The 72089-nt window shown below is 42.6% G+C and overlaps 1 protein-coding gene across 1 annotated transcript; it reads right to left on the bottom strand.

Annotated features, from left to right (window-relative positions):
- Positions 1–23651: 23651 nt before the first annotated feature.
- On the bottom strand, positions 23652–38628 carry LOC310859639 (uncharacterized protein). The gene is made up of 18 exons (XM_083766295.1): positions 38578–38628; positions 37577–37645; positions 37345–37423; positions 36799–36912; positions 35720–35796; positions 34548–34614; positions 34018–34073; positions 33380–33448; positions 33126–33204; positions 30610–30723; positions 30354–30427; positions 29748–29814; positions 28764–28819; positions 28127–28195; positions 27638–27716; positions 25258–25371; positions 24917–25038; positions 23652–24230 (listed from the first exon to the last, which is right to left on the bottom strand). Exons 1-18 carry the CDS (start codon positions 38593–38595, stop codon positions 24201–24203), a joined length of 1353 nt encoding a protein of 450 aa, XP_083622421.1. The 5' UTR covers positions 38596–38628; the 3' UTR covers positions 23652–24200.
- Between the last annotated feature and the right edge of the window lie 33461 nt (positions 38629–72089).

The raw sequence follows: 72089 nt of genomic DNA, 5'->3' as shown, positions 1-72089 counted from the left end.
TCCTGACAGTTTCATTATTAACCCATTCTGACCTGAGATCAGATTCTAAAAGTGTCTTCGATTTTTCAAAAATAGCAGACCTACAAGCTTGTATCGCGCCCACTCGGTGGCGCGATATGAGCTTGTAGATCTGCTATTTTTCAATAGCTAAAGCACAACATGATGCCAACACCAAAATGGGTGCCCGTTCAGAATGGGTTAAAGTCCTTTGAATGTCCTTTTGACCGTCCGTCTGTCTTTGACTTCAGACGTCTTTTTAATAACTTTAAACAGTTCGTAACACACCGTGTGTGCTGCTTCCTTGTGTAGACCAGAGTCTGAATGAGTGAGACACGGTTTGTAGCACCTGTGTGCAATGCCAGGCTGTAACATCTGTGCCCAGAGTCACATTGTTTATATGCATTTTTTCGTTTGCTATGCACTATTTTCATGTAAAGGAAAGGCAACCAATACCTTATGGTGGTAGTCGATTATTGCACCACATGTATCGAGCTGGTTTCTCATGGCATAGACCAGCCGATAACTAGAAAAAACGCATAGTGTGGCAGATAGGTGGAAAATAATAACATACATGAAAATAGTGCATAGCAAACGAAAAAATGCATATAAACAATGTGACTCTGGGCACAGATGTTACATATTCCCCTCCCCTAATGGAAGAGGCTCCTTGGGGCCAAAGTAAGCCTTCAGGTTCTGCACATGATATACATCACTATGATCTTTCGGCCCTAGAAGTGACACAGAATAGTTGACAGGGCCTAACCTTTTCTGTATCTTAGCAGGGCCCTTCCACTTAGGTGCGAGCTTGGCCATGAAACCTGCTTCTGCTTTGGACAGGGGGTGATCTCTGATCCACACTAGATCCCCAGGTTCAAATGTGACCTGCTCACGCCTGAGATTGTAATAGCGACCCTGTTTCTCTTGAGCCTTTGCCACATGCTGTCTGACACTCTCCACTAACCTCTTCTGTCTTTCCAGCAAGGCATAAGTGGTCTCGTCAGGATCAGGGGCTCGGCACAGGACCCTCTCCAGTGGGCCTTTCAGTTTGCGTCCCAGGGCTACTTCTGCTGGAGTGAAGCCCGTGCTTTCCTGCCATGCTGAGTTGATTGCGAACCGGAACTCTGAAAGCCACATGTCCCATGTATTGTGCTTGTCCTTGACAAAAGATGCCATCATTGTTTTCAAGGTGCGATTGATGCGTTCGGTCAAGTTTGTCTGAGGGTGGTATGCTGTTGTTAGCTTCTGGACCACACCCCACTGCTGACATATCTGTGCCAGCAGCTGAGAGGTGAACTGTGCCCCTCTGTCAGACACGAGGTACTTGGGGGTACCCCACCTAGTGAAGATTTCCTCGATTAGCAAGGAAGCTATCTTGGGGGACTTCGCTTCTCGTATGGGGAACAGCTCAACCCATTTGGAGCAATAATCGACTACCACCATACGGTATTGGTTGCCTTTCCTGCTCCTAGGAAAAGGCCCCATGAGATCAACACCCAGCATGAAACCAGGCTCCTTCACGGCAGTCGATTGTAAGTGTCCTGAGAGCTTGGTCAGTTGGGGCTTGTACTTCTGGCAGGTTATGCAGTTCTTGGTGTACTCCCATACATCCTTCCTCACATCTGGCCAGTACGCAACATCCAACAGTCTCAGTAGGGTTTTCAGCCTTCCTAGATGTCCTCCAAGTGGGCTGTCATGGAAGTAGTTGAGGAATTGGGACCTCATTCCTTTTGGGATGAACAACTGCCATTTCTGTCCTTCCTGCTTGATGGGTGCGATCCTGTACAGGAATCCATTTTCGAGGGAATAGTGGATGCGTCCGTGTTTGACTTTTCCATCTTGCACCTCTTTCACCAACTCTTGTACTTCAGGATCATACTGCTGAGCCGCAGAAATATCGGCCCAGTCTACAGGGAGGGTGCATCGGTGACTGTGAACAGCACGGCTGACACACAGAATGGCTACGTCTTCCACCCCGACAGGTGCTCTAGACAGGGCATCTGGAACAACATTAAATCGTCCCTTCCTGTAAATGACAGTGGAGTCGAACTCCTGTAGCCTAATTGTCCAACGTGCCAGTCTGGAAGTTGGTTTTGGGTGGTTGAAAACCCACGCCAAGGAAGAATGGTCAGTAATCACCTCGAACTTCCGCCCTTCAAGAAAGGCTCTCCATTTCTCTACCGCCCATACAACGGCAAGGCATTCTCTCTCTGAGACAGAGTAATTTCTCTCAGCAGGGTTGAGGACACGCGATGCGTACGCAATGACTCGCTCAACGCCTTCCACCTCTTGGGTAAGCACGGCCCCCAAACCGATGCCACTTGCGTCTGTCTGAACCTTGAAAGGTAAACTGAAGTTTGGTGCCATCAGCACTGGAGCTGTGGTGAGAGCCTGCTTCAGATCTTCAAAAGCGGCTTGGCACTCTGAGGTCCACACCCACGGTGTGCCCTTCTTTTTTAGCGCATTAAGGGATGCAGCCCGTTCAGAAAATCGGTGAATGAACCGATGATACCAGCCGGCAATTCCCAAGAATCTTTCAATGTCCTTCACTGAGGACGGTGTCGGGAAAGACAAGACAGAATCAATTTTCTTCGCCTCAGTGTGGATTCCTTTGCCAGACACCTCGTGACCCAGGAAGGTCAGTGATCGCTGGAAGAGATTACACTTCCCCAAGTTCAGGGTGAGTCCGGCGCCCTGCAGCCTGGAAAACACCTCCCTCAGGTGCTGTAGGTGCTGCTGATCGTTTTGTGAGTAAATCACAATATCGTCAATGTACACAAAGCAGAACTTCCTTATCAGCTCTCTCAGGACTGTTTCCATGAGGCGTTGGAAGGTTGCCGCTGCGTTCTTGAGCCCGAAAGGCAGAACAAGGAACTCATATAGACCCTGTGGAGTGGCGAAGGCTGTCTTGTGGATGCTCCGCGGATCCATTCCCACTTGCCAGTATCCACTCTTCAAGTCAAGGGTGCTGAACACTGTGGCAGCATGCATGGACTCTAAGATCTCATGAATATGAGGCATGGGGTAGGCGTCCAAAGGGGTTTTAGCGTTGACACCTCTGTAGTCCACGCAGAACCGAAGCTTTCCACATTTCTTCTTCACCAACACCACAGGTGCAGCCCATGGTGAAGCAGATGGCCTGATGATTCGCTTGTCCAACATGTCCTTAATCTCTCCTGCCACATACTCCTGTGTTTCTCCAGTGACATCCTGTATGCACGTTGACGGATAGGAACCTCATCGTTAGTTAGGATGCCAAAGGTTAGTGGCAGTGGAGGCATTGCTGCAGCAACAGGGCACAGATATTGGGGCTCTGTATTCAAATGCAAAGAAAGGAGAGCAAGGAGTTAATCACCGCATTGACAAGGAGTGCGCAGCTCTTAAAGATCTAGTCTCAACCTCCATTGATAATCTTGACTGAATTCACCTTCGACGAGGGCTTTGGTGAGGTTAAGGCTCCGCTCAACAGCCGTGACTCTAGTGTCCATGTCACCATAATGACTGTACAGTTGAGTTATTAATGCTCCCACCCTGTCTTGTGATGAAGGTGGCTCTGCCTGTAAGTCAGTGTTAGTCACTCCACTAGCCCCATCTGCAGGTTCTTGGACTGGGTTGACTGGGTTGGGTGGAGGAGGCTCCTCTACGCCCTGTTCACTGCCCTCGGGATCTGTATCATCCTCGCCATAGAGTGATTTGAGGGACTCTGACAACGCCTCATGGAAACAGTCCTGAGAGAGCTGATAAGGAAGTTCTGCTTTGTGTACATTGACGATATTGTGATTTACTCACAAAACGATCAGCAGCACCTACAGCACCTGAGGGAGGTGTTTTCCAGGCTGTAGGGCGCCGGACTCACCCTGAACTTGGGGAAGTGTAATCTCTTCCAGCGATCACTGACCTTCCTGGGTCACGAGGTGTCTGGCAAAGGAATCCACACTGAGGCGAAGAAAATTGATTCTGTCTTGTCTTTCCCGACACCGTCCTCAGTGAAGGACATTGAAAGATTCTTGGGAATTGCCGGCTGGTATCATCGGTTCATTCACCGATTTTCTGAACGGGCTGCACCCCTTAATGCGCTAAAAAAGAAGGGCACACCGTGGGTGTGGACCTCAGAGTGCCAAGCCGCTTTTGAAGATCTGAAGCAGGCTCTCACCACAGCTCCAGTGCTGATGGCACCAAACTTCAGTTTACCTTTCAAGGTTCAGAGTGGCATCGGTTTGGGGGCCGTGCTTACCCAAGAGGTGGAAGGCGTTGAGCGAGTCATTGCGTACGCATCGCGTGTCCTCAACCCTGCTGAGAGAAATTACTCTGTCTCAGAGAGAGAATGCCTTGCCGTTGTATGGGCGGTAGAGAAATGGAGAGCCTTTCTTGAAGGGCGGAAGTTCGAGGTGATTACTGACCATTCTTCCTTGGCGTGGGTTTTCAACCACCCAAAACCAACTTCCAGACTGGCACGTTGGACAATTAGGCTACAGGAGTTCGACTTCACTGTCATTTACAGGAAGGGACGATTTAATGTTGTTCCAGATGCCCTGTCTAGAGCACCTGTCGGGGTGGAAGACGTAGCCATTCTGTGTGTCAGCCGTGCTGTTCACAGTCACCGATGCACCCTCCCTGTAGACTGGGCCGATATTTCTGCGGCTCAGCAGTATGATCCTGAAGTACAAGAGTTGGTGAAAGAGGTGCAAGATGGAAAAGTCAAACACGGACGCATCCACTATTCCCTCGAAAATGGATTCCTGTACAGGATCGCACCCATCAAGCAGGAAGGACAGAAATGGCAGTTGTTCATCCCAAAAGGAATGAGGTCCCAATTCCTCAACTACTTCCATGACAGCCCACTTGGAGGACATCTAGGAAGGCTGAAAACCCTACTGAGACTGTTGGATGTTGCGTACTGGCCAGATGTGAGGAAGGATGTATGGGAGTACACCAAGAACTGCATAACCTGCCAGAAGTACAAGCCCCAACTGACCAAGCTCTCAGGACACTTACAATCGACTGCCGTGAAGGAGCCTGGTTTCATGCTGGGTGTTGATCTCATGGGGCCTTTTCCTAGGAGCAGGAAAGGCAACCAATACCTTATGGTGGTAGTCGATTATTGCTCCAAATGGGTTGAGCTGTTCCCCATACGAGAAGCGAAGTCCCCCAAGATAGCTTCCTTGCTAATCGAGGAAATCTTCACTAGGTGGGGTACCCCCAAGTACCTCGTGTCTGACAGAGGGGCACAGTTCACCTCTCAGCTGCTGGCACAGATATGTCAGCAGTGGGGTGTGGTCCAGAAGCTAACAACAGCATACCACCCTCAGACAAACTTGACCGAAGGCATCAATCGCACCTTGAAAACAATGATGGCATCTTTTGTCAAGGACAAGCACAATACATGGGACATGTGGCTTTCAGAGTTCCGGTTCGCAATCAACTCGGCATGGCAGGAAAGCACGGGCTTCACTCCAGCAGAAGTAGCCCTGGGACGCAAACTGAAAGGCCCACTGGAGAGGGTCCTGTGCCGAGCCCCTGATCCTGACGAGACCACTTATGCCTTGCTGGAAAGACAGAAGAGGTTAGTGGAGAGTGTCAGACAGCATGTGGCAAAGGCTCAAGAGAAACAGGGTCGCTATTACAATCTCAGGCGTGAGCAGGTCACATTTGAACCTGGGGACCTAGTGTGGATCAGAGATCACCCCCTGTCCAAAGCAGAAGCAGGTTTCATGGCCAAGCTCGCACCTAAGTGGAAGGGCCCTGCTAAGATACAGAAAAGGTTAGGCCCTGTCAACTATTCTGTGTCACTTCTAGGGCCGAAAGATCATAGTGATGTATATCATGTGCAGAACCTGAAGGCTTACTTTGGCCCCAAGGAGCCTCTTCCATTAGGGGAGGGGAATATGTAACATCTGTGCCCAGAGTCACATTGTTTATATGCATTTTTTCGTTTGCTATGCACTATTTTCATGTATGTTATTATTTTCCACCTATCTGCCACACTATGCATTTTTTTCTAGTTATCTGCTGGTCTATGCCATGAGAAACCAGCTCGATACATGTGTTGCTATGGTAACAGGCAGTGATCGTGAAGCCCCGCCCACAGCTCACCTGGCTGATGAGGTGAGGGGCAATCACATTGTTTGGGCCACCTGGAGAGATGGACTCTCCAGGTGGACTGTCAGTCCAGAGTGGAGGTGAACAGAGAGACAGACAGGCTACTGGAGAGGCAAGAGGAATATTTCCCAAGTCTTGCCATATTTCCTTTCTGGAGTACTTTCCTGAATAGTGGATTCTACCATTGGATTTACTGACCTTCTTTCCATTTTGAATTATTTCCCTGGATATTGGATATTGGACCAGACTTTGCGAAGGAGTTTAAGGGTTCAGGTTCAGGTTCAGGTTCAGGTTCAGGTTTATTTGTCATTTGTATAGATACAGAGTATACATACAATTAAATTTATTTTGCTCAGAGCACTCTCCGTCTTACATACACAGGACATAAACAAACATCTATAGTGCAAGAAAAGACAAAAAACAGTAAAAGAAAGTGCAAGTGAAGTGAAGTGCAATACAGTTCAAGGTCAGCTGTTCAGCAGCCTGACTGCCTGGGGGTAAAAACTGTTACTGAGACGGGTGGTACGAGATTTGATGCTCTGGTAGCGTTTTTTGGAGGGGAGTAGTTTGAACAGGGTATTTGCAGGGTGGCTGGTGTCTTCCATGATGTTATGGGCTTTTTTCATACAGCGAGTGGTGTAGATGTTATGGAGACTGGGTAATTCTGTAGTGCCGATGATTTTAGCTGCTGTTTTAATGGTCCTCTGCAACCTGTTGCAGTCCTGAGCGGTCGTGTTACCGTACCACACTGTGATACAGCCAGTTAAGACACTTTCAATTATACAGCGATAAAAGTTCACTAGTCCTTTTGTACTTAAGCCAAATTTTTTAAGGCGCCTCAGAAAGTACAGTCGCTGCTGCGCCTTCTTGAGGATGTACTCGTTGTTGAGTGACCATGTGAATGTGTCTGTGATATGTATGCCCAGGAATTTAAAGTTATCAACTATGTCGACAGATGACCCTTTGATGGAAATGGGGGTGTGGATGACTTTGGACTTCCTAAAGTCTACAATGATTTCTTTGGTCTCATTGGTGTTAAGTGAGAGGTTATTGTTATCGCACCATAGAGTTAGATCCTCTATCTCCCTCCTATAGGCCCTCTCATCACCGTCGGTTATTAGTCCGATCACTGTGGTATCATCCGCAAATTTAATTATGATGTTATTCTCGTATCTGGCGACACAATCAAACGTAAACAAGCTGTACAGCAGAGGACTGAGGCAGCAGCCTTGGGGCGCACCGGTTCTGGTGAGAATTGTGGATGAGCTTCTCTCTCCTATGCGAACACACTGGGGCCTACCCGTCAGAAAATCAACCAGAGGAGACTGGCTACACTCGGCGCATACTGGAGACTGGTTTCCATTTGATTTATTTTGAGACATTTAAGTTTAGTTTTGGACAGTGCCAGGACACTTGAGATTTACACCCATTCTTTTTGAGGCAGTTTTATTTTATTTTGATTTCTTTAAGTGAACGTTTTGCTATTGAAAACTTTATTTAGTTTTGATTTAATAAATTACAGTTAAACTTATTTTCTGATTCCGATAGTGATTTTATTCTGAACTGACCCACCACCTCCCTCATTTTTTGCTATAATTGATTTATTTAATTGTTATTATTGTAATCGTTATAAGGCAATCATGCATCAATCAGTCAATCATTGTCCAGTGTTGCTACTTGACAGACGGAGAACTTGGTTCTGCCTCAGAAAGTTATCATCACATGTTTTACATTTTAACCTTATATGAAATAAATTATGAACCGCATATTTATTGTACACATGAAATTGCTATGAATCATCATACTTTATGAACTTATGACCATGAATTGTTGTATTTAGCCATTTTAAAGTAAACATTTTAATAACAGCACTTACAGCTGGTGTCCACGATAGCATATTTTTGTTTTTTACTGCAGGGTGACGCCTCCTAGGCAATGCTAAATCTCCAATTAATGCCTGCCAAATACAACACCCGACAGGCACGCACGCACGCACGCACGCACAGACGTGTGTACACAAACTAAACTTTTATAGCAGACGTTGCTCAAGGTTAATTTGAATTCCATAAAAAAGCTATTGCTTACCAGTAGAGAGAGAGAGAGAGAGAGAGAGAGAGAGAGAGAGAGAGAGAGAGAGAGAGAGAGAGAGAGAGAACCCCACAGGACCAGCTCCCGGTTGCCCCCCACAACCCCCCTCCCCCCTGTCCCGGAGGACTCAACACTGCCCGCCTCCTCTGCACCCGGACCCCCTAACGGGGTTCGGGAGGTGGAGGTTGCGGGCAGCTCACCCTATCCCCTTCCTTCTGCCTCCTCAACACCCAAGACTACCCACACCACCACTGGAACCTCCCCCCGTTTCCAACCCAGGGAGTGTTCGACTTGTGAGGAGTCCACAGCCCCAAGTCCACTCCAACCCACCTCACCAGTCCTTCCCACCACACCCACCACTCCCCAGCACACCCCAGCATTATTCAATGAATTAAACTCCATTTCCCTTTCCCCCCCACAGGAGGCGCCGGTGTGAAGCGCGGGATCGGTAATCTAAGATCCCGGGTAATGATGAGTAGGCCTCGATACGGGAACAACCGTGACCAAACAGGCCCCTCTGAACCCTCTCAGAACCACCCGATCCCGCAGCCTCTCACCACTGGCGCCTCACATCCACACATGTCACCACCCCCTACATCCCCAGCACTTCCCTGCATACCCACATATCACAAGGCCAGACCAAAGAGAAAAGTGCTGGACTGGAACATTGTGGTCCAAAAGCCGGTGGCCATCTTGGGGGACTCCAATTTAAATAGAATCCCACCATCACACCACACTGATCTCCAGATAGACAGCTACCCTGGGGCGACCTTCAACCACCTGACCAAGGTTTTGGAAAAGGCGGAGGTTCACCCCAGGGTAGAAGAAGTCATTCTCTCGGTGGGCATCAACTGCAAGGACAATGATACAGACCAGACCTCCTATAGGCAGCTTAATGGGATGCACAAGGAGGCACAACGGACCTTTCCAAACGCCACCATCCATATTCCCCTCATCAACTTCTCCCAGTTCCTAACAGCCAAACAGAAAAAGAACCACACACTCATGAACCAGTACATCTCCACACATTTCCCATACATCCCACCAGTTGACCCCGACCAGTTTCACACAGAACCCGACAACATACACTGGACACACAACACAGCAGTCAAAATATTTAACCATTGGTGCACACATTAAAATGTTCTCTAAACAGGAACCGAAGCCTGGATTCCTGCCCTACCTCTCCCCTTCCTCTAGCACCTGCCTTGTTCCCAACAGGCTCGGTTAGACATATTTCTAACTGTTAGAACATGTCTAAAATAACCTAAAATGTATTTTTAAGGTGATAAGTGTCCAGTGGCGGCTCTAGCTGATGTTGGTTGGAGGGGCTGAAGAAATCTTATGCTACGGGCCAATATACGATAGTATATGCTGATTGATTTATTAACATTTTGCAGAATTACAGTACATTTCAAGTACAACTCAATACAAAAACATGCTATCCATTGTTCACCCTATACTACAGCATGTTCACAGAATACTGGTCTACAGCAACAACAGCATCAACATCACATTCCACAACAACCCAGTACCCATGCAGTGCTACTCAGAAAATCTATTACACTATGCTACCCAACTAGTTCAACCTGCAGCTATAGCATCATATTCCAGATATCAAAGTACAGCAATGACACTACTACAGGCCTATACTTTGTTACAGCAAATGCTCCACAACAACAGAAGTGCATGCCCACAAAAAAACACTCCACTGAACATTGTTTGTATTTGTATGTACAGATAGCTGCTCTTATACTGTCATTAATAATAACAGTACGCATGCACGCACGCACACACGCGTGCGCGCGCGCAACTGGCGCAAACGGGCCGTTTGCGCCAGTTGCGCGCGCGTGTCGGTGCCGTTTCGAAACAAGCAACTTGCAAGGCACACACACATGCACGCACGTGCGCACGCACACGGCACCGAAACAACACTAACACACGCACACAAACACAGCCTCTCTCTCTCTCTCTTCCCAACTCAATGAGAGCTCGAGCCACTTTCAATGTGATTAAACCAGCGATTATGTTTCTTAACTTTGTGAGATGAATGAAGCAGACCACTGTACCTTTCTGTGGGTCCGGTGTGCGGTCAGCTCACTCAGCTGTCTGCCCCAAGCAAGAATTTATAACTCACAAAACGTATTCTTCGTATCCTTTCCTTTTGTTATATCCAAAATGGACGATATGCTCCCAGTCTCTTAACTTCATTTTCCCCTCCACGGACACAGGACAAAACAGATTATAAAGTAAATAATAAACTTATTTCATTTAAAATACTCCCACCCGTCATTCTTTCACATCATAAACAACCACACACGAGCAGGTGCTGTGATTGGTCAATAGCCAATGACCTCACGGTCTGAGGCGGGCCTTAGGGCTGAGCACAGCCCTCTATTGGCTCTGGGGCTGAGAGATTGTAGCCCCAATGGCAAGTAAACCAAGCAGGCGTGTCTTGGCAGCTGTCAATCATTCAACGCAATGAAAGCCAATGGAAGCATTTTGGGCTGTAAGAAATCAGCCCATTTTGGGCTATTTTGTGTTTTTCTTGTAACTATTTGATGCTGTTGCTGCTTTAGATTATACCAGAATATAAAAGTATCTATTCTAAAACATTTTAATAATAATTTCTCATCTTTACTCCATAAGATAGGGGGGGCTCAGCCCCCCTTGCCCATAGATACGAGCCACCCCTGTAAGTGTCATAATCTGATTAATCGATTAATAATGGGCCAATGAATCAATTATGAAAATAATCGTTATTTGCAGCGCTAATAAATGCACCATTTTACCATTTACTTTGACTTTGCAACGGAGTACTATACATTGTAGCATTGATACGTACTTTTAAAGTAAAACAGTTGAGTGTAATGTTTGTGTTTGTTTGCTTGTCTCCGATCGACGGAGCGCAGCGAACAGTAAACCGTAAACATCACAGGTGGAAGATCAAATATGCTTATAAGTAGATTAGAAAGTGTGTGTGTGTGTGTGTGTGTGTGTGTGTGTGTGTGCGTGTGCGTGTGCGTGCGTGCGTGCACACCCCAAGGGGTCCTTGAGAGAGTTCCAGGGGGTCCCCAGCTAAATGATAATAAGGAACGAAATGGACCCGTCAGGGTCACTCTCAGATTTAAATTAACATAGATTTTATGCGGGGTCCCAGAGATTAAAAAATGCTATTAAATGGGGGTCCGTAGCCTAATGCATGTCCAACTGGGAGTGCTTAAAGATGTTGTCCACAATCCCATGTTGTGTATTGATGTTGGTACCATTAGGAGAGATAGCATGTTGTGTATTGATGTCGGTACCATTAGGAGAGATAGCATGCTGTGTATTGGTGTTGGTTAAGGTACCATTAGGGAGAGATAGCAGGCAAACATTGATTGAAACATCAACATAACAATTATTCTATACATTCTCTAATGATGTCGACTTTAATGTAGTTATTTTATTGTAGCCTGCTGTTTGAACACAGGATGTATAAGTAAGCAGTAATTAGCTTTATCGTATTCTCTGCTTTTTTCCGTTAAGCGTCAGAGCAGAGGAGGAGAACCTTCTGTTCTCTTAACCCATTCTGAACGGGCACCCATTTTAAAGCACGTCGTGCTTTAGCTATTTAAAAATAGCAGATCTACGAGCTTGTAGGTCTGCTATTTTTGAAAAATCGAAGAACGACTGACATTTTTAGAATCTGATCTCAGGTCAGAATGGGTTCATCAGACCAGTGTGTGTCCATGTGGAAACCTGGTATGAATCTGATCTCAGGTCAGAATGGGTTAATATTACCGTCTGTTGCCACGGCAGCCAAGCTATGTGCTGCATATCCACTTTCACCCTGGTGTCTCACACTGATCCTGTGTGTGTGTGTGTGTGTGTGTGTGTGTGCGTGCGTGTGCGAGACAGAGTATAGCGGTTTCGGTTCTTATCAGATGATGTAATCTCCGTCATCAACGCTTTCCATTCAATGGAGCCATTATGGACGTTTCCTACATACTGACATTGTCAGTATGTAGTCATCCATCGTCCAACGTCACGCTTGGCTCGTTGTCTGACTATTACACTAACACTAACACTGAATCGAACCCTTACTCTATCCCCTAAGCCAGGGGTCCTCAACTAGAAATGATGAAGGTCCACAAATATTTTTTTGAATAAGACCGAGGTCCGGTCCCATGCGCGGCGTCCATCGGAGAGCGGGGCTCTATGCCCGTTTAGTATGGTCAAGCCAAGCTTATACAAATCAGATCCCCTTCCAACCAACCAATAATGGGGTGCAGAGTGCAGGCCCGGAGTGGAACTCCAAATCCAAATCACACTGCGCGCGCGCATAGCGCGCGCCAGAATTTTGGGGGCCCTTGGGGGACATTTTGGGGGCCTTTGCAGCAATTTCACATGAGAAATGTACCATCTGATGTTATTTATATTATTAACTTCTTTGGTCCGCAAAGAGGTGGTCCGCGGTCCGGTCGCGGACCGCGGTCCGCCAGTTGAATACCCCTGCCCTAAGCCATTCTGACCGGGCACCCATTTTGGTGTCGGCATCATGTTATGCTTTAGCTATTGAAAAATAGCAGATCTACAAGCTCATATCGCGCCACCGAGTGGCGCGATACGAGCTTGTAGGTCTGCTATTTGTTTTTAAATCGAAGAACGACTGACATTTTTAGAATCTGATCTCAGGTCAGAATGGGTTAATCAGACCAGTGTGTGTCCAGTGGAAACCTCGTATGAATCTGATCTCAGGTCAGAATGGGCTAAGCATAAACTGGTTCTCCAGAACCACCACAAAAGGCTCTCTGGCTATAGAGCGTCGCAGTCACCGCCACCCTTGCAGAACGACGAGTGGCCCAGGAGATGATTCTCCATTCATTTTCCTCCATAGGCTTTAAAAAAAAAAGTATTTGTTTAAAGACTGTTGTACGCGCCGCGGACAAAGCCAACTCGGATCGTGACAAATCATGATATACAACATATTTTGCGTGTATATTTTGGCGTAACCGCCTTTAAATAAATGCTTTTTGAAAAGCCTAGAATCATTTCCTAATCCTGGGCCACTCGTCGTTCTGAAAGGGGGGCGCGACTGCGACACTCTAGTCTATAGGCTCTGCCAGTGGGCCTATTGAGGCCAACTCCTTTCACCTGTGCAATTTTCTGCCTCAGCCAATTGAGGCTCAACCAATCAGGCTCTCCCAGTGGGGGGGGGGGGTGTGTGTGTGTGTGTGTGTGTGTGTGTGTGTGTGTGTGTGTGTGTGTGTGTGTGTGTGTGTGTGTGTGTGTGTGTGTGTGTGTGTGTGTGTGTGTGTGTGTGTGTGTGATCCTGGTGTCCCACATGCACTGCTGGTGTAAATTAGTCCCGCCCTCCTAATTGGGGTTTTGTGTTAAAATAAGGAGCTCATCATATCTCAATTATTCCCAGTACCCGATGGGAAAAGACACACGCACACACGCACACACACACACGCACACGCACGCACACGTGCACGCACACCATAACCTAGTTTGTGTTTGTTCATGCGAGACATAATGGGATGCATAACGGTGCCGAAATTATATGCTAATTAGCTCAGTATATACATTATTCACCGATACTGTACTTTACAGTAAGAAGAATGTGGTCGGCGTCTGCGGGACGTCTCACGCCATGTGGTCGGCGTCTTGCGTTTTCTCCCTGCGTAGAAAATGTCGGGTGTTCCTGACAGTGTCGTTGTTTGTTGTTGTTTTTTCTCTGTGAATAATTGCGAACGCAGTGAGCCACTTACTATGAGACCCTGCTGCTCATGTCTGTGTGTCTGTCTGTGTGTCTGTCCCGCTGTGACACCACCCGCCCGCCACCAGAGGGCGCAGCTGTAGCACACACACACACACACAGGGCGCAGCTGTAGCACACACACACACACACACACAACCACACACACACGAGCTGCGTTCGCTTCCCGCATTTGCGCGTCTTACTTGTGACTTTCACTATACTGAGCGAGAGCACGGAAAGCTGCTTGTGGGAAAGCCCTGCTGTGATTTGGCCGGTAGTCGCACACCACATAATACTGTCCATGGGTCCTTGTCTTAGAGCAGGGGTGGTGCAACTTTGACGATGGCGAGGGCCAATATATTTCCACACTCACTCCAGTGGGGGTCACAGTGCATATTACTGTCGTAGCAAAAAAATAGCCGACTATTTTGTTAAATTGGAATCCTGAAAAGTTACCTTGGTAAATGGTAAATGGTGCATTTATATAGCACCTTTATCCAAGGCGCTTTACAGAGATTGTGCATTACATTCACCCATTCACACACACATACATACACCGATGGCAGCGGAAACCATGCAAGGCACCAACTAGCACATCGGGAGCAATTAGGGGTTCAGTGTCTTGCTCAAGGACACTTCGACAGTAACTCTGGGGGAGCCCGGGTTCGAACTGGCAACCTTACGGTTACCATCCAGGCACTCTACCCCTGAGCCACTGCCGAGCCACCTTTTTCATTAATTTCAAGTGCATTTAGTTTATAGTTACGTTGACTTTATGGACTGTTAATATAACTACATTGGACACAAAAAGACAACATTTTAATACTAGTCATTAAGTACTATAGTCATTTATTCATGAAGTATAATTAAAGCGGGTTTGGAATTGTAACAGCTGCAATCAATACTATATCAGTATTCTGATTAAAGTTCTCAACGGGCCCAAAAATTATGGCCCGACCCTACCCTAACTGGGTGGGCCCGAGGCTCGGCCCTACCCTAAAAATTGCCATAATGTTTAGCCCGAAGCCCGACAAAAGCCCGACAGGAAAAAAAGAGAGAGAAAAAAAAGCAGCACTAAATAGCAGCGCATGCACCAGAACGGAGATCAACGGATTTATCGAAATAAAGGATGTATGTAACTCACGTTAGAATAGGCTATTAATGTTCCATAACTTCCATTTCCAATCATTCTAATGGATTCCATACAGTGGTGGTGACTGGTGAGTAAACACGAATAGCAGCTGCAGCTCCCTCCCTTAGTTTCCTCTGAAGTGAAGTTGCTTTACGCGTAGCTAAGTTATATATCACTGGATCGTTTGGTGACGTTGATTAATAATTAGGTTTTATTCATCGCAGCCAGCTGGGTTAACGAGACTCGGTGCAACATGACGACCTGACGCTTCTTCAGCTGTGATAATCCGATTGATTTTATAAAATATTTAAGCATATGGCAACTTGGCAAGTTAACTGGTGGTTAGTAGCTCGTTTGGTGCGCAAACCAGAGGGAAACCAGCGGTAGCACGCAAGTCTCTCACCGTCCACTGTTCTCTACTGCCTGCGCGCGGGGCAGGCTGCAATGCTGCCCTGGCCTCGTACACACATGCTGGACTGACATGATCTGTTCTGTCTGTGTTTCATGGCCGCCTCATTCTAAATGCTTTTCCAATGTAAGTCACATGGTTTGACATGTGTGTACGAGGCCTCCGAGTCTGAAATGCCAGTGCGATGCGACCCCCGTCTCCAGTCCTCCTGTCACAAGTGAATCCCCTAGCGCAGCCCTCTTCATAATAAATACATACACGTATACACAATCACATTACACAAATAACAGAATTGCTATTTTTATTATAATAACACTTAAAAAAAAAAAAAAAATCACAGAGCCCGAGGCTCGGCCCGGCCCGACTAATTAGCATATTTTTTGGGCCCGGCCCGGCCCTAAAACGTCGGGTCGGGTCGGGCTTGGTCGGGCCTGGTCGGGTTCGGGCAGAGTTTGAGAACTTTAATTCTGATATTAACCATGCAGGGCCGCATTAAGTGAAGGCCCCCGGGCCGCCAGTTGCCCACCCCTGTCTTAGAGTATATATGAATAGAGACGGCACCGGATATCTCCTCCCGCATCCACTTGCATTAACCCATTCTGACCTGAGATCAGATTCATACGAGGTTTCCGCCGGACACACACTGGTCTGATTAACCCATTCTGACCTGAGATCAGATTCTAAAAATGTCAGTCGTTCTTCGATTATTCAAAAATAGCAGACCTACAAGCTCGTATCGCGCCACTCGGTGGCGCGCTATGAGCTTGTAGATCTGCTATTTTTCAATAGCTAAAGCATAACATGACGCCAACACCAAAATGGGTGCCCGGTCAGAATGGGTTAAGTTGCTCAAAAGCGCATGAGGGCGATTTCACTCAGGAGTGCATTCTGGGATGGATTTGCCCCAAACTCATGAACGTGCTATAGTCCGTTGACGATCATTGCACACGTTCGCGTATGAAACAGCACGCGTTCGCGTATGAAACAGCGTCCACGTGTCATCATGAACGTTGCGCAATGATAGTCAACGGACCAGCGCGTTCATGTGTTTGGCCCAGCGCTGCAATACCAAATTCGGCCACTAAATAGATAGATAGAATCATAGATAGATAGATAGATAGATAGATAGATAGATAGATAGATAGATAGATAGATAGATAGATAGATAGATAGATAGATAGATACTTTATTGATCCCCAAGGGGAAATTCAGGGTGTTACAGCAGTAACATTTCGCCTCAGGGTTTCCTCTGGGTGCCGTCTCTATTCATAATATACTCTTAAGGTCCATGTACCGTCTGCACTGTGTCATGCTGTCCATGGGTCCATGACCCATATTGTACAGTTGACCAGTAGAAGCCCTAGGAGGGGTCCACGCGCACCCCCCTTATTTTTTATTCTAGTCTGGTTTTTATTCATCCTTAGGACCTCTAAAATAATAATTGTGGTGATCCCAAGAACAAAAATGGTCCCTTTGGTGTTTTTTTCACTGTTTTATGAGTCATACAAGTGCTGCGGGATTACTGGCAGGAACGCCTACTAGCCCGCCTTTTAGAGACTGTGGCACGCTCAATAGCCCAGATAGCCCAAAAGTAAACATACCATTTTATTCTAGACAACCTCAGGTTTCCAATGAGACCAACCATGTCATGCTCCCATGTCGGGAAGGGCGGTCAATACGTAATGATTCAAGTTAAAATAACATTTTGTGAGGGGAAAAAAGGCCATCAACCATTTTCCGAATGACCCCTTGACCTGTCACTTCAATATATGTGAATGGAAATGGGCTGCAGGGGTAGCTACAAGCCTCCCCTATACAGACATGCCAAATATATGTCAATTTCATGCAGTTTTGGGCAAGAACCATGCAGCTTTGTGAATGCAGTACAAATCGTGGCTTAATCCCCATAGTGTTGTTGTAGTACAGCAGTTAACCAAACCTATTGTGCATTTTATGACTAAAGCATGAAATTTTCTACAGTGTTTCTATATACTATGAAGTTTGTTTTCAGACGTGGAACCACTTCTGAGTTGATGTCTGTAACTCGTTAGAGGCTGTACACATATCGGGTTGTCAAAAACATGCATTTTTCCCTTTTTTGCAGGCACAAAGACAGTATAGTCAAAGTCAATAAGAAGGGTTCTGGAACCCACTAGTCATCATCAAATTGCTTTAATAGGTTAAATTAACAGTAGAAGATATGCCAATTGGGTTTCATGGGTCATTAGGTCACACAAACACCTCACATAAACACAGACACAAAAATCGGATTTTCAACCATTTGTGTTCAATTGGATTGAGCATTGGACATCTCTTCTTAACATATCCTATTTGCAGTAAAGAGTGTCTACCATGCAATGACATTATTAGAGAGGCCTAACAGTCTCCTGAGAATGAACAAAGGGCAGACTTTTTGCACTTGCATCGCTTCGTGCACCCTTTCTTACAATCACAATGTATCAGTTCATAGCAGCTCTGTGAGGCTTCTGGAAGGGTGGTCCACAGTGGCTGCCATCCCAATTCTTCTTTCACCCAGACCCAATCAGAAGGGCTAGGCTGGATGAAGGGAATGGCATAGAAGCCACATTGATGACCAACAGGGCACAGTGGCACAAGTCCTGTCGAGTAAGATACAATCAAACCAAACTTCAGCGACGGCGGAAGTCGTCAGAAGAGGTGAAACAGTCTGTAGTACCCAAAGTTCACACTCGGTCTGCTGACACTGACAGCCATGTCTGTACTAAGGACAGGGTGTGCTTCTTCTGCAACAAGCTAGCAGGCTCTCAAAAAAAAGAAAAACTCAGAAAAGTGCTGAAATGAGGCTTCAACAAAACAGTTGGACTTCAATGTTAGACAAGCTGCTTTGGAAACGGAAGACACTGAGTTACTAGGCAAACTTGCACCTGGGGACATGATAGCCCTCGAGGCAAAGTATCATCAAAACTGCCTCCGGATGCTTTACAACAAATCAAGACAGGCACATTCAAAGGATGGACATGAGGAAGAGAATCAGGTGCATGGTATTGGCCTTTATGGAGCAAAGTAGAGGTGATGCGCCCCAGTATTCAAACTGGCAAACCTGGGTAAACTGTACCAAGAACCACTTAAACAGCTTTGTGCTACAGTAGATTATCGTGTCCACACAACCAGACTGAAGAACCGGCTTATGTCTCAGTTACCTGATTTAATGGCTTGTACACAAGGAAGGGACACACTATTAACATTTCAGGATGATATCGGACATGCTCTCAAGAAGGCCTGTGATCACGACCGTGATGCCATGTATTTAGTGAGAGCAGCACAAGTGGTACGGAGAGAGATGTTTTCCAAGAAGTTAAACTTTGATGGCTCATTCCATCCTAACTGTCAGAAGGAGTCTGTACCTACATCTCTTTTGGCCTTGGTGAACATGATCCTGGATGGGGCCAACATCAAACACCAGACTCAGCTTCTGGAAAAAGGAACTTCTACCGCTGCTCTTTCAATCTCACAGCTGTTGGTTCTCAACAGTGTCAAACATACACGAGCAGAAAACTCATCAGGTACAGTATGTCACAACCGTAACCGTGAAACTCCACTTCCTCTGTATGTGGCAATGAAAGTCCATGCTGTCACACGCAATAGAGGGCTAATTGACACTCTCTTCAGTCTGGGTATGTGTGTGGCATATGATCGCCTGCTGCAGGTGTCAGCTGACATTGCCAATGGAGTCTGCCAGCGTTTCATGGCAGAATATGTTGTGTGCCCGCAAAAATGCACAATGGACTCTTTACAACAGCTGCGGAGGACAATATTGACCACAATCCGAGCTCTGGAACAGCAAAGGACTTTCATGGCACTGGGATCTCCTTGATGCAGCACCCTACACATGAAAGTGTAGGCTCTAACCGTGGTGTGCTTGTGATTGGCCAGTCCACTCTATCCATTGTTCTGTAAAGCACTTTGAGCTGCATTTCATGTCATGAAAGGTGCTATACAAATAAAGTTTTATTATTATTATTATTATTATTATAACTAGGTCATTCATGCCACTGCCACAAGCCTACACCAATGTGCCACCAGTTGCTCGGATGACAAAGCCCTTCAGAGCCCCTCCAGTAAAAGGCCCTTTGAAAGTCTTGGATTTCCAAATGACAGCAAGAACAAGAGAAGAAGAAGATGGTGGTTGAGAACTGTGAAGGCAGCCCTGGATGATCCAGAAACCAACCAGGCAACCTGGGTGTCATGGTCTGCCTATCATGCTCACGGTTCACGGTTACAGTTGTGACGTACTGTACCTGATGACTTTTCTGCTCGTGTATGTTTGACACTGTTGAAAACCAACAGCTGTGAGATTGAAAGAGCAGCGGTAGAAGTTCCTTTTTCCAGAAGCTGAGTCTGGTGTTTGATGTTGGCCCCATCCAGGATCATGTTCACCAAGGCCAAAAGAGATGTAGGTACAGACTCCTTCTGACAGTTAGGATGGAATGAGCCATCAAAGTTTAACTTCTTGGAAAACATCTCTCTCCGTACCACTTGTGCTGCTCTCACTAAATACATGGCATCACGGTCGTGATCACAGGCCTTCTTGAGAGCATGTCCGATATCATCCTGAAATGTTAATAATGTGTAACTTCCTTGTGTACAAGCCGTTAAATCAGGTAACTGAGACATAAGCCGGTTCTTCAGTCTGGTTGTCTACTGTAGCACAAAGCTGTTTAAGTGGTTCTTGGTACAGTTTACCCAGGTTTGCCAGTTTGAATACTGGGGCGCATCACCTCTACTTTGCTCCATAAAGGCCAATAACTCTGCAAAAGCAATACCATGCACCTGATTCTCTTCCTCATGTCCATCCTTTGAATGCGCCTGTCTTGATTTGTTGTAAAGCATCCGGAGGCAGTTTTGATGATACTTTGCCTCGAGGGCTATCATGTCCCCAGGTGTAAGTTTGCCTAGTAACTCAGTGTCTTCCGTTTCCAAAGCAGCTTGTCTAACATTGAAGTCCAACTGTTTTGTTGAAGCCTCATTTCAGCACTTTTCTGAGTTTTTCTTTTTTTTGAGAGCCTGCTAGCTTGTTGCAGAAGAAGCACACCCTGTCCTTAGTACAGACATGGCTGTCAGTGTCAGTAGACCGAGTGTGAACTTTGGGTACTACAGACTGTTTCACCTCTTCTGACGACTTCCGCCGTCGCTGAAGTTTGGTTTGATTGTATCTTACTCGACAGGACTTGTGCCACTGTGCCCTGTGTGGCACAAGTCATCAATGTGGCTTCTATGCCATTCCCTTCATCCAGCCTAGCCCTTCTGATTGGGGCTGGGTGAAAGAAGAATTGGGATGGCAGCCACTGTGAACCACCCTTCCAGAAGCCTCACAGAGCTGCTATGAACTGATACTTTGTGGTTGCAAGAAAGGGTGCACGAAGCGATGCAAGTGCAAAAAGTCTGCCCTTTGTTCATTCTCAGGAGACTGTTAGGCCTCTCTAATAATGTCATTGCATGGTAGACACTCTTTACTGCAAATAGGATATGTTAAGAAGAGATGTCCAATGCTCAATCCAATTGAACACAAATGGTTGAAAATCCGATTTTTGTGTCTGTGTTTATGTGAGGTGTTTGTGTGACCTAATGACCCATGAAACCCAATTGACATATCTTCTACTGTTAGTTTAACCTATTAAAGCAATTTGATGATGACTAGTGGGTTCCAGAACCCTTCTTATTGATATACTGTCTTTGTGCCTGTAAAAAAGGGAATGTTTTTGACAACCCGATATGTGTACAGCCTCTAACGAGTTACAGACATCAACTCAGAAGTGGTTCCACGTCTGAAAACAAACTTCATAGTATATAGAAACACTGTAGAAAGTTTCATGCTTTAGTCATAAAATGCACAATAGGTTTGGTTAACTGCCGTACTACAACAACACTATGGGGATTAAGCCACGATTTGTACTGCATTCACAAAGCTGCATGGTTCTTGCCCAAAACTGCATGAAATTGGCATATATTTGGCATGTCTGTATAGGGGAGGCTTGTAGCTACCCCTGCAGCCCATTTCCATTCACATATATTGAAGTGACAGGTCAAGGGGTAATTCGGAAAATGGTTGATGGCCTTTTTTCCCCTCACGAAATGTTATTTTAACTTGAATCATTACGTATTCCCGACATCGAATCATGACATGGTTGGTCTCATTGTAAACCTGAGGTTGTCTAGAATAAAATGGTATGTTTACTTTTGGGCTATCTGGGCTATTGAGCGTGCCACAGTCTCTAAAAGGCGGGCTAGTAGGCGTTCCTGCCAGTAATCCCGCAGCACTTGTATGACTCATAAAACAGTGAAAAAAACACCAAAGGGACCATTTTTGTTCTTGGGATCATCACAATTATTATTTTAGAGGTCCTAAGGATGAATAAAAATCAGACTAGAAAAAAAATAAGGGGGGTGCGCGTGGACCCCTCCTAGGGCTTCTACTCCCCAAAATGATATGTATTCGTCCGTCGACCCCCATCTCAGTACATTTTGTTCCAGGAAACCATGGAATGTTTTGTGTGAAATGTACTGTATTCAATGATTTGCGACACATTATCACGATGTCTCACTAACAGCAGATCTACGGTACCCTGCTACAAGCTGGTATAGATCTGCTATTTTTCAACAGCTAAAGTTTAAAATGATGATAACAGTGGTTAACAGCTAAGGTGACACGGATGTGTTCCAGGCGTTGAATGCTTTGATTCTGATTGGTCATTCAAAGGTCAAATTCAGCTGTGTGTTATTCCTGGATAATGACCGCTCCGCTCTATAACAGACCGATGCCTAATCAGACCCTATTGGAGCCTGATTTACTCATGCTGTTTCCAGTGGTGTTTCAAAACTGAAAAAAGTTGAATTTTAGGTCCTTAAATGTATGTATTAAGTAGCCATGTAATAAGCAGGATAATATCTGCCTAGGTGGTTATGGTCGGGATATAATCCACCTTCAGGGTGATTAACCACCTCTTCGCGTCGGTGGTTAAAGGTATGTGATTTCACTTAATTCAAACATCACTTATTTATTTGTTTTGTTGTGATAATCCTCCCTACTATAGAGTGTGCTGACCATATACGGAGTTCCTCCCTGTCCCCAGTTAAAGGAGAATTCCATACTAAAAGGCTTTCTTACCTTTCTTTGTAGTTGTTACGTCCCCATCAAAGAGGTCCAGGTGTTATTTTGTGCAAAAGCTCCTTATTGGCTATTTCCCCTACCATAAGCCCTAAATGAATTGCATTGAATTGAATGGGATGTATGGGGTGTTGTGCTAATTTGCTTATTTCCATCGAAATAAGTAGTAAAGTGTGCCGCTTGGGTTATTATTTACATTATGAAGAGAGGATATATACAAAAAAATGTGGTAGGAGAAATAGCCAATAAGGAGCTTTTGCACAAAATAACACCTGGACCTCTTTGATGGGGACGTAACAACTACGAATAAAGGTAAGAAAGTATTTTAGTATGGAATTCTCCTTTAACCCCTGGGGTCAAAAAACATTAGGTTTACTTTTTGGCTTAGGTGGCCAAGCCTTCATCCAATCAGGATAGAGAGGGGGCCTTCTGCCAATCACGATCGAGCGGGGGGCGGGTCTAGGTGTGTGTATAGTGTTGGCCTGTTGCGTGTCCACCGACTGCAGTGCGTGCATGTGCCGGTCACAGGTGGGGGCTTGTTTCCAAAATCACCCAAATCACTGAATGCTCCTTTAAACCCCCCTCAGTGAATTATCTCCCGACAATGACCACCTATAGGCAATACATTTTCCTTTACAATAATTCATACATACAGTAATTCAGACAACCCAACAATGTCAAGAATGAGACAGGCAGACAGAGAGAAGCTTGTGAGATTTAATGAATCCACAATGGAGATGCACTATACAGCGGACACTCAGAGCATAATGGTGTGTTTTGTACAGTTCTTAGCTCCAACACATGTTACGCTATGTTCACGCTATGTTCTGTATCTAGACTAATGTTGAGTTGGAGGACAATATAACTCTGGTATCGCATGTCGGTGGCTCTCAGTGTGGGGTCCTTGATGGCGGGGTTCCAGGGAGTCCTCCCCAGAAAAACAAAACTAAAAATTGGTAACTCTGAAAGTGTACAAATGTAATATCATTTGTACACTTGCAGAGTAATGGGGGAATTGGGGGGGGGGAAGGGGGGGGGGGGGATTTGATAATCGTGTCGATAAAGATAATGATACTATTCATCGGGGTGCATACTTAGTTTAGACATTGGTTAGACATGGGTTAAGGTTAGGTTTAGGTGTGCTGCCCCGTGGGAGGTTAGGGTTAGGGTTAGGGTGAGGGTTTGAGATAGGTTGTAGTTGTAGGACTAATGACCAAAACCCTAACCCAATGACTATTCTAAACTAAGTACTGTCTAAACTAAGTACTGCACCCCTATTCATCACTTAATGAATTGCGCCTGTTACTGATATTAGGAGAAGTGAAGATGAGTTGCTAACAAGAACAAGCAATCACTCTGGCTCTTTTCTTGTAAAGATGAAAGAGTGTTGGACTTGATGACCGAGAGATGACTCCATACAGTGTTGGACTTGTATTGTGCAAGTGAAACATTGACAGAATCAAGATGTGTAGTTTCTCTTCTGATCATCGGGATAGTTTCAGATCAAACAGAAGATTGAGCAGAGGTACGAAGCAGAGAGGTTTCTTTATGCTTCTGGGATGTCTGTTAATTGTCCCGCTGAGCTCTAGATGTGGTCGGCCGGCACAGTTTGCCACTGAAACACAGGACACCGTTGTTATTAGTATTATTATTATTATTATTATTATGATTCATCATAACTAACTAAGTAAAAACACAACTAAAATCAACCACAGATGTGACACTGTGTGAGCTTGTAGAGCTGCTATTTTCAACTGCTATTTATAAGTAGTATTAGTTTGAAATGGGACATTCTGCATAGTGAGGTACTTTCTACTGTTGGTACTTTAAGTACACTTTGATGCCGATATGTTTGTGCTTTCACTCAAGTACGTTTAGAATTCCAGACTTTTACTCATAACGTAGTATAGTTCTACATTGCAGTATTGATGCTATTGCTTAAATAAAACAAGCGAGTACTTTTCCCCACCACTGGCTAATCTCACTTACTTCCCTCCAGCTCATATGATATGGATTTTAAATCAAGCTATTCTAAAACGGGTAGTCCCAATACTTGATTCTGATTGGCTGGTTACCGTCACGTGACCGTGACACACCGATAACCCACTCCTTCAATCACTGGGGCTACTTGCCGAGCAAAACAAGGAAGTGATGTGGCTCGCTCTGGTGGTGCAAAGCGTAGCTACTTTTTATTAGGTTAATATTGCTATATGTTTGTAACCGTTTTAGAAAAGCAATAAGCCACTCAAGGTCTCAGGTAAGCTGGGGCCTCGAGTGGCTTATTGCTTAAATCTCACTTACTTCTTCACTCCAGCTCGTGCTCATGGTCATCATCTGGCCTGAGGACATCTCGGAGGTGGAGGAGCTCATGGTCACCACCCCGTCTGTGGTACTGGTTACCATCTCAGTCACAGTGAATGTCACTGGAATTCAACCAAATCACACAAAAAACGTATGTACATTTGAAAGACAGAATCTTCAATAGATCAATTTCTATGTACTGTACCACTAGACTAGACATTCACTAGACATGATGTGTATGTGTAGCATGAAGACTTATTATGATTATTATTAGTGTTATGATTATTATTATTATTAGTAGCAGTAGTAGTAGTAGTACTGGTAGTAGTGGTATGACTCACCAGCCATGCTGTCCATGCGTATCATGAACATAATCCAGTCCACCAGGGAGATGTAGGAGTCAGCCTGCAGGATCTTGAACTGCATCATCACAATGTTCTCGTCCAGCTCGATGCCTGGAGGGAGAGGGGGCAATATAAAACATTTAAACTCCATGTCTGGAGGGGAGTCGAAGCAAGCAGTGAAACATTTAACTCAATGCCTGGTGGGCTAAAGCGAGCAGTAAAACATTTAAACTCCATGATGTCTGGTGGGCTAAAGCGAGCAGTAAAACATTTAAACTCCATGATGTCTGGTGGGCTAAAGCGAGCAGTAAAACATTTAAACTCCATGATGTCTGGTGGGCTAAAGCGAGCAGTGAAACATTTAAACTCCATGATGTCTGGTGGGCTAAAGCGAGCAGTAAAACATTTAAACTCCATGATGTCTGGTGGGCTAAAGCGAGCAGTAAAACATTTAAACTCCATGATGTCTGGTGGGCTAAAGCGAGCAGTAAAACATTTAAACTCCATGATGTCTGGTGGGCTAAAGCGAGCAGTGAAACATTTAAACTCCAATGTCTGGTGGGCTAAAGCGAGCAGTAAAACATTTAAACTCCATAATGTCTGGTGGGCTAAAGCGAGCAGTAAAACATTTAAACTCCATGATGTCTGGTGGGCTAAAGCGAGCAGTGAAACATTTAAACTCCATGATGTCTGGTGGGCTAAAGCGAGCAGTAAAACATTTAAACTCCAATGCCTGGTGGGCTAAAGCGAGCAGTGAAACATTTAAACTCCATGTCTGGTGGGCTAAAGCGAGCAGTGAAACATTTAAACTCCATGATGTCTGGTTGGCTAAAGCGAGCAGTGAAACATTTAAACTCCATGTCTGGTGGGCTAAAGCGAGCAGTAAAACATTTAAACTCCATGATGTCTGGTGGGCTAAAGCGAGCAGTAAAACATTTAAACTCCAATGCCTGGTGGGCTAAAGCGAGCAGTGACACATTTAAACTCCATGTCTGGTGGGCTAAAGCGAGCAGTGAAACATTTAAACTCCATGATGTCTGGTGGGCTAAAGCGAGCAGTAAAACATTTAAACTCCATGTCTGGTGGGCTAAAGCGAGCAGTAAAACATTTAAACTCCATGATGTCTGGTGGGCTAAAGCGAGCAGTAAAACATTTAAACTCCATGATGTCTGGTGGGCTAAAGCAAGCAGTGAAACATTTAAACTCCATGATGTCTGATGGGCTAAAGCGAGCAGTAAAACATTTAAACTCCATGATGTCTGGTGGGCTAAAGCAAGCAGTAAAACATTTAAACTCCATGATGTCTGGTGGGCTAAAGCAAGCAGTAAAACATTTAAACTCCATGATGTCTGGTGGGCTAAAGCAAGCAGTGAAACATTTAAACTCCATGATGTCTGGTGGGCTAAAGCGAGCAGTAAAACATTTAAACTCCATGATGTCTGGTGGGCTAAAGCGAGCAGTGAAACATTTAAACTCCATGATTGAGTTGAGTTGAGTTGAGTTGAGTTTATATGTATAGTGTATGTATAGTTTCATTATATAGATATTCCACTGTTACTTTCTTAGCTTACGCATGTTTCATGCTAAATACTTTTATGTGATGTATTCCCATGCTTTTGTTCTTGCTTAAATGTAAGTCGCTCTGGATTAAGAGCGTCTGCTAAATGCCTAAATTGTAAATTGTAAATTGTATGATGTCTGGTGGGCTAAAGCGAGCAGTAAAACATTTAAACTCCATGATGTCTGGTGGGCTAAAGCGAGCAGTAAAACATTTAAACTCCATGTCTGGTGGGCTGAGGCAGTTGTTTTCAACCCTGTCCACATATCAAGGTCCATTATTTATTCGACGTTTGAGCGAGATTTAGCCGCTCAAAGCGAAGACTTACGAATATTTTGGCGTCGTCGGACAAGATATTGTGCACAGTTCCATGTATTCCTTTTATTGTTGTCGGTACCATCAGGAGAGATAACAGGCAAACGCTGATCAAAACAACAACTCTTCTACATTCTCTAATTGGTGTAGACTTCTGGTAAATTAAGTAATGGAGATGCTTAACAATAATTTAACTCTTGACAGCATAACATGAAACCAAATAAATCCGTAAGGGTCCATTTGTTTTAACCCATTTTGGGCGGGAACCCCTTTTGGTGTTTTAAACATTATGTTATAATTTAGCTATTGAAAATTAGCAGAGCTATATAGCTCATAGCGCGCGCTACGAGCTTGTAGGTCTGCTATTGAAAAATATCTATTCTTTCAAAGTGAATGTTTTTAAATCGGGTCTAAATGGGTTTTGACCCTAGATTTATAAGGGTCCATTTGGTTACCAACTCTCCGTCATTTAGCTTGGGGAACCACCATGACACTGTTCCTCACCTGCGATCTTGAGCGCATTCACCACCTCTTCGTAGGTAACAGCTCCAGACTTTGAGACGTTCGATTCATAGAAGATTCTCTGGAAGCGATCAGAAACAATAGAAGATTAATGCGATTTTGGAAAATCTTCGCAAATGCATAAGCAATGCATGCAATAAGGACTGTGGCTATCACACTCGTGTGTCCTATAGTGAAGTTATGCATCCATTTTGTTGTGTTACTAACCCATTCTGACCGGGCACCCATTTTGGTGTTGGCATCATGTTATGCTTTAGCTATTGAAAAATAGCAGATCTACAAGCTCATATCGCGCCACCGAGTGGCGCGATACGAGCTTGTAGGTCTGCTATTTTTGAAAAATCGAAGAACGACTGACATTTTTAGAATCTGATCTCAGGTCAGAATGGGTTCGTCAGACCAGTGTGTGTCCAGTGGAAAACTCGTATGAATCTGATCTCAGGTCAGCATGGGCTAATATCAAAGCATTACCATGTACACGGCAAACTTGCGCCAGAGAGTGAAGAATTGCATGAAGGTCACTTTCCCCATTCGTTTGACCTGTTGTTGTGCGTCAAGGATAGCTCATGTAAACCGCATGCAAAAACTACATAGCAGTGAAATGATTGAATCAGTTCATGTCCATACATGTGTCTGTGGCAACTGGCCACAAAGGACTTGGTCATGTCTGTGGCAAACTTTTAGATTCTGACAATTTTGCACACCATTATAATGTTCTGTATATTGATCATAATCCAATTAATTGAATGTCAAGTCTCCAGGTTTTCTTTAGAACATGTATAACACTTATTTATACTATGACACTATGTGTTATAGAGGGGTAGGGGCTGAAATCCCGTTAAGAGGGCACTTTTGGACAAAAATAGCGAAAGCAGCAGATCTACAAGCTCTCAATGCGTCGCAGCGCGTTGGACGGGGAGGACGGGGAGCCCGGGTTCGAACCTTGCGGTTACCATCCGGCCACTCTACCCCTGAGCCACGGCCGCCTACTGTATGACTGTGGCAAAAATGGAATTTTGACAAAAGTGTGACCACCACAAGTTGGTGGTGATTATAGCTGCTATAATAAGGTATCATATCATTAATATCATAAGGTAGTGAAGGATACGTCCACCATGGTCAGCATGCTCTTGCTCATGCTCCAATCAAACTTCTCCGTCAGACCTGTGGAAGGAAACGGCAACTATCAGGACCAATCAGAATGCATCAGTACTGTAAGACGACTATCAGGACCAATGAATGCATCAGTACTGTAAGACGAGTCATTTCATGGACCAATGAATGCATCAGTACTGTAAGACGAGTCATTTCATGGACCAATGAATGCATCAGTACTGTAAGACGAGTCATTTCATGGACCAATGAATGCATCAGATGTAAGACGAGTCATTTCATGGACCAATGAATGCATCAGTACTGTAAGACGAGTCATTTCATGGACCAATGAATGCATCAGATGTAAGACGAGTCATTTCATGGACCAATGAATGCATCAGATGTAAGACGAGTCATTTCATGGACCAATGAATGCATCAGTACTGTAAGACGAGTCATTTCATGGACCAATGAATGCATCAGATGTAAGACGAGTCATTTCATGGACCAATGAATGCATCAGTACTGTAAGACGAGTCATTTCATGGACCAATGAATGCATCAGATGTAAGACGAGTCATTACATGGACCAATGAATGCATCAGTACTGTAAGACGAGTCATTTCATGTCTATCAGGACCAATGAATGCATCCGTACTTTTCAGATGACTAAAATGACGAAAAACTAAATTACATTTGTTTAAAAGACTTAATCAAATGTTTCTGTCAAAATTTAACCATATTAAACATCAGTTTAGCCATGGCTGAACTGATGTTTCTCAAGGACCCCCAGGGGTCCCCAGACCCCACATTAGAACAGTCCTTAAACCCTCTCAAGGACCCCCAGGGGTCCCCATACCCCTATAAACCCCCCCAAGGACCCCCAGGGGTCCCCAGACCCCACATTAGAACAGTCCTTAAACCCCCCCAAGGACCCCCAGGGGTCCCCAGACCACTATAAACCCCCCCAAGGACCCCTAGGGGTCCCCGGACTTACCGCCGACCACCTGTTCGTTCATGAGCATCATCATCCGTTTGCCGTTCATCATCATCTCACCGTGCTCCTGAGCACAAGGAACACAAACATAACACATGTATGACCATCACGTCACCGTGCTCCTGAGCACAAGGAACACAACACATGTATGACCATCACGTCACCGTCCTCCCGAGCACAAGGAACACAACCATGACACATGTATGACCATCACGTCAACGTCCTCCCGAGCACAAGGAGGAACACAAACAACAACATGTATGATATAATGAGACGTTAAAATGATATTTCTATATTGCGGTATTGATGTTTTTGAGGGGCACTAGCCCCTCCTATGCCCAGCGTCGACTATAAGATGTATTTTGGCGGGCCTTGCTGCCGTCACAATGGCTGACTTTACACTGCGACGCGTTGTGAGCATGTAGATTTTATTGGTTGACAAAATCGACAGTATATTTAGTCATAGTTTTAGTCATCATGGCTTAGTTTTTATTTCTTTTCTATGTGGTTTTTGCCAGCGAAAATAGGTAGTCGACGAACATTTTCCGTCTTAGTTTTAGTCGACAAAATCAGCACTGGTCTACAGCGTAGTAGGTCTGCACTCACCATGTGAGCATACTTGTTGAACATTCCCATCACCACTTCCTGGTCCATGGGGAGAGAGATCACCTGATTGGCACCTGATTGGACAAAAAAATGAATGACACACACAATGACATCATGATTGGTGCGAACAACTCGAGCCAGGGAACACGGACCGGTTTGAACAACCGGTCCCAAATCTTCGATTGGGTCAAAAATCTGGACAGAGACTGGACAGAGACGCATTTATAGTGGCATAATTTATATTGTTATCACTCACTGGCCATGTTGTCGACGCGCAGCATGAACATGAGGAAGTCCACCAGAGAGATGTAGGAGTCGGCCTGCAGCAGGAGGTACTGCCTCCTCAGAGTCGTCAGGTCCATCTCGATGCCTGCATGGAGGAGGAGGAGAACAAGAGGAAGCTTCTTTAAAACAACAACTCTTATCCCATTCTGACCGGGCACCCATTTCGGTGTTGGCATCATGTCGTGCTTTAGCTTTTGAAAAATAGCAGATCTACAAGCTCGTATCGCGCCACCGAGTGGCGCGATACGAGCTTGTAGGTCTGCTATTTTTTTTTAAATCGAAGAACGACTGACATTTTTTTAGAATCTGATCTCAGGTCAGAATGGGTTGATCAGACCAGTGTGTGTCCGGCGGAAACCTCGTATGAATCTGATCTCAGGTCAGAATGGGTTGATCAGACCAGTGTGTGTCCGGCGGAAACCTCATATGAATCTGATCTCAGGTCAGAATGGGTTAATTCCACCAGGTCGTCTGCAACGGGCTCTGTGCACACAGAACAACTCTTATTTTACCTTCCGGGCCGCTTCCTTCACATGTGTTCCATTTAGTGTGCAGTGGTTTTCAAACCTTTTTAATTTCAAGGAGCCCCGTAACTCGGAGAGTGTACAAATTGAACCAAATCTACCTGTAAGGACACTTTAATTAATTAAGACCCACTGGTGTAGCAGAGTGTTTCCAGTGAGCCAACATGCACAATAGCATTCGTGCATGTTGTGCTCTGTTCCATTCTGTTTGACCAGAATGGAACAGAGCCTTCATTCGCATCATTACCACTGACTCTGATTGACCAGAATGGAACAGAGCCTTAATTAGCATCATTACCACTGACTCTGATTGACCAGAATGGAACAGAGCCTTCATTAGCATCATTACCACTGACTCTGAATGACCAGAATGGAACAGAGCCTTCATTAGCATCATTACCACTGACTCTGATTGACCAGAATGGAACAGAGCCTTCATTCGCATCATTACCACTGACTCTGATTGACCAGAATGGAACAGAGCCTTCATTAGCATCATTACCACTGACTCTGAATGACCAGAATGGAACAGAGCCTTCATTAGCATCATTACCACTGACTCTGATTGACCAGAATGGAACAGAGCCTTCATTAGCATCATTACCACTGACTCTGATTGACCAGAATGGAACAGAGCCTTAATTAGCATCATTACCACTGACTCTGATTGACCAGAATGGAACAGAGCCTTCATTAGCATCATTACCACTGACTCTGATTGACCAGAATGGAACAGAGCCTTCATTAGCATCATTAACACTGACTCTGATTGACCAGAATGGAACAGAGCCTTCATTAGCATCATTACCACTGACTCTGATTGACCAGAATGGAACAGAGCCTTCATTAGCATCATTAACACTGACTCTGTTTGACCAGAATGGAACAGAGCCTTCATTAGCATCATTACCACTGACTCTGTTTGACCAGAATGGAACAGAGCCTTCATTAGTATCATTAACACTGACTCTGATTGACTAGAATGGAACAGAGCCTTCATTAGCATCATTGCCACTGACTCTGATTGACCAGAATGGAACAGAGCCTTCATTAGCATCATTACCACTGACTCGGATTGACCAGAATGGAACAGAGCCTTAATTAGCATCAATACCACTGACTCTGATTGACCAGAATGGAACAGAGCCTTCATTCGCATCATTACCACTGACTCTGATTGACCAGAATGGAACAGAGCCTTAATTCATTAGCATCATTACCACTGACTCTGATTGACCAGAATGGAACAGAGCCTTAACCCATTCTAACCGGGCACCCATTTTGGTGTCAGCATCATGTTATGCTTTAGCTATTTAAAAATAGCAGATCTACAAGCTCGTATCGCGCCACCGAGTGGCGCGATACGAGCTTGTAGGTCTGCTATTTTTGAAAAATCGAAGAGCGACTGACATTTTTAGAATCTGAACTCAGGTCAGAATGGGTTCATCAGACCAGTGTGTGTCCGGCGGAAACCTTGTATGAATCTGATCTCAGGTCAGAATGGGTTAATTAGCATCATTACCACTGACTCTGATTGACCAGTATGGAACATAGTATCAGTGGTGACACCTGTGAAGAAAGTATAGGGAAGGGGGCGCAATAAGTTCTTTCCGAAATGGCGTGTGTGCATAGACTAGAGCACATTTGGACTCCCGAGTTATGGAAGTGTCTGTGAAGCCTTATTTTAGCCTCACTCTTTACTATCCATCATCCCATGTGTCAAAGGTCACACGTGCTCCCTCACCTGCAACCTTTTTTTTTTTTTTTAAGATATTTTTTTGCGGCTTACGCCTTTTTATTGATTTTTGAAGGGACAGATAGTAGGCTGACAGGAAACGGGAGAGAGATGGGGGGATGACATGCAGTAAAGGCCGTGTCGGGTTCGGGAGTCGAACCCGCGGCACACTGCTACTGGATTACCAGTCCGGTGCCCAGACCGTTACGCTACGGCCTGGGCCCTCACCTGCAACCTTGAGCGCATTCTGCACCTCTTCGAAGGTCAGAGTTCCCGATTTGAAGACGTTGGACTGGAAGTAGATTTTCTGAAAAGCAATGAGAGAAAGAAGACCGTTTACAACGTTTCAGGAACTTAGCGAATGCAACAGGAGGACTGCGTGTGGATATTGCACGCCTGTTTCCCGGTGAAACTATTCGTTATTAGATGTGTATGCTCCATTTTTTTTGTTACTATTTAAATATTTAAAATAAAAACGTTACCATGAACACTGCGAACTTGCTCCAGAGAACCGTGAACTGCGCGAGGCTCAGTTTCCCCACTCGCTCAGTCTGTTTTTCGGCGGGTCAAGGATGTCTCGCGTAAACCACGTGGAAAAGTACCTGAGATCAGATTCATGCAAGGTTTCCACCGGACACACACTGGTCTGATGAACCCATTCTGACCTGAGATCAGATTCTAAAAAGAATGTCAGTCGTTCTTCGATTTTTCAAAAATAGCAGACCTACAAGCTCGTAGCGCGCCACTTGGTGGCGCGCTATGAGCTTGTAGATCTGCTATTTTTCAATAGCTAAAGCATAACATGATGCTAACACCACAATGGGTTCCCGTTCAGAATGGGTTAATCCAGAGCGATTTAAGCCGTGCTACATCAACGTCAGAGCAGATCAATAGGCGGTTTAATTAATATAAAACAATAAATAATCTGTACCCTTTACACAATACACACTATAGGATCCCAGGTATACAAATGTCATGCCTGGCATCCGTCTACATAACATGTTAAGCTATCTAAATTCTATTTTAACCTTTTGCATAAGCCCTAGCCTTGACGACACATTAAATGTGACGGTCAACAATATTACACATATTATTGTAGTGCATGGGCAGTGAAGGATACGTCCACCATGGCGAGCATGCTCTTGCAGACGCTCCAGTCGAACTTCTCAGTCAGACCTGTGGAAGGAACAGAGGACGTACGAATGCATCGTTACTGAGTTACTGTCAAGACCCCAACATTAAGATGTAAGTATTTGGGTTCATATATATATATATCTTCTTCCCCAAAAGGACTTTCAAACTAGGAAGGGTATGGCCCTGGTCAGCCTGCAATGACATGCAATAAGATCTGGTCATCCCAGGTGTTAACCCATTCTGAACGGGAACCCATTTTGGTGTTAGCATCATGTCATGCTTTAGCTATTGAAAAATAGCAGACCTACAAGCTCATAGCGCGCCACCGAGTGGCACGCTACGAGCTTGTAGGTCTGCTATTTTCTTTTTTTAAATCAAAGAACGACTGACATTTTTATAGAATCTGATCTCAGGTCAGAATGGGTTAATCAGACCAGTGTGTGTCCAGTGGGAAACCTCGTATGAATCTGATCTCAGGTCAGAATGGGTTAACAGGTAAGTGAGCTGTGGACTCACCGATGGCCACGCGTTCGTTCATGAGCATCATCATCCTCTTTGAGCTCAGCATCAGCGTCCCTCCCTCCTGAACACCGGGAAAAAGACAAACACTGTGTAAAACACTGCCCTCCTGAACACCGGGAACAAGACAAACACTGTGTAAAACACTATACCCTCCTGAACACTGGGAACAAGACAAACACTGTGTAAAACACTATACCCTCCTGAACACTGGGAACAAGACAAACACTGTGTAAAACACTATACCCTCCTGAACACTGGGAACAAGACAAACACTGTGTAAAACACTATACCCTCCTGAACACTGGGAACAAGACAAACACTGTGTAAAACACTATACCCTCCTGAACACCGGGAACAAGACAAACACTGTGTAAAACACTATACCCTCCTGAACCCCGGGAACAAGACAAACACTGTGTAAAACACTGCCCTCCTGAACACCGGGAACAAGACAAACACTGTAAAACACTATACCCTCCTGAACACCGGGAACAAGACAAACACTGTGTAAAACACTATACCCTCCTGAACACCGGGAACAAGACAAACACTGTGTAAAACACTGCCCTCCTGAACACCGGGAACAAGACAAACACTGTGTAAAACACTATACCCTCCTGAACACCGGGAACAAGACAAACACTGTGTAAAACACTATACCCTCCTGAACACCGGGAACAGGACAAACACTGTGAAAAACACTAACAACATCAGCGTCCCTCCCTCCTGAACACAGGGACAACTTGGACAACACACTGTGTGAAACACTAAGATTTTCAAAGTTTGTAGAATGGGTACGGTTCAAAAGAAAGTGCAGGTCAATACAAATATACTGCTACTGCAAGGATATACGCAGAAAAAGCACTACAGTTCAGACCTGAATATATATATATATATATATATATATATATATATAAAGTATATTCGCCTCGGTTCGTCCTGTTAACTTTGTATGTAATCGCACGGCTCTAACCACCCAAGTCTGAACGCACCTTAAGACTACTTTACATCAGGGTCCTCCATTTTCAATTAATCAAAAAAAAAAAAGAGGGTATCTACTGTTTAATGTCTTGATGAGTACCTTGGGCACTTTTAAGTATGTCGAAGCCAAATGCTTTTGTACGTTTCCTCGAGAACATTTTGAATAGCAGACTTTTTTTACTCACCAGATCGGCGTACTTCTCGAAGATGTCGAACACCACTGCCCTCTCAGTGGGGAGAGTGACCGAAGCAAAGACGCCGCCTGATTGGAGTCAAAGTCAAATAGGAAAAAAATGAAAAACCAACTACACAGTATGCATTCATTAAAATGTATTCTACTTATTCAAATTTGCCTATACAGCGCTTATAACATTGAAATTCTTTCTGTTTTGAAACCACCGCACTATTGAATAATATGCCAGTCCAGTGGCGTGCACAGACATTTAGAGGGGCAGGTGCTCAAGTGAAGAAAAGGGCAACTTGTGCAGCGCATTTTGGGGCGGGAACCCATTTTGGTGCTTTAGCTATTGAAAAATAGCAGACCTACAAGCTCGTAGCGCGCCACTCGGTGGCGCGCTATGAGCTTGTAGATCTGCTATTTTTCTTTAATCGAAGAACCACTGACATAGAAACATAGCTTTAGATTGTGGGGGCCTAAATAATATAGTAGAAGCGTTTTGTATCAAGATTTGATCAATGTCACCGCATGGTCCACACACTACAAATTAAGAAAGAATTAAGAGTAAAATTGCCAAAAGGGCAGGGGGTGCTCTAGCACCCCCTAGTGTCTATCTGTGCACGCCACTGTGCCAGTCGGTTGTCACTCACTAGATAGCCTGGGGTCCACCTATGCTTTCTATGGCATAGGCAGCTCCCGGCAGGATCCGCCGGGAGAATCTAGACACAGCTGCGCGACATGAGACTGATTAATTAGAACGACAGAGAGAGAGAGAGGAGTGTGTGTGTGTGTGTGTGTGTGTGTGTGTACATGTGTGTGCGTCAATTTAACAAAGGTGCAGACGATCATAAATCAGCAGAGAGTGATCGACGTCTGCGCTACTCTATGCCGAATTGAAGTGGACTCTGACCCAGACTTTTTTTTTCTTCCTCCCTGGGAATAAAAACGTCTGGATTTCCGAGGCTACTACCTAGACAAGTTGTACGAGAACGTGTTGTTAGTATTAATAATTGTAGTAGTAGTAGTAGTAGTAGTAGTAGTAGTAGTAGTAGTAGTAGTAGTAGTAGCAGTAATAGTTGTACTCACTAGACATGCTGTCCAAACGAAGCATAAACATGAGGAAGTCCACCAGAGAGATGGTGGACTGCTCCTGGAGCATCGAGTACTGCATCCTCAGAACGTTCTCGTTCAGCTCGATGCCTGGTGGGCGGAGGAGGAGAGACATTTAAACATTCAACTCTCTGTCTGTTTTAACCCCTTTTTGGTGTTTTAAACATTATGTTGTAATTTAGCTATTGAAAGATAGCAGATCTACAAGCTCGTAGCGCGCCACCGAGTGGCGCGCTACGAGCTTGTAGGTCTGCTATTTTAGAAAGATCGTGGACATGTGGTGGACAAAGCTTTTGAATATATATTCTTTCAGAGCGAACGTTTTCAACTCAAATCTTTGCTTCTGGGAGGTGGGGTCCCTGAAACAACATATTTTCAGATGGGGGTCAGCGGCCAATTTAATATATTTTTGGGGGTCCTTGACATGAAATATTGAGAACCACTGATATAGAAACGTGACGTTTTTCAGAAAAAAATAATACATTTTAAAACGCTCATAATGCCAAGACACGGGTTCCTCACCTGCGTCCTTGAGCGCAGCCTGCAAGTCCTCGAACCTCAGAGTTTCTGATTTTGACAGAACCAGTTGATAGAAGATTGTCTGGAAATAATGAGAAATATGACAATATGTACAAAGTCAGCAAATGGACCTATAGCAAGGACTGTGAATATCAAAGTATTGTTTCCTAATGAAATTCTATATTTCAGATGCGTATGATCTATTTTGCATTGTCGATAATAATTAGAACATTACCATGAATTGGGATAACTTTCCCCAGAGAAGTTGGAATTGGGCGAAGGTCAGTTTCCACATGCGTGTGATCTGTTTTGGTGCGTCAAGGTCGTCTCATGTAAAGCACAATGAAAAACGGCTAAACGGTGTGAAATTATGCACATGCAGAGCTCCTGACTGGTTATCTGAGTGATTGGGTTCTTTTGTGTATAGTTTCACAAGTTGAGTTCTGATTTTGACGATGTTAATTATTACTAGTATAGAGCGTCGCAGTCCCGCCCCCCTTTCATGACGACGAGCGGCCCGGAAAATAATTTCCCATCCATTTTTCCCCATAGATGTTTCAAAAATATGTATTTAAATATCTGTAAGCCGTGGACAAAGCCAACTCGGATCGTGACAAATCATGACAACAAACACAATCTTTTGGGCCGAACAAATAATTAGAAGGAAGGAATAAAAAGGCAGGGTACAACACTTTCTTTTGTTGTTTTTTCTTCTTTGTAATTATTTGTTCTGCCCCAAAATATTGTGTTTATTGTCATGATTTGTCACAATCCGAGTGGGTCCAACCGAGGCTTACAGATCTTAAAATAAATACTTTTTGAAATGTCTATGGGGAAAAATGCATGGGGAATTATTTTCCCGGCCTGTCGTCACTGCGACACCCTATACATGCATATTCTTTTGTTATGCTTGTTTGGGTTCTAGGACACTGCTATTCTATTTTTAGAAAAGTCTCCCATGTGGACAGCTAGGTGTTGACAACTAGCACTTGTATACACTTTAAGGCAGTTCAAGCGACGCATCTGGTTCGTCCAATGTGACGTCCACGCCAGATAAATTAACCTAATATACAGTAGATTAGATAAAGTGATGTCCACGCCAGATAAATAAACCTAACATACAGTAGATTAGATAAAGTGATGTCCACGCCAGATAAATTAACCTAACATACAGTAGATTAGATAAAGCACAGCAGAACATGACTGTGCTAAAACGTGCAGAGCAGTGAAGGATACGTCCACCATGGCCAGCATGCTCTGGCAGATGTTCCAGTCAAACTTCACAGTGAGACCTGTGGAAGTAACAGAAACTAGTTCAGGACTGAAGCCCCGTTCCGACCGGCCAAAGCTGGAAATGAAAGCAAAGCTGAACTCATTTCGAAGCTGCTTTTTTTTTAGAAAGTGGGCGTGTACAAGGGACCTGTCACTCAAGCTGCCTGGACTGCAGATGAGAAAGAAAACGGGCAGTTTGAGCAGATGCGCATTTGAAAGTCTAAAATGTAAAATAGCGACTGTAGAGGAGAAATAATTATATATTTAGTTACATCATACACTACGTATGGATGAATAAATAATATAATCTTGGTAAACTTGTTTGTAAATAACCGAACGAGACTACGGACCCGATCTCGTTCCTCCCTCTTTTACCCCAGCTGAAGTGCTCGTTTTGGGGTTGGGAAAACCCCCCACTCCGCTCTCCTCCTCCTCCTCCGCCACGAGCAAAACTCTCCGGGCATTTTTTAAAATAGCGGCTCTGTATGTAATGTTAATGTTGATTTAGCAAGAGCATACCGTAGAAATACAATTGTATATATCCAGCACGTCGTAAAAGCAATTAAAACAGCTTATGTTAACGTGTGATTTCCGGACATTCAGTCCCAAGTCTCAAGTCCGGGGAAGGGAGCCCCCGCGGCCCTGTCTGTCTGTCACTGACCCTCCTCTGGTCTGCTCCTCCCGGGGAAAACATTGTGCCAACTAGTAGGCTAGGCATACTTTAATTACTTAATAAATAATCAATATCTAAATTGATTAAAATAATCAATATCTAAATAAAATAAATAATCAATACCTATACCATCACTGTGCTGGTGATGACTTTATGAATAAATATAATTCTCTAATTCTGCGAGAGTGTGTGTGTGTGTGTGTGTGTGTGTGTGTGTGTGTGTGTGTGTGTGTGTGTGTGTGGGGGGGGGGGGGGTTGTGTACGTGTGTGTGCATGAGTGATATCGTTTACTTAACATTAGCATTAATAGTTAATGGGGCCAGTATATACGTTATATGGCATATATATATACGGGCCATTTATAGCATTATATCGCTCTCTCTCTCTCTCTCTCTCTCTCTCTCTCTCACACACACACACACACACACACACACACACACACACACACACACACACATTCTCGCGATAAAACAATACAAATTATTCCCTCAAGAAAATATCTATCTGGATTGGTTTCTCGATGGTGCATCTGCCGAGCGGGAGCGCAGCAAACCAATCACAAAGCAGTGACATTTTCGCGGGGAAAATATTTCATATATATAGTGGGGCTTTAAACCCCCAATGTCAGAGCGACACCATGGATCTGCAGCTGAGACGTCGGAGGCTCCTGGTCATTCTTGCCGCCTTGGAGGAGGAAGAAGTTCGGGAACTTCGCCCCCGCTGTGTCTGGGTCCACAGTATATTGCAGCAGCGCCAACGTTTGGGTACATTCTACACCCTGGTCCAGGAGCAGCGACTGGACCGAGACCGCTTTCAAGCGGCGTTCAGGCTCACCGTCGACCAGTTCGACGAGGTCTTGAGAAGAGTTGGTCCACGTATTGCCAAGCAGGACACCAACTTTCGGCGCGCCATACCACCTGCTGAACGGCTTGCCATTTGCCTTCGGTGAGTAGCCTAGTCTATAGTGTATTTATAATATTATAAAGGCCCAGGCCAGCATAGTCGCATATTTCACTGGTCATAAGTAAAGTGCTTCATAGTTTGCTTCTGTGGTGAAAATGAATGAGCTCCTCCACTGATTGTGTTATTATCTTACAATAACACTTTACATTTAACATTAAATGCATTCAGAAGTCTTTTACAATGGTTTTCTTTTTCACATGTGATCGTATAGTGGTTTTAACATTAATACAATCTGTTTTTAACTTGCTTTTAACCTACAACATCGTTTTTATATAGAAATGAAATAGAAAATATACCGGTATATTATGGTAGTGATACATGACGCTAGACAAAACGAATTAACAATCTGCATAACAGCACCCTCTGGTGGTACACAGGCAGTACAGTCAGGCTAAACAACCACTCACGCATGAGGATAAATACAGACATAATTATATTTTAGCAGGAATTTCACTAGTATTTCTTATACCCGTTACACACACACACACACACACACACACACACACACACACACACATATATATATATATATATATATATATATATATATATATAATAGTAATGTGTGTATTTAGTTAGTATATGTGTATATACAGTATAGATAGATATCTGTATAGATAATTAATGAATGTTCTTCAATTGTGTTTTAAGTTTCCTGGCCACTGGAGACAGCTACCGCACCATCGCAGACAGCTACCGTGTGGGCATCACAACTGTGTGTCGCATTGTGCCAGTTGTTGCCACGGCCATCTGGGACTGTCTGGTTGGCGACTACATGGCTGTACCCACCACGGAGGACTGGCGTGCCATTGCTGCTGCCTTCCAGCAACGTTGGGACTTCCCGAACTGTGTCGGAGCCATAGACGGGAAGCATGTCGTCCTCCAGGCCCCCCCGGCGACAGGTTCTCAGTTCTACAACTACAAGGGGACTTTCTCTGTGGTCCTCTTGGCAGTTGTAGATGCTGAGAAATGTTTCCGGGTGGTTGACATCGGGGCGTACGGAGGTTCCAGCGACGGTGGCACCCTGGCACACTCCGTCTTTGGCCAGCGTCTGTTGGATGGCACCCTCCACCTCCCGGAAGACGCTCCTCTTCCTGGGGCAGCACACCTGGGCCGTCAACCTCATGTCTTCGTCGCAGATGAGGCCTTCCCTCTGCGGCGCAACGTCATGAGGCCATACCCCGGGAAACACCTGACCAGGACGGAGAGGGTGTTCAATTACCGGCTGTCCCGAGCCAGACTGGTGGTGGAGAACGCCTTTGGCATCCTGGTGAGCCAGTGGAGGATGTACCACCGCACCATCCCTCTCATCCCGGCCAATGCTGAGGCTTGCATCAAGGCTACGTGCGTCCTGCACAACCTCCTCAGGAGAGGCAGGATCCGTGGCCCTGTTGCTGCTCCACCACCAGCTGTGGCTCGGCCCGTGGAGGGAGAGGTTCCCGGTCTCCGTCGGATTGGAAGGGTGGGAAGCAACAACGCTGGACAGGAGCCCCTGTTCAGAAGAAGTTGCTTCTCATCCTTCTTCTCTGGTGTGGGTGCCGTTTCCTGGCAAGACCACGTGGCCTAGTCATCCAGTCAGTCCAGTCCAAAAACCAAAGGCTCTTTTAAGAGCCACCCCAATATTCCTATTAAAGAGTTATATCCATATATTTATATATATATTTGGCTCAAGCCATTACAATACATTACTACATGCATATGAATGAACGAAAACATGTATCTAACTTTCAACCCTCAATAACATGGTTTTCTATTATGCTCATTTTTAACTATTACATGTCTTGCTATGTCTTCTACAAATTTTCCAGGTCAAATCAGATGCAATGATGTTTCACACACTTTTGCTATAGAGTTTAATTCTGTGTGAAAGTGCAAATTCCCAGGAACATGTGCCAAAGTGGCCATTATACCAACCACATGGATGAATGTAGTGATTAAACTTTCTAAGATAAATCTTTCAGAGGAAATTCAGGTGTAATTGAAGTTGGTACAACGCATGTTCAGGAGGAAGACCACAAGCTAAGATCTTTGGCCTCCTCTGCCACCATGCCACGCTAACTCTCTCCCTAGCCTCAGGTACCAAGCTCAATCATCTACACCATTTACCTGCCATGGTTACCAACGCCAGCTCCACCCTCACTACTCACCGAGACCTCACTGCCATGGCAACCGCCAGCTCTCTGCCCTATCGCCGCCCTCGCTGCATCAAGGGAAGAGTATATATGCCAGCCTGTTTCACCATGCCTCTCGTGCATCGTATCTCGTAACCCTCCCTCCCTCCCGCTTCTCTTACTAACTCAACTCTCGTTCTCCAGTTTCAGGTTCCGACAGGGGTCCCGTATTGGGGGCGTGTCCATACACGACCAGAAGGACGCCCCGCGACTCAGACCGCCAAATACTCAGGGTATCCTACCCCCCCAGAACCGGGCCTTCGACACCCCCTCCCCCCACAGGGCCACGCCCTATCATCCTCCACTTCCCTCCCAGGGGCCTAGTCTCACTAACATCCTCCATCGCCTCACTCCCTCAAGATCCCCTCTGTAGCTCCAAATCATCCCCTCATCCTCACTCCCCCTCCCCACCCCCTCCTTTCACTCATTCATCCGGCCCCTCGGAAACCTCCTACATCCTCACACCCCCTACCCTTCCCCTCTTCCCAACCCGACATCCTCCTCCCTTCCCCCTTCCCAAACGGGACACATCCCTCACGAACAGTCAAGGCCATCCAATGCATCTCACCTATGCATCAATCCACTCATGCATGTACATTTAGTAAAAAGTTTGTATAATTGTAAAGGTTTTATCAACTGAATGATTTATTTTAAACACACAAAGGTTAAATCCAAGAGTAAGATCATTTTCTTTTTATATAATCAATTTGTTTTATACTGATAGACTATTAGTTTGGTATGCAGATAGATAGATAGATAGATAGATAGATAGTCAATTCATTTTGTAAATGGATGGACAGACAGACTATTCGTTTTTATTTTGCTGTTCTATCATGTGAGTGTGACATTTAGTGCAGAGGCTACTCGATGGTGAATTAGTAATGTAACATTCTCCTTGGCTTTGACTGCTTCAGTTCAGACAGAACATCGGACATTCCAATGCATCATTCATTCAATGCATCTCATTCCTATGCATCATTCCTTCTCATGTTCCACCTTTTCTAAATAAATGCTAAACCATGTTAAACGATGTTCGATTGTATGTGTGGTCTGTACTAGTGAATAGCAGTAACAGCAGTAGTGAAACAGCCATGAGGTTTCCACCTGATTGACGTTAAACACTCTTCCATCCTTTAACCGCAGTGAAGTTGGTTTCAGGTTGGATGTATTCACCCAGTTGGATATCCAAGTTACGGTAAACCTGCATGATGTATCTTCAAACATTAGCTCATTTCATATGCTATTCTATTTTGTTTTGCCACTGAGGTAGTACACCTATCAGACAACAGATAAGAGTGGTCAAATGTGGAGGTAACAATAACATTTGAGGCATTTAATCACTTCTTTGAGTTTCACTACCAAACAAAGCAAGTTATAAGTTCCATGTTGAATAGCATTTATTATTTCAGTGTACAAAAATACAAATCCTGAAAAAGAGCAATAAGCCGTGTAACATTACTATATTATCTTTATACAGCCTGCAGACATCCCTCCTTATAGACCTTAAACAAAAAAACAACAAAACATTAACAAACAATTGCATAACTAGTGGACCAATGCAGGCAGACATACAGTAACTGAACAAACATCTGAAATAGTTCCGAAACGGAAACGATTCTCGCTCAAATGTGAATCATCGAGAGAGAGAGAGAGAGAGAGAGAGAGAGAGAGAGATAGCGAGAGAGAGAGAGAGAGAGAAGAACTAGGGCGCTTGCTCTCCCAGTGCTTCAAAAACGCAAGCTTTATATGCCTGGACACAATCTGACATTACCAGAGCCTGGTCTCTGTCCGACAACTTATTAACCTTTTTGGCCAAGCCCATAAAAAAAAGTTCGTTGGCATCTAGAGGCTGCGGAACATTTCTGGAGATGGTAGGCTGTGCTGCGGTCAGTGACATTTCTTGTACAAGGGCTTCCTGGAAGGGCGTCATGTCTTTGTGCTGGGGGTTGGCCCGATGACGACGCACCTTCCGAGGCACAGGCACATACTCCTCCTCCTCCTCCTCCTCAGACTGCTGCACCTCTGGGTTGTCCTGGGTCTAGAATCGGGCGATACAGATACATACGATCACAGTCATGTGAGATTACAGGGTTCCTAACTTCCTACACACACACACACACACACACACACACACACACACACACACACACACACACACACACACACACACACACATATATGATGTACAGTGGCTTTCACAAGTGCCACCCCCCCTTACATAGAATAAATTTCAAACCAACTGTATGCTCCTGCTGTTCTTTTACATATACAGCCAACAAATAAATTGCCTTTGCTTTAATGAAATACCTAGAGTTTTATTGAAGATGCTTCTGAACATGCATACTATTGCTTGTGTGATCAATATAACAAACATCATATAATAGCTTCTCTACAAGCTGACAATGTGTCATGACATGTGTATATCTGTCTCTCCAAGTACCACCATAGATGCTGCTGCTCTGACGGAACTCTGTCTAATCACTAATCAGCACAACTGGTGTTATTTATAAATATCAAATACATATAATAATAGAAATCATTGAGATAGATAAATCAGTCGTAGCAACTGACAATTGTAGTCCATGTGAATACATCCCAGACATAATATCTAGAATTTCAAATATCAATGTAATAATGACATATTTCCCAGACCTTACCTGGAGTTCTGGGATGTGAAAAAAAGAAAATGTGCTGGAGTCCTGCGTTGGTGGGGGACGTGTCAGGCTGTCCTCGTCAGTGACATAGGCGTCGGGAATGTGCAGAGATGTGCCGCTGCTGCCGGCTCCCTCATCAGCCCCGAGGCATGGTCGGGTGGTGCTGGTGTGTGTAGCGGCAGGGTTGCTGGAGGGGCCTTTATGTGGTCCTGGAGGTAGCAGAATCAGAAACAGAATCATATTCTTAATGTCACATCACAGGTTTACAGGTGTTAAAACAGTGGGTGAAATGTATTATGTATTGTTCCATCGTTGTTTGAATGTTTCCAGGAAAGACAAAGAATGGAGAGCAAGGGGAGGGGGGAGAATAATACATTGAAAAACAACACTTGTGTGAAGTGAGGGACACATGGTAATGTTTAACTGCTATAAAAGTCCATAGACTTGGCTGACATATGACATATTTTCAAAAGCCAGATGAAGCGCCCCTCAAAAAACGTATCTTCATGAAATTTAGAAATTAGGTGAATGAGCATAGTAGCTGGTATCTGTTATCATGCAGACATTAGTGCAAGGACAGTTTCAGTGAATATACATTAATATTAAGGTGCATATTACCCTGGGGGGCAGCAGCGGTCGTGGTCATGTTGCCCGTTGTGTCCCTTTTTGCCATGTGTGGCTTCATGAAGGACATAACGGCCATATACACCCACGGCTTTCCAGACACCTGGCCGGAACCACTTTTCTTGGTCTCATCCTTTGTCAGATATGTCCTGTATGTGTCCACAAGTGACTTCCACCTCTTCCTGCACATTTCCGCTGGGGGAAAAATGACATGTCATGTGATGTGACCTGAGTAAAGCTAACAGCTACATCATATCAAAATATGCCAGCATGCATTGTAGGCTAATCGTTTTTAGTTATTATTCATGTACAGACAGTCTAGACATTAAAGTGTGCTTGTCATTTTCCAAGTGAACTAGACATATATGGACACCAACCAATCCATGTGGTGTTCACTCTCCATTCCGACATCCGTCACATGCCAGCAGAAAGAAAGTCACATGCCAGCAGAAATATGCCTTCAACTGAGTATTATTATAACAAAACGGGACCTAGTTACTAGTTCCATCCATGCCAGTATCATGTCAGTATCGTGGTCAGTATCATGTCAGTGTCATGGTCAGTGTCATGGTCAGTGTCATGGTCAGTATAATGTCAGTATCATGGTCAGTGTCATGGTCAGTATCATGCCAGTGTCATGGTCAGTGTCATGTCAGTATCATGGTCAATAATATGACTAAAATGTAATAAAAACTCATAATGTAATAATCAGCTCATATATTATAAAGACATCATTGCATTATGAAGTTTTATTACAGTATGAGTAGCCTATGTGGAGGGTTCTTAATGTAACACATTATTACATTATAGAAAAATCTATTAAGTTATGTGCTCGTCTTTTAATTACATTATGAGCTGATTATTACATTATAAGTTGCTACACACCCCTTAAAATTTGCCTTGAAAATACATTTAATATTTGTGGACTGTCGGAATGGTGGGACTAAAATGTGTCGGAATAGGGGGATATCGGAATGGCAGCATGTCGGAATGGAGGGATGCACCCAATTCATGTGCATGCATGTACATTTCTGCTTTCAGGTTTCCATATTGTATGACAAATGCCAATTAGTTATTTCTATATTAGCAATGAGCATCCAACTATAACTAACACAAAGGACTGGTGACTGTGTTATTACACAGAAAATATGCATTGCCTAGCTTGTATAATATGCATGTTGCTTAGTGCCAGATGGCTGCAGATGGAAAATATACTATCATATCACATGATCCCATTCATCTTAACAGAAAATGATGTATTGTAGTCTTCCACAAGCAGTAGGCCTACATAGCACAAGCACTGTGATGCAGATAGTTGTCTATTCATTAATTCATTCAGTCGATTTTTTATTTTATTTTTTTAGATCAAACCTCCAAAATATTACAACCTGTCTGTTTTCATAAATCAAGTAGCATGTTTATAACGGACGCCGGTGGTAGAAACTCGGCCGCTAACTATAGCATTGTTGCTAATATTTGAACTAACCTGACTCGCCAACAGCAAAAGCGATGTCCTCCCATGCCTTTTCCTTCTTCAGTTTATCTTTGAAGTCGACGAGACTCTTGTCATAAATAATTTGACAGTGGCTGACAGCCACTATCAATCTGTCTTCCCACCTCCTCTTGGTCGTTTGTTTTTTATAAACTTGGCCCACGTCCATTTTTATTTTTTTGAACTTTTTTGATCTTGCACAAACAGGGGTGTGTTCAGGTGCTAACAAGGTCCAATAACGGACCCCCTACAGCCGCGACACACCCCATTCAGGGTGGGGTTGAGCCTTGGGGGGGATGTGGGGTGATCACACTGAACATTATCATTTACAGTCGGAGGATCATGGATGTCATCATGGATGATGAGGTTCATCGATAGGCCTACATGAACGCAATAAACCAATTGAAATGATTCCCTCAAATAAATCTTATCTATATGCCATTGGTTTATCGATTCAGAACGCAGCAAACCAATCACAAAACACGGGCAACATATTGCATAAATAAAAGGTATGATTCGCGGTGCCCATGTTTCAACAATCAACATAGCTACCGAGACACACACACACACACACACACACACACACACACACACACACACACACACACACACACACACACACACACACACACACACACACACACACACACTCACACACACATGACGACCGGCACATGACAGGTCGGATCAGGGATGTCCCATTGTCCGCATGCATATCGATATCATACAACTGATATAATATCAATTGTTGATCTCTCTCGCGCGCGCACACACACACACACACACACACACACACACACACACACACACACGTGTCCCCGGGCGCTCAATAACACACACACACACACACACACACACACACACACACACACACGCACACGCACACGACGACGACGACCGGCTGAGAGCGGGCTTCTTTATGCACTGTTTAGTCCACATTCAGCGACGGACAGCGCCGTTCTGGACTGGGCAATAGTCCGCATCAATGGCTTCGATGAGAACCGGGGCGGGGGGGTGAATGCAGGAACTTCTCCCCAGAAAAAGTATCAATCCACTGGGAACACGGAACACAACCTGTTTTCACCGCTTCGACAACTTGTTTCTCATATAAACTTTAATTTCTATCGATAAAATCGGCTATGGTCTTGCCAAATATCCATTCATATTTCATATACAGCCCATATTTAAAAAGTTTTTTTTGAAATGCGGAGAATCGGGCCGGACAGCTCTCGGAGAGACTTTTGGTTTTGTGAAATGACCTAAACTCCGCCCCCTTAAACCACGCTGTGCTCTGATTGGCTACACGCAGCTTTGAAAAGCTCCAGCGTTTCAAAGCAGCTTTAAAGTTAAGTTTTGGTGAGCATGAAAGCAAAGCAAAAAAAAAAAAGCTGTTCATTCCAAGCTTCAAAGCTCAAAAGCTGCTCTTCATAGAGATAACATGGGACCACGAAGCCAAAGCAGAAGCTAGCTTGGGCGGTGGAAACGGGGCTTAAGACATGGAATATTGTGAATAATAATGAAATGTGAAATATCTTGTGTTTTTCACCCCCTGTAGCTTCAAACCATCCTCTTGACTCTTAGTATGCCAGTTCAAGCTCTCCTGGACGCCGGACTGAAAATCTGCGGAACAGAAATCCGCTCACTGGAAGAAGTGTTTGACACGCTGTGTGGCGACGCTGACGGAACTGGAGTCGTCTTTGTGGACCTGTTGAAACGAATGCTTCATCAGGATCCAGAGGAGAGGATAACACCTGACCAGGTGTTGGACCATCCCTTCATCACCACCAAGTCATGTCCCACCAAACCACTGCATCGTAGCAAGTCCACACAATAGTGTGTCATCTTGAGGTGGAGGTTTTTGTTTTGAGGAACAATTTGAACGCTCGACCGAATCAATGGAGAGATTACACTCCACTGCTGTTGCACTGGTAGCCTACTGTCACGTACAGTATGTATGATATCTGAAGTGTTTTCTCTCACTTCCACAAGAGACTGAATTTATATCTGCTGCTATTCATAGGTGCTGCAAATGTTTCTCTATTTGAACCATTTCTGCCTCATTTAATATATACTTTTTAATATTTTGACCATACAGCTTATGTGTAGATAGATTTATTTTAAACTTCCAATGTTTTTCGACATTTTATTTGACATTTTATATTATACACTCATCATTTTTTTTGTACATATCGGTACTATTTTCTAGTGGCATATGTTGTAAGCATGGAGGAAATAAAACGTAACTTTCTGGTTTAATTTTCCGTTTGTTAGCTGTTTTTAGCATCCATCGCTAGCTTCCAGGGGTTCCCATGGTGTGATGTCATTGAATATCCACCTTGTGCACACGCACGATCAAAAGCATTTTTAGGCCTCAGATTGAGATAAAGGACGATGTTTAGAGTGTTCAATGAAAGAGTTCACAGCTGTTTTGTCAGAATTCTCGCACCAGTACAGAGTTTACTCAAAGAGATTATATATAAAGAGGTGAAACTCATCAAATACTTGGAAGAAAAATCTTATGGATGTGATCAGTGTGGACAACACTTCTCTCAAATGTCACCAGAGCATTCAAACTGGAGAGAAAGCCAAATTGTCTGACAAGTCTGACAATAAGTGTTCCAATTCAGACTTGTCACATACAGTTTGTGGTAAATGTTATACTGTGACTCCTTTAATGTTCTAGTATTATGGCACCAACATGTGGAACGCCTTAACACCAGCTATCATAAAGTGCCACCGTTTTCATGTAAAATACCTTTATTGCTCATTTTATTGATGATTTCTTGTATAGTATAGGCTTATGTAATGCATTTTATGTATTGATGATTTGGTGTACTTTACCTTTGTAGTTTTTGCAAACTGTTAATAAAGTGTTTATATCAACCAATGTACTGCATGTGTTTGTTGTGTTCATATTTGTATTGAATTGAATTTGAACTTGTTTGTTTTTTTGTTTTGTATTCTCTATGGTGGTACTCATGTCCAGTGGATAGAACACAGGGTGTCAATGATGTCAAGCTTTGAGGCCAAGGGCCTTACATTCTAGAAATGATTATCAAAGGAAACGTGTCTGGACTGTACGACCGCTTTTACCTGGGTCTCAATACAGAGCTCAGAGTCAAACACAACAGCCATCGTTGTTGTCTTTGGGGGTTTAAAGAACTTACCAACAACAAAGCAATGAAACAATTTAAAAAAACAGTTTAATATCAAATGGGATCAGAACAAAGTCAGATATCTGGGAGTAACCATACCCAATAGTTTAGACTATATAACTATGAGCCACTGGAAAACTCTGTAAAGCAAGACTTGAGCAGATGGAGAATCATACCCTCCACCCTACTGGAAATAATTAAGATTATTATGCCACGTTTCCTTTTCCAAAATCTACCATTATACGTATCGCCCACATGTCTCCACGTTTGGGAGGGTCTGCTAAGGAAATTCATATGGGATGAAAAGAAGCCAAGGGTTAAACTTAAAACCCTGCAACAAAATAAAGACAGAGTCTTGGTGTACCTAATTTAACTCATTATTTTTACGCAGCAGTTAAAACCAATTTAAAATGAGCTCTAAATACAATAGAAACTCATGGAATCCAACCTGGTTGAACCACTCAGTACTTTGATTTTTACAGCCGACAATAAAATACAAACCAAAACACTTAATCATTCTATACGTAAAAAAAACGATGGGCCCTCTATCTTTTAAATAAGTAACTTACTTTTCCAGTTTTTTCTGTTTTTTGTTTAGACCTAAGTATTCAGTAACACAAACAAACAATTGAGAAATAAAAGGGAAATGGAAGAACTACAAACATCACAAAACAAAGCCTAATAAATCCCCCCCTACACACACACACACACACACACACACACACACACACACACACACACACACAACATTAATTTTCTTACCTCTATTATTTTCTTTCTTTCTTTTTTATTTTCTATGCCTGTATATTTTCTCTTTATATTTTGTATTAAATTACCTTACCCTTATAGGTCTACAGATGGAAGTGTTTAGTCTAACATGGGCCTACCCTCTTCTTTTTTTTGGATGGAGTTGTCTGTATGTATGCACACAAAAAAATTGTCAAAGTCAGCTAACAACAGTGTAGAAACATGTAGAAACAAATGTCTAATAGTTATAAACTATTTAATCATTTCAGTAGCAGGTACCTCCTGGATTCACAGGAGTTTCAAAGTAATTGTTTAGGCCTATGGATTGGCTACAATACCGTATTGGACAGATGCAAATAGAGCTTGTCAAGAACAGTGTGGAGGATACTGAGAAATGAGAGACAGAGACAGAGAGTCCACCTTTACAAACAATATGATGATTACTATCCCTTACAGCATCTGCAATATTTCACAGAGGGTCATACTCCTTCCAATGTGTGGTAATATGTGTTGTAAGCCTAATAGTTATAATGTTATGAAATATTTCATCATCTCAGCAGCAGATACCTCCTGGATTCACAGGAGTTTAAAAGTAATTGTTTAGGCCTATATGAATTGGCTACAATACTGTATTGGACAGATGCAAATAGAGCTAGTCAAGAACAGTGTGGAGGATACTGAGAAATGAGAGACAGAGAGAGTCCACCTTTACAAACAATATGATGATTAGGCCTACTATCCCTTACAGCATCTTCAATATTTCACACAGGGTCATAATCATTCTAATGTGATTATGCCAGTTTAGCTGAAACTCACCAGGCTCAAAGAAGGTGATGGTCTCAGTTCATGTGAGCATTAAGACAAACCAGTGACCATTAGCAAGTTTAATCTCTGTCTGTAATGATTAAGTATCAGCCATCATCATTTAGCCTGCATGTCAACCTCAGGTCCAGGTGAAAGCATTGAAAGCACAGCAAAACCCTCCTGAAACCAATTATTCCATAGAACTGAGAACAGTACAACCCCAAACACATTACTGTTTTTGTGTTTGTTGATACTGTTCTATCCACTGGACATGAGTAGGCTACCACCATAGAGAATACAAATATGAACACAACAAACACATGCAGTACATTGGTTGATATAAAAACTGTGTGATCTTGAGGTTTTTGTTTTGAGGAACAATTTGAACGCTCGATCGAATCGATGGAGATATTACACTCCACTGCTGTTGCACTGGTACTGTCACGTACAGTATGATATCTGTGATATCTATGTTTCTCTCACTTCCACAAGACACTGAATTTATAATGTTATAAACTATTTCGTCATTTCAGCAGCAGATACCTCCTGGATTCACAGGAGTTTCAAAGTAATTCAACGTTCAAGTAAAGACAATACAATGTTTAGGCCTATATGCATTGGCTACAGTACCGTATTGGACAGATGCATATAGAGTTTGTCAAGAACAGTGTGGAGGATACTGAGAAATATGAGAGAGAGAGAGAGAGAGAGAGAGAGAGAGAGAGAGTCCACATTTCCCAGTCATCCTCCATCCTGATTGGATGAAATAAGTATCCTGGCCTAAAAGGCTGGAGACACTCGGTTACTGAACAAACAATATGATGATTACTTATCCCCTACAGCATCTTCAACATTTCACAGAGGGTCATAATCATTCCAATGTGATTATGCCAGTTTAGCTGAAACTCACCAGGCTCAAAGAGGGTGATGGTCTCAGTTCATGTGAGCATTAAGACAACAGGTGACCATTAGCATGTTTAATCTCTGTCTGTAATGAAGAAGTATCATCCGTCATCATTTAGCCTGCATGTCGACCTCAGGTCCAGGTGAAAGAATTCAGATGTTTTTTATATAAAAATACACTGAATTAAAGCACAAGCAAAACCCTACTGAAACAAATTCCAATTATTCCATACAACTGAGAACAGCACAACAATTACCCCAAACCTTGTATTAAACACATTACTTTGTGTTTGTTGATACTGTTCTGTTCACTGGACATGAGTACCACCATAGAGAATAAAAAACAAAACAAAAAAACAGTTGAAATGCAATTGAATACAAGTATGAACACAACAAACACATGCAGTACATTGGTTGATATAAACACTTTATTAACAGTTTGCAAAAAGTACAGAGGTAAAGTACCAAATCATCAATACATAAAATGCAATACATATACTATACAATAAATCATCAATAAAAGGAGCAATAAAAGCATTTTACATAAACGCAGTGGCACTTTCTGATTGCTGGTGGTAGGGCATTGCCGTGTTCCACATTTTAGTGACATAATACTAACAAAATTGTCATTTTAGAATGACAAGTCTGAATTGGAACACTTATTGTCAGAGTTTATAATAGGCCAATATTATCAATGTAATACGACAGGAAAAAGTAGTACGGAATAACTTGTCACCTTCTTATATTTTAAACTTTGTAATTTTACACTTCCCACTCTCATTTCGTTCTTAATTTACTGTAGGGCAGGATCTGTTGTTATTTTTCCATGAGAACATTACGGCAAGTATGTCCATTGTCCACATACCTGGCCAGTAAAGTTTCACAATGCACATAGAAAGAAGACAAAAATATCTAAAGTACAAATGTCCTACAGGCCTTGTGTATGTGTGTGTGTGTGTGTGTGGGGGGGGGGGATTGAGGAAGGTGTTACCTGTATGGTCAGAGTGGGTCACTCAAAGACCAATCGGGTAACATCGTTCCTGGGGGTAACAAGTACCCTGATCTGGTCAGACTGCATATATACTGTCTGGGTTCATGTGATTTCTTCAGAACAGCATCAGATCAACTGAACCTTTAGAGGAAGCAACAGGAGAAAGAGGACTCAACAAACACACCATGACTACATTAATGGCCAGGAGACAACAGGAGGCGATAAGAAGAGGTCTGAAAATGCATCGCTTTGAACCGTACCAGCGCCCCTCACGGACATGTACAGGTAAGGGTTAAGGACGCAGACACATGCACACTGAATAAAAACTTACAAGCACATGAATCATTCAAATAATAATGCAACTTGCACACTCAGTGTGTCATTATTAGTGTGGCCTGAGTCACCAAAACACGTCTAGATGTCTATTGTGTAATGTAAAAATGACAATGTTAAGATATTTATAATTTCTACTAGATTTCGAGGGAGTGAGCCAGAAAATAAATGTGAATTCAAAATGTCTTTTATCAGCAAGTTCTAATTCAACTCAGCAGTGACTAAAGAGGCTGCTAGTTGAGAGATTTCAAGATGTCATTGTTATGACATGGTAGTCACAGTAATTGAGAGATAATAATTCACGTCTAAACTCTGCCAATGTCTTGAACATGTTGATCAGTTTGATCAGAGAGAGAACCGTGGTTGATTTTATTGTGTGTATGCTAATCCAAATTATTCTCTCTATAGGTGCTAAGAAACAGCAGCAGTGTTTCCAAAGACTCCCAGCTGAACCCTCCATGGACAAATCTGTGTTCCCTCGACACTCCAGCATGTCTGATGGCTCTGAACCAGAGTGGGACACAGATGAGCAGGAGGTGTTCAACTCTGATGACGTCCCTTCCCCAGCGGTCTACATTGACATCCTCACCACCACCACCGCCCCACAGAACTCCATCGTGTCCTGCTCAACTGTCCCATCCCCAACATCGCTGACCGAAGTGACCACCAGCTCCTCCCAACACTCTGAGTCTGATCCAAAGAGTTGTATATCCGAGCAAGACTTTCTGGATGAAGGAGAGTACCTCGTCCAGAGCTTCATGGAGGAAGGAGGCTACGGGACGGTGGCCAAGGCCATCAAAACGTCCACATGGGACACAGTGGCCATCAAGATATTAAAGAAACGTCACAACTACGACCAAGTGGCAGAACACGAGGTGAGCATAATTGCTTTGGGAGATTTTCAAAATGTGTGCATCATTTATTATATGACACATTGTGTCTAACAGTCTAAATCTTTCTTCTTGTATTTGCAGATGACCATGTTGCGAAAGCTGAAAGTCCTGGACCCTGACGCGTGTGGAATAGTGAGATTTTACGACGGCTTCGTCCATAAAGGATTTCAATGCATGGTGTTTGAGTCTCTGGATATCGATCTCCTGGAGTTCCTAAATGACAGAGGTCCTATGTCCATGATGGAGATGAGACCCGTCATACAGCAGGTATAGTTTGAAATGTGATGGCAACCCATACAGACACATATTCAGTTAAATTTCACATCACCATGTGTTTCACATTATTAATCGTGCTATTTATTCTTGACTTGCAGCTTGCCATTGCACTCCAGGCCCTGAAGGGTATCGGTGTGATCCACACAGACATAAAACTAGATAACATCATGCTGGTGAACCAACGAGAACAACCCCTCAGAGTCAAACTCATTGACTTTGGTCTGGCCGTTCCTGTCTCTGAGACCAAGCAACGGAGGATCAAGCCCATTCTTGCATATAGGTGAGTTATGAGTTATTTGTGTTAAATCGTACTGGCCTTTTTACATACTTTACTGAAAGCAGACAGTTATTATGTTGCTAACATCCTTTTTGTTTTTCCACCCACAGAGCACCAGAAGTATTCCTGGGCCTCCCACTCACAGAGGCACTTGACATGTGGTCACTGGGCTGTGTGATGGCCAATGGGATGCTGACTCGCGATTTATTCTGTGGGGACACTGACTATGAAGTGGTTAGTATTCTACGGATTCACTTTACACAGAAGTTAAATGTTCACCTAAGTTTACCTAAGACATGGAATATTGTGAATAATAATGAAATGTGAAATATCTTGTGTTTTTCACCCCCTGTAGCTTCAAACCATCCTCTTGACTCTTGGTATGCCAGTTCAAGCTCTCCTGGACGCCGGACTGAAAATCTGCGGAACAGAAATCCGCTCACTGGAAGAAGTGTTTGACACGCTGTGTGGTGACGCTGACGGAACTGGAGTCGTCTTTGTGGACCTGTTGAAACGAATGCTTCATCAGGATCCAGAGAAGAGGATAACACCTGACCAGGTGTTGGACCATCCCTTCATCAACACCAAGTCATGTCACACCAAACCACTGCATCGTAGCAAGTCCACACAATAGTGTGTCATCTTGAGGTGGAGGTTTTTGTTTTGAGGAACAATTTGAACGCTCGACCGAATCAATGGAGAGATTACACTCCACTGCTGTTGCACTGGTACTGTCACGTACAGTATGTATGATATCTGAAGTGTTTTCTCTCACTTCCACAAGAGACTGAATTTATATCTGCTGCTATTCATAGGTGCTGCAAATGTTTCTCTATTTGAACCATTTCTGCCTCATTTAATATATACTTTTTAATATTTTGACCATACAGCTTATGTGTAGATAGATTTATTTTAAACTTCCAATGTTTTTCGACATTTTATTTGACATTTTATATTATACACTTCCACAAGAGACTGAATTTATATCTGCTGCTATTCATAGGTGCTGCAAATGTTTCTCTATTTGAACCATTTCTGCCTCATTTAATATATATTTTTTAATATTTTGACCATACAGCTTATGTGTAGATAGATTTATTTTAAACTTCCAATGTTTTTCAACATTTTATTTGACATTTTATATTATACACTCATCATTTTTTTTGTACATATCGGTACTATTTTCTAGTGGCATATGTTGTAAGCATGGAGGAAATAAAACTTGTGTATGAAATTCATACACAAAAAACATAACTTTCTGGTTTTATTAATGTAATTTTATCCAGAAATAATTGTATTTTATTTTCCGTTTGTTAGCTGTTTTTAGCATCCATCGCTAGCTTCCAGGGGTTCCCATGGTGTGATGTCATTGAATATCCACCTTGTGCACACGCACGATCAAAAGCATTTTTAGGCCTCAGATTGAGATAAAGGACGATGTTTAGAGTGTTCAATGAAAGAGTTCACAGCTGTTTTGTCAGAATTCTCGCACCAGTACAGAGTTTACTCAAAGAGATTATATATAAAGAGGTGAAACTCATCAAATACTTGGAAGAAAAATCTTATGGATGTGATCAGTGTGGACAACACTTCTCTCAAATGTCACCAGAGCATTCAAACTGGAGAGAAAGCCAAATTGTCTGACAAGTCTGACAATAAGTGTTCCAATTCAGACTTGTCACATACAGTTTGTGGTAAATGTTATACTGTGACTCCTTTAATGTTCTAGTATTATGGCACCAACATGTGGAACGCCTTAACACCAGCTATCATAAAGTGCCACTGTTTTCATGTAAAATACCTTTATTGCTCATTTTATTGATGATTTCTTGTATAGTATAGGCTTATGTAATGCATTTTATGTATTGATGATTTGGTGTACTTTACCTTTGTAGTTTTTGCAAACTGTTAATAAAGTGTTTATATCAACCAATGTACTGCATGTGTTTGTTGTGTTCATATTTGTATTGAATTGAACGTAACACCTTCCTCGAGAAGTGTGTGTGTGTGTGTGTGTGTGTGTGTGTGGGGGGGGGGGGGTATGAGGCCTGCAAGACATTTTTATTTTGAAAGGCCAGTTGTCCAAAACAATGTACTTTATATATTTTTGTATTCTTCTATATGTGCATTGTGAAACTTTATTGGCCAGGAATGTGTGCACATACTTGCCGTAATGTTCTAATGGAACAAAAAAAACAACAACAACACTACAGAAAATGAATAAGAAGACAAAATGTGTTTAATAATAGATTTGGGGTAATTGTTGTATGGAATAATTGGAATTTGTTTCTGTAGGGTTTTGCTTAGTGCGTTCATTCAATGTATTTTTGCAAATAAAAAACATCTGAATTATTTCACCTGGACCTGAGGTTGACATGCAGGCTTAATGACGATGGTTGATACTTCATCATTACAGACAGATATTAAACTTGCTAATGGTCACTGGTTGTCTTTGAGCCTGGTGAGTTTCAGATAACACACACACACACACACACACACACACACACACACACACATTAAACTACTAGAGTTCATTAATGTATTATCATACAACTATAATAAACAAGTCTTAATTGGCCAACTGATTTTATTTATACAATATACTTTGGTTAATATGTTTTGGTATACGTTTTCATAATTGGAATCATTATTTTATCAAGTCAGATGTATTATTGTTTATTTAGTAATTGATTGTATTTAAATAAATATGATATAATTGTATTTATTTGAGTCTGGGACAAAGGTCAGTGTTTCACTTTATACTGCAAATAATGTTTCCATTATTCTAATTGATTCAGCACTTTGGTCAACTCTGGTCTTTTTAATGTGAATTGGATTGATGTCCATGCAGCATTTCTTTAAGTGTTTCAGACTGATTCAAACTTGTGTAATGAAAAATATTCTTATAATACATAGGATGTTATAACCTTGCAGGCTTTCGTTAAAATGTGATTTAGATAGCATGTGAGATATAGCCTGCAGTCGACAGATCCCAGGTCATTAAAACATGACGTAAAGACAATGTTTCAGCAGTTTGTGGTTGTTCCAATCATGCGCATTCCTTCCATGTATTTGCATACAACTGCTGTGATCAAACGTGCTAATGGCCACCTATTACCTGGCATTGAATAGCTAGATCACCTGAATGACTACATATCATTTATCACCATTAAAGGCGTACTTCATTGTTTTGTGTCCAACCAAACAATCTGTACCAATGATGGTGGCTCATTTACAATGACTTGTTCTATTGTTCACCAAACCCTGAACTGTCGAGCTTTGACATAGAGGACGATGGTATTAATTTACATAGACAAGACTAGAGCAGTATGCAACCGTAGGCATGGGTGCCATACGTGTGAGAGAGGATTTTTCTAAAATATTTGTTTTAAATAACATAAATTAAGCTCTCTCAAATGCATGTAAATCCTACACACATTTCTACATTCATTCAAACTGAACTCTGACTGTGGGGGGATTCTGGGAGAAAGGTGCATTATTTCTAATGGTCATTACAATGTGAATGATGCGAAAGAAAATAGTCCAGAAGAAGAATGAAATGTTATATTTATGGACAATCAACTCTGTTGAAATCTGTTGATACAAAGTAGTGTTGATACGGAAGTATGTGTATTATCTGTGTTCATGTCAAGGTGTGGGTTTGTGTTCAAATACAATGTCCATATATTTGCCAGAGAATCACTGTTTACTAATTTATATCCATAATAATACATATTTCCCTTAAAACCCTGCACTATCCACAAGTTTCACACATTTAATGTATTTGATAAAATTGTTACTGTATCAATTTCAAATCATTGAAATTGTATCGTATTGCCATAATGAACCAATATCATCCATGTATCATATCATCAACCACGTACCGTGATACGTATCACATCGCTTACTGCTTATTTGATGCAAATAACTGCATGTAAATATTCAGCAGTTTGTGGTTTGTTCCATTCATGCTCGTCATTTCATTGTATTTGCATATGCACTGCTGTGATCAAACATGCTAATGGCCACCTATTAGGTATTGACTAGCTAGATCACATGACCACATTATCATCATTAAAGGTGTGTTTCCATTGTTTTGTGTGGAATTAGCAATCTGCACCAATGATGGTTGCTCATTTGCAACAACTTGTTCTATTGTTCACCAAACCCTGAACACAGGACGTCAATGATGTCAAGCTTTGAGGCAGAGGGCCTTACATTCTAGAAATTATTATCAAAGGAAACGTGTCTGGACTGTACGACCGCTTTTACCTGGGTCTCAATACAGAGCTCAGAGTCAAACACAACAGCTATCGTTGTTGTGTTTGGGGGTTTAAAGAACTTACCAACAACAAAGCAATGAAACAATTTCAAAAAACAGTTTAATATCAAATGGGATCAGAACAAAGTCAGATATCTGGGAGTAACCATACCCAATAATTTAGACTATATGACTTGAGCAGAATTAAGAAGCCACGTTTCCTTTTCCAAAATCTACCATTATACGTATCGCCCACATGTCTCCACGTTTGGGAGGGTCTGCTAAGAAAATTCATATGGGATGAAAAGAAGCCAAGAGTTAAACTTAAAACCCTGCAACAAAATAAAGACAGAGGTGGTCTTGGTGTACCTAATTTAACTCGTTATTATTTCGCAGCACAGTTAAAACCATGAATTATAAGATGAGCCCTAAATGGAAATGGAAAATGTAAATTAAGCAAAAAGAGAGAGAAAGGTCTAACCAGTGTGGAACTATACCCAGGTTGGATAGATGGCTGGACAAAGTGGAAGACATGTATGTGATGGAGAAGGTGACCTATAAAATTAATGGACAGGAAAAGTTATTTGAAAAACGATGGGCCCTCTATCTTTTAAATAAGTAACTTACTTTTCCAGTTTTTTCTGTTTTTTGTTTAGACCTAAGTATTCAGTAACACAAACAAACAATTGAGAAATAAAAGGGAAATGGAAGAACTACAAACATCACAAAACAAAGCCTAATAAATCCCCCCCTACACACACACACACACACACACACACACACACACACACACACACACACACACACAACATTAATTTCATTACCTCTATTATTTTCTTTCTTTATTTTTTATTTTCTATGCCTGTATATTTTCTCTTTATATTAAATTACCTTACCCTTATAGGTCTACAGATGGAAGTGTTTAGTCTAACATGGGCCTACCCTCTTCTTTTTTTGGATGGAGTTGTCTGTATGTATGCACACAAAAAAATTGTCAAAGTCAGCTAACAACAGTGTAGAAACATGTAGAAACAAATGTCTAATAGTTATAAACTATTTAATCATTTCAGTAGCAGGTACCTCCTGGATTCACAGGAGTTTCAAAGTAATTGTTTAGGCCTATGGATTGGCTACAATACCGTATTGGACAGATGCAAATAGAGCTTGTCAAGAACAGTGTGGAGGATACTGAGAAATGAGAGACAGAGACAGAGAGTCCACCTTTACAAACAATATGATGATTACTATCCCTTACAGCATCTGCAATATTTCACAGAGGGTCATAATCCTTCCAATGTGTGGTAATATGTGTTGTAAGCCTAATAGTTATAATGTTATGAAATATTTAATCATCTCAGCAGCAGATACCTCCTGGATTCACAGGAGTTTAAAAGTAATTGTTTAGGCCTATATGAATTGGCTAGAATACTGTATTGGACAGATGCAAATAGAGCTAGTCAAGAACAGTGTGGAGGATACTGAGAAATGAGAGACAGAGAGAGTCCACCTTTACAAACAATATGATGATTAGGCCTACTATCCCTTACAGCATCTTCAATATTTCACACAGGGTCATAATCATTCCAATGTGATTATGCCAGTTTAGCTGAAACTCACCAGGCTCAAAGAAGGTGATGGTCTCAGTTCATGTGAGCATTAAGACAAACCAGTGACCATTAGCAAGTTTAATCTCTGTCTGTAATGATTAAGTATCAGCCATCATCATTTAGCCTGCATGTCAACCTCAGGTCCAGGTGAAAGCATTGAAAGCACAGCAAAACCCTCCTGAAACCAATTATTCCATAGAACTGAGAACAGCACAAACACATTACTGTTTTTGTGTTTGTTGATACTGTTCTATCCACTGGACATGAGTAGGCTACCACCATAGAGAATACAAATATGAACACAACAAACACATGCAGTACATTGGTTGATATAAAAACTTTATTAACACTTTTATTAAAGTACACCAAATCATCAATACATAATATGCATTACATATACTATACAAGAAATCATCAATAAAATGAGCAATAAAAGTATTTTACATGAAAACAGTGGCACTTTATGATAGCTGGTGGTAGGGCGTTCCACATGTTGGTGCCATGATACTAGAACATTAAAAGACTCACAGTATAACATTTACCACAAACTGTATGTATGAGTCTTTTTAGAATGACAAGTCTGAATTGGAACACTTATTGTCAGACTTTAAAATAGCCCAATATTATATATGTAATACGACAGGAAAAAGGTAGTACATGAGAACATTACGGCAAGTATGTGCACATACCTGGCCAATGAAGTTTCACAATGCACATAGAAAGAATACAAAAATATCTAAAGTAGGGCCTACAGTATGGATAACTAGCCTTTCAATATAAATGTCTTACAGGCCTTGTGTGTGTGTGTGTGGGGGGGGGGGGGGGGGGGGTATTGAGGAAGGTGTTACCTGTATGGTCAGAGTGGGTCACTCTTGGTATGCCGGTGCAAGCTCTCCTGGACGCCGGACTGAAAATCTGCGGAACAGAAATCCGCTCACTGGAAGAAGTGTTCGACTCGCTGTGTGGCGACGCCGACGGAACTGGAGACGTCTTCGTGGACCTGTTGAAACGAATGCTTCATCTGGATTCAGAGGAGAGGATTACACCTGACCAGGTGTTGGACCATCCCTTCATCACCACCAAGTCATGTCCCACCAAACCACTGCGTCGTAGCAAGTCCACACTGTGTGATCTTGAGGTTTTTGTTTTGAGGAACAATTTGAACGCTCGATCGAATCGATGGAGATATTACACTCCACTGCTGTTGCACTGGTACTGTCACGTACAGTATGATATCTGTGATATCTATGTTTCTCTCACTTCCACAAGACACTGAATTTATAATGTTATAAACTATTTCGTCATTTCAGCAGCAGATACCTCCTGGATTCACAGGAGTTTCAAAGTAATTCAACGTTCAAGTAAAAACAATACAATGTTTAGGCCTATATGCATTGGCTACAGTACCGTATTGGACAGATGCATATAGAGTTTGTCAAGAACAGTGTGGAGGATACTGAGAAATATGAGAGAGAGAGAGAGAGAGAGAGAGAGAGAGTCCACATTTCCCAGTCATCCTCCATCCTGATTGGATGAAATAAGTATCCTGGCCTAAAAGGCTGGAGACACTCAGTTACTGAACAAACAATATGATGATTACTTATCCCCTACAGCATCTTCAACATTTCACAGAGGGTCATAATCATTCCAATGTGATTATGCCAGTTTAGCTGAAACTCACCAGGCTCAAAGAGGGTGATGGTCTCAGTTCATGTGAGCATTAAGACAACAGGTGACCATTAGCATGTTTAATCTCTGTCTGTAATGAAGAAGTATCATCCGTCATCATTTAGCCTGCATGTCGACCTCAGGTCCAGGTGAAAGAATTCAGATGTTTTTTATATAAAAATACACTGAATTAAAGCACAAGCAAAACCCTACTGAAACAAATTCCAATTATTCCATACAACTGAGAACAGCACAACAAATACCCCAAACCTTGTATTAAACACATTACTTTGTGTTTGTTGATACTGTTCTGTTCACTGGACATGAGTACCACCATAGAGAATAAAAAACAAAACAAAAAAACAGTTGAAATGCAATTGAATACAAGTATGAACACAACAAACACATGCAGTACATTGGTTGATATAAACACTTTATTAACAGTTTGCAAAAAGTACAGAGGTAAAGTACCAAATCATCAATACATAAAATGCAATACATATACTATACAATAAATCATCAATAAAAGGAGCAATAAAAGCATTTTACATAAACGCAGTGGCACTTTCTGATTGCTGGTGGTAGGGCATTGCCGTGTTCCACATTTTAGTGCCATAATACTAACAAAATTGTCATTTTAGAATGACAAGTCTGAATTGGAACACTTATTGTCAGAGTTTATAATAGGCCAATATTATCAATGTAATACGACAGGAAAAAGTAGTACGGAATAACTTGTCACCTTCTTATATTTTAAACTTTGTAATTTTACACTTCCCACTCTCATTTCGTTCTTAATTTACTGTAGGGCAGGATATGTTGTTATTTTTCCATGAGAACATTACGGCAAGTATGTCCATTGTACACATACCTGGCCAATAAAGTTTCACAATGCACATAGAAAGAAGACAAAAATATCTAAAGTACAAATGTCCTACAGGCCTTGTGTATGTGTGTGTGTGTGTGTGTGTGTGTGTGGGGGGGGGGGGGGGGTATTGAGGAAGGTGTTACCTGTATGGTCAGAGTGGGTCACTCAAAGACCAATCGGGTAACATCGTTCCTGGGGGTAACAAGTACCCTGATCTGGTCAGACTGCATATATACTGTCTGGGTTCATGTGATTTCTTCAGAACAGCATCAGATCAACTGAACCTTTAGAGGAAGCAACAGGAGAAAGAGGACTCAACAAACACACCATGACTACATTAATGGCCAGGAGACAACAGGAGGCGATAAGAAGAGGTCTGAAAATGCATCGCTTTGAACCGTACCAGCGCCCCTCACGGACATGTACAGGTAAGGGTTAAGGACGCAGACACATGCACACTGAATAAAAACTTACAAGCACATGAATCATTCAAATAATAATGCAACTTGCACACTCAGTGTGTCATTATTAGTGTGGCCTGAGTCACCAAAACACGTCTAGATGTCTATTGTGTAATGTAAAAATGACAATGTTAAGATATTTATAATTTCTACTAGATTTCGAGGGAGTGAGCCAGTAAATAAATGTGAATTCAAAATGTCTTTTATCAGCAAGTTCTAATTCAACTCAGCAGTGACTAAAGAGGCTGCTAGTTGAGAGATTTCAAGATGTCATTGTTATGACATGGTAGTCACAGTAATTGAGAGATAATAATTCACGTCTAAACTCTGCCAATGTCTTGAACATGTTGATCAGTTTGATCAGAGAGAGAACCGTGGTTGATTTTATTGTGTGTATGCTAATCCAAATTATTCTCTCTATAGGTGCTAAGAAACAGCAGCAGTGTTTCCAAAGACTCCCAGCTGAACCCTCCATGGACAAATCTGTGTTCCCTCGACACTCCAGCATGTCTGATGGCTCTGAACCAGAGTGGGACACAGATGAGCAGGAGGTGTTCAACTCTGATGACGTCCCTTCCCCAGCGGTCTACATTGACATCCTCACCACCACCACCGCCCCACAGAACTCCATCGTGTCCTGCTCAACTGTCCCATTCCCAACATCGCTGACCGAAGTGACCACCAGCTCCTCCCAACACTCTGAGTCTGATCCAAAGAGTTGTATATCCGAGCAAGACTTTCTGGATGAAGGAGAGTACCTCGTCCAGAGCTTCATGGAGGAAGGAGGCTACGGGACGGTGGCCAAGGCCATCAAAACATCCACATGGGACACGGTGGCCATCAAGATATTAAAGAAACGTCACAACTATGACCAAGTGGCAGAACACGAGGTGAGCATAATTGCTTTGGGAGATTTTCAAAATGTGTGCATCATTTATTATATGACACATCGTGTCTAAATCTTTCTTCTTGTATTTGCAGATGACTATGTTGCGAAAGCTGAAAGTCCTGGACCCTGACGCGTGTGGAATAGTGAGATTTTACGACGGCTTTGTCCATAAAGGATTTCAATGCATGGTGTTTGAGTCTCTGGATATCGATCTCCTGGAGTTCCTTAATGACAGAGGTCCTATGTCCATGATGGAGATGAGACCCGTCATACAGCAGGTAGGCCTATAGTTTGAAATGTGATGGCAACCCATACAGACACATATTCAGTTAAATTTCACATCACCATGTGTTTCACATTATTAATCGTGCTATTTATTCTTGACTTGCAGCTTGCCATTGCACTCCAGGCCCTGAAGGGTATCGGTGTGATCCACACAGACATAAAACTAGATAACATCATGCTGGTGAACCAACGAGAACAACCCCTCAGAGTCAAACTCATTGACTTTGGTCTGGCCGTTCCTGTCTCTGAGACCAAGCAACGGAGGATCAAGCCCATTCTTGCATATAGGTGAGTTATGAGTTATTTGTGTTAAATCGTACTGGCCTTTTTACATACTTTACTGAAAGCAGACAGTTATTATGTTGCTAACATCCTTTTTGTTTTTCCACCCACAGAGCACCAGAAGTATTCCTGGGCCTCCCACTCACAGAGGCACTTGACATGTGGTCACTGGGCTGTGTGATGGCCAATGGGATGCTGACTCGTGATTTATTCTGTGGGGACACTGACTATGAAGTGGTTAGTATTCTACGGATTCACTTTACACAGAAGTTAAATGTTCACCTAAGTTTACCTAAGACATGGAATATTGTGAATAATAATGAAATGTGAAATAACTTGTGTTTTTCACCCCCTGTAGCTTCAAACCATCCTCTTGACTCTTGGTATGCCAGTTCAAGCTCTCCTGGACGCCGGACTGAAAATCTGCGGAACAGAAATCCGCTCACTGGAAGAAGTGTTTGACACGCTGTGTGGCGACGCTGACGGAACTGGAGTCGTCTTTGTGGACCTGTTGAAACGAATGCTTCATCAGGATCCAGAGGAGAGGATAACACCTGACCAGGTGTTGGACCATCCCTTCATCACCACCAAGTCATGTCCCACCAAACCACTGCATCGTAGCAAGTCCACACAATAGTGTGTCATCTTGAGGTGGAGGTTTTTGTTTTGAGGAACAATTTGAACGCTCGACCGTGAGATATAGCCTGCAGTCGACAGATCCCAGGTCATTAAAACATGACGTAAAGACAATGTTTCAGCAGTTTGTGGTTGTTCCAATCATGCGCATTCCTTCCATGTATTTGCATACAACTGCTGTGATCAAACGTGCTAATGGCCACCTATTACCTGGCATTGAATAGCTAGATCACCTGAATGACTACATATCATTTATCACCATTAAAGGCGTACTTCATTGTTTTGTGTCCAACCAAACAATCTGTACCAATGATGGTGGCTCATTTACAATGACTTGTTCTATTGTTCACCAAACCCTGAACTGTCGAGCTTTGACATAGAGGACGATGGTATTAATTTACATAGACAAGACTAGAGCAGTATGCAACCGTAGGCATGGGTGCCATACGTGTGAGAGAGGATTTTTCTAAAATATTTGTTTTAAATAACATAAATTAAGCTCTCTCAAATGCATGTAAATCCTACACACATTTCTACATTCATTCAAACTGAACTCTGACTGTGGGGGGATTCTGGGAGATAGGTGCATTATTTCTAATGGTCATTACAATGTGAATGATGCGAAAGAAAATAGTCCAGAAGAAGAATGAAATGTTATATTTATGGACAATCAACTCTGTTGAAATCTGTTGATACAAAGTAGTGTTGATACGGAAGTATGTGTATTATCTGTGTTCATGTCAAGGTGTGGGTTTGTGTTCAAATACAATGTCCATATATTTGCCAGAGAATCACTGTTTACTAATTTATATCCATAATAATAAATATTTCCCTTAAAACCCTGCACTATCCACAAGTTTCACACATTTAATGTATTTGATAAAATTGTTACTGTATCAATTTCAAATCATTGAAATTGTATCGTATTGCCATAATGAACCAATATCATCCATGTATCATATCATCAACCACGTACCGTGATACGTATCACATCGCTTACTGCTTATTTGATGCAAATAACTGCATGTAAATATTCAGCAGTTTGTGGTTTGTTCCATTCATGCTCGTCATTTCATTGTATTTGCATATGCACTGCTGTGATCAAACATGCTAATGGCCACCTATTAGGTATTGACTAGCTAGATCACATGACCACATTATCATCATTAAAGGTGTGTTTCCATTGTTTTGTGTGGAATTAGCAATCTGCACCAATGATGGTTGCTCATTTGCAACAACTTGTTCTATTGTTCACCAAACCCTGAACACAGGACGTCAATGATGTCAAGCTTTGAGGCAGAGGGCCTTACATTCTAGAAATTATTATCAAAGGAAACGTGTCTGGACTGTACGACCGCTTTTACCTGGGTCTCAATACAGAGCTCAGAGTCAAACACAACAGCTATCGTTGTTGTGTTTGGGGGTTTAAAGAACTTACCAACAACAAAGCAATGAAACAATTTCAAAAAACAGTTTAATATCAAATGGGATCAGAACAAAGTCAGATATCTGGGAGTAACCATACCCAATAATTTAGACTATATGACTTGAGCAGAATTAAGAAGCCACGTTTCCTTTTCCAAAATCTACCATTATACGTATCGCCCACATGTCTCCACGTTTGGGAGGGTCTGCTAAGAAAATTCATATGGGATGAAAAGAAGCCAAGAGTTAAACTTAAAACCCTGCAACAAAATAAAGACAGAGGTGGTCTTGGTGTACCTAATTTAACTCGTTATTATTTCGCAGCACAGTTAAAACCATGAATTATAAGATGAGCCCTAAATGGAAATGGAAAATGTAAATTAAGCAAAAAGAGAGAGAAAGGTCTAACCAGTGTGGAACTATACCCAGGTTGGATAGATGGCTGGACAAAGTGGAAGACATGTATGTGATGGAGAAGGTGACCTATAAAATTAATGGACAGGAAAAGTTATTTGAAAAACGATGGGCCCTCTATCTTTTAAATAAGTAACTTACTTTTCCAGTTTTTTCTGTTTTTTGTTTAGACCTAAGTATTCAGTAACACAAACAAACAATTGAGAAATAAAAGGGAAATGGAAGAACTACAAACATCACAAAACAAAGCCTAATAAATCCCCCCCTACACACACACACACACACACACACACACACACACACACACACACACACAACATTAATTTCATTACCTCTATTATTTTCTTTCTTTATTTTTTATTTTCTATGCCTGTATATTTTCTCTTTATATTAAATTACCTTACCCTTATAGGTCTACAGATGGAAGTGTTTAGTCTAACATGGGCCTACCCTCTTCTTTTTTTGGATGGAGTTGTCTGTATGTATGCACACAAAAAAATTGTCAAAGTCAGCTAACAACAGTGTAGAAACATGTAGAAACAAATGTCTAATAGTTATAAACTATTTAATCATTTCAGTAGCAGGTACCTCCTGGATTCACAGGAGTTTCAAAGTAATTGTTTAGGCCTATGGATTGGCTACAATACCGTATTGGACAGATGCAAATAGAGCTTGTCAAGAACAGTGTGGAGGATACTGAGAAATGAGAGACAGAGACAGAGAGTCCACCTTTACAAACAATATGATGATTACTATCCCTTACAGCATCTGCAATATTTCACAGAGGGTCATAATCCTTCCAATGTGTGGTAATATGTGTTGTAAGCCTAATAGTTATAATGTTATGAAATATTTAATCATCTCAGCAGCAGATACCTCCTGGATTCACAGGAGTTTAAAAGTAATTGTTTAGGCCTATATGAATTGGCTAGAATACTGTATTGGACAGATGCAAATAGAGCTAGTCAAGAACAGTGTGGAGGATACTGAGAAATGAGAGACAGAGAGAGTCCACCTTTACAAACAATATGATGATTAGGCCTACTATCCCTTACAGCATCTTCAATATTTCACACAGGGTCATAATCATTCCAATGTGATTATGCCAGTTTAGCTGAAACTCACCAGGCTCAAAGAAGGTGATGGTCTCAGTTCATGTGAGCATTAAGACAAACCAGTGACCATTAGCAAGTTTAATCTCTGTCTGTAATGATTAAGTATCAGCCATCATCATTTAGCCTGCATGTCAACCTCAGGTCCAGGTGAAAGCATTGAAAGCACAGCAAAACCCTCCTGAAACCAATTATTCCATAGAACTGAGAACAGCACAAACACATTACTGTTTTTGTGTTTGTTGATACTGTTCTATCCACTGGACATGAGTAGGCTACCACCATAGAGAATACAAATATGAACACAACAAACACATGCAGTACATTGGTTGATATAAAAACTTTATTAACACTTTTATTAAAGTACACCAAATCATCAATACATAATATGCATTACATATACTATACAAGAAATCATCAATAAAATGAGCAATAAAAGTATTTTACATGAAAACAGTGGCACTTTATGATAGCTGGTGGTAGGGCGTTCCACATGTTGGTGCCATGATACTAGAACATTAAAAGACTCACAGTATAACATTTACCACAAACTGTATGTATGAGTCTTTTTAGAATGACAAGTCTGAATTGGAACACTTATTGTCAGACTTTAAAATAGCCCAATATTATATATGTAATACGACAGGAAAAAGGTAGTACATGAGAACATTACGGCAAGTATGTGCACATACCTGGCCAATGAAGTTTCACAATGCACATAGAAAGAATACAAAAATATCTAAAGTAGGGCCTACAGTATGGATAACTAGCCTTTCAATATAAATGTCTTACAGGCCTTGTGTGTGTGTGTGTGTGGGGGGGGGGGGGGGGTATTGAGGAAGGTGTTACCTGTATGGTCAGAGTGGGTCACTCTTGGTATGCCGGTGCAAGCTCTCCTGGACGCCGGACTGAAAATCTGCGGAACAGAAATCCGCTCACTGGAAGAAGTGTTCGACTCGCTGTGTGGCGACGCCGACGGAACTGGAGACGTCTTCGTGGACCTGTTGAAACGAATGCTTCATCTGGATTCAGAGGAGAGGATTACACCTGACCAGGTGTTGGACCATCCCTTCATCACCACCAAGTCATGTCCCACCAAACCACTGCGTCGTAGCAAGTCCACACTGTGTGATCTTGAGGTTTTTGTTTTGAGGAACAATTTGAACGCTCGATCGAATCGATGGAGATATTACACTCCACTGCTGTTGCACTGGTACTGTCACGTACAGTATGATATCTGTGATATCTATGTTTCTCTCACTTCCACAAGACACTGAATTTATAATGTTATAAACTATTTCGTCATTTCAGCAGCAGATACCTCCTGGATTCACAGGAGTTTCAAAGTAATTCAACGTTCAAGTAAAAACAATACAATGTTTAGGCCTATATGCATTGGCTACAGTACCGTATTGGACAGATGCATATAGAGTTTGTCAAGAACAGTGTGGAGGATACTGAGAAATATGAGAGAGAGAGAGAGAGAGAGAGAGAGAGTCCACATTTCCCAGTCATCCTCCATCCTGATTGGATGAAATAAGTATCCTGGCCTAAAAGGCTGGAGACACTCAGTTACTGAACAAACAATATGATGATTACTTATCCCCTACAGCATCTTCAACATTTCACAGAGGGTCATAATCATTCCAATGTGATTATGCCAGTTTAGCTGAAACTCACCAGGCTCAAAGAGGGTGATGGTCTCAGTTCATGTGAGCATTAAGACAACAGGTGACCATTAGCATGTTTAATCTCTGTCTGTAATGAAGAAGTATCATCCGTCATCATTTAGCCTGCATGTCGACCTCAGGTCCAGGTGAAAGAATTCAGATGTTTTTTATATAAAAATACACTGAATTAAAGCACAAGCAAAACCCTACTGAAACAAATTCCAATTATTCCATACAACTGAGAACAGCACAACAAATACCCCAAACCTTGTATTAAACACATTACTTTGTGTTTGTTGATACTGTTCTGTTCACTGGACATGAGTACCACCATAGAGAATAAAAAACAAAACAAAAAAACAGTTGAAATGCAATTGAATACAAGTATGAACACAACAAACACATGCAGTACATTGGTTGATATAAACACTTTATTAACAGTTTGCAAAAAGTACAGAGGTAAAGTACCAAATCATCAATACATAAAATGCAATACATATACTATACAATAAATCATCAATAAAAGGAGCAATAAAAGCATTTTACATAAACGCAGTGGCACTTTCTGATTGCTGGTGGTAGGGCATTGCCGTGTTCCACATTTTAGTGCCATAATACTAACAAAATTGTCATTTTAGAATGACAAGTCTGAATTGGAACACTTATTGTCAGAGTTTATAATAGGCCAATATTATCAATGTAATACGACAGGAAAAAGTAGTACGGAATAACTTGTCACCTTCTTATATTTTAAACTTTGTAATTTTACACTTCCCACTCTCATTTCGTTCTTAATTTACTGTAGGGCAGGATATGTTGTTATTTTTCCATGAGAACATTACGGCAAGTATGTCCATTGTACACATACCTGGCCAATAAAGTTTCACAATGCACATAGAAAGAAGACAAAAATATCTAAAGTACAAATGTCCTACAGGCCTT

This window comes from Protomyctophum parallelum (genome assembly GCF_964188405.1).
Source record: "Protomyctophum parallelum genome assembly, chromosome: 6".
Classification (NCBI taxonomy): Eukaryota; Metazoa; Chordata; class Actinopteri; order Myctophiformes; family Myctophidae; genus Protomyctophum; species Protomyctophum parallelum.
The sequence above is the reverse complement of the archived record's forward strand: the minus strand, read 5'-3'. Positions and strand labels throughout refer to the sequence as shown.

Coding starts and splice junctions, on each gene's coding strand:
- LOC310859639 (XM_083766295.1), bottom strand. Junction 29,815..30,353: donor TCAACAAGTATGCTCACATG/GTGAGTGCAGAC, acceptor CCTTGTGCTCAG/GAGCACGGTGAGATGATGAT. Junction 28,196..28,763: donor GCATGCTGACCATGGTGGAC/GTATCCTTCACT, acceptor GCACAACAACAG/GTCAAACGAATGGGGAAAGT.